The sequence below is a fragment of the Erythrolamprus reginae genome, chromosome 7, assembly GCF_031021105.1.
Source record: "Erythrolamprus reginae isolate rEryReg1 chromosome 7, rEryReg1.hap1, whole genome shotgun sequence".
Lineage (NCBI taxonomy): Eukaryota > Metazoa > Chordata > Lepidosauria > Squamata > Dipsadidae > Erythrolamprus > Erythrolamprus reginae.
Window position 1 is genome coordinate 61096198 of NC_091956.1, and position 72089 is coordinate 61168286.

Genomic DNA, 72089 nt, shown 5'->3' on the forward strand with positions numbered 1-72089 from the left:
ATAATCTATGACTGGAGCAATAAAGAATACTGATCTTTTATTAGTGAACAGGAGAAATTTTTCTCGAGTGATGTGTAATCACCCTTTTCCTTATTTCTGTGCTAACAAAGCCACAGAAATGCTTTCTGAATACTTTGAAGTCTCTATATTGCAATTTAATCTTGCTTCAACCTTTTATTAGTTTTGACACTTACTTAAACCTCCCATCAATATATGAATATATAAATTAGGGACAACATTCTTCAGAAATAAGTTGAAATATGTATTTCAGAACTTTTGCAGCACCTCCTTTATTCGTTAAAGTCTTTTTCTAAAACTTCCCAGTGCCCATGAAGTAAGCAACACGGCTATTTTAAAGAGTTCAATTCTTAAATCCCTAGGTTTTATTGCAATTATTTATGGTTTGTTTCAGAATCTGCATTAGGAAATTCCATGACTTCATATTTTTTCCTATTATGTAGCCAATTGGAATACAAGATTGTTCATTCAATGTAATCCAAGCATAAAGTATTTAGTTTGATGTTGTTTGATGGGATTATTAGCAATAAACTAAGTTTTCTTTGCTAAATTATATTAATATAATTCTTATTGCACTTACCTAATCCAATTCTTCAAGTGATCCCAGATTGCCTTTCAAATAATCTGTAATCATGGGGTGTGGGAACATATACTTGTTCCCACAGTTAAGAGTTTACTGAACAGCCAATAATTCTAATATGTACAGTTCTGATTTGATATGCCTATATCCAATGATGGGCTCCTATGGGAAAGGTCAGGAACACAGTTCCAGTAGCAAAATTTGGAGCTCCACCCCAGAGCACCCAATTTGCACTGAAAGATGTTGAAACAAAATGCATAAGCCACGCCCACAGTACAAAATTTTAGCCCATCACTGCCTATATCTATTCTGTATTTGCATATAAGTACCGTATGTTAAACTCTTTTTGAGTGACATTGATCCTACATTTCTTTCTATAGGATTTCATGAAGCAGAAATCATGCACCTAAGATAAAAGTCGAATAGTTGACTAATTCAGGATAGAATAGAAAATAATCTAATAAAAGAACTTCGGATACAACCCAAGATTCAAAGTAGAAATCATAAAGTTAATGACTTCAATTTCATTTCTTTTCTAAATAAGTAATATCACATTTAGTCTAGATTTTTAACAAACTTTACAACTAAAATACCAAAGGTGGCAATATACCTGCTAGAGTTTGAATCACCAACTGCCAATATTTTTGACTATCACAAACCTAAACCTGAAATTAAACATGTAACTTGGGGATCTTTCCTAATTTTTTGATATACTGTATGTACCATAATTCATGTACACAATTTGCATTGTCTTTTAGTATTAAAAGCAATAGGCATGCACTACCAGGCTGCCATCAGTGGAGAAACTTAATAGATGTCCCAGAAGATAAAGTTTGTTCAAAGTGGGTTATCATTCTATATTTCAGCTTCCACTTCTTTCATTTGTGTAATATAAAAACATGTTTCATGAAATCTGATTTTCATATTATTATTTTCATATATTGACTCCTATGTATTTCACTAGTCATAATTTAAAAAATCTGGATATAGGTTTTATAGAAAAAAGGGATAACATGTCAGGCAACATAGATAGCATTTTAGAAGTTCTGTGACAAGTAACAGGATTTATTTATTGATTAATATATTTAGAATACATATTGCTGGTTCTATAGCAACAAGTGTTTTAAAAGCTGTTCAGAATTTTAACACTCAAAACTATTAGAGTGACCAAACCCAAGATTAAGGCCAAAATTCTATTCTTATATTTGTAAAAAGGTTTTGAGGTTGTTATTTTTTTTGTAATAATAGTTGCAAATTCCACTCCCCCAAAATCCAACAGAATAGCATTTGGCAGCTGCTTATTCTGTTAATAAACTGATAGATGGAAAGAAGGAAATACAGTAGTTATCACATTTTATCTCTCTGTCTCTGAGTTCAGCATGAACTCCCTCCCATTCATACTTTAATTAAATATATGAATAAACTATAACATAATTATATGGAAAAAGTTTAGTCACCTATCATCAAATTGTACGTTTCAATGGATTCCTAACTGTATAAGATAAATGACATTTCCCTGCAAATTTGAATGCTAACATATTAAAGTTGTTCAAATATTTTAAGAACGATAATAAAAAACAGTGAACATGAAATATGTCAAAGTTTGGACACTTCCAGTAAAATGAAACACACCCACTTGGGATACACCCTTTGGCAGAAATGGAGTTTTCCAAATTTCTTGTAGATTTTTAGTATTGGAAATTTTTCCCTAGTGTCTTTCTATTCTAACTTTCAGATCTTAGCCCTCTCTCTCGTTCTAAAAATTCAGAACTATTCTTAGGTACTTTGTTTACATTGCATATTTTAAATTTCTTTCAGGTTTTCAATTTAATTCAAGTTTGAGGAATATTTCTTTTCTATTAAGTATTTTATAGTTCATTGGGATGTATGTTTCAGATTGTCATCTTGCTGAAATCCCAATCTTTTGTCAGCTTCAGTTTCTTAACTGCAATAGGACATTAACTTCTAAAGTTAATATTTGAATCTATTATTCTTTAGATCAGTGTTTTTCAACCAGTGTGCCGTGGCACACTAGTGTGCCGCGAGACATGGTCAGGTGTGCCGCGAAGAAGGAAGCTCAGGTTCCAGTCTCGCAACTTTTTGCTGAGAGAGAAACAGAGAGTGAGAGAAAGAGAGAGAGAGAGAAAGAAAGCAAGAGAGAGAGAGAGAGACAGAAGGAGAGGAATGGAGAGAGAGAAATGAGCAAAAAGGGGAGGAAAAAAGAGAAATGAGAAAATGATTGAGACAGAGAATGAGAGGAAAGAGAGAGAAACAAAAGAGAGAGAGAAGTGACTCTTGATTTAAAGCATATGATAAAAAGCACCCAAAGAATAAGAGAGAGAAAAACCCCAGCCCTCACCTGTTTTGGGAAATGGTTCAAGAGTGTGTATATATACACACACACACACAAGGGGGGGAAGGAGACAGGGATGGAAAAAGAGAGGAGAGTGTCTTAGGGTGTCATTTTGGTTGGTGGTGTGCCCCAGGATTTTGTAAATGTAAAAAATGTGCCGCGGCTCAAAAAAGGTTGAAAATCACTGCTTTAGATCGACACATTTTCTCTGCTACTGGCTATTTGCTCAGTCCAAATCCTGATTAGCCCACTGTTGTGTTTAATGGTTGTCATTTTTTCTATACTTTTATCTCTCTCTCCCCCCCCCCTATAATTGTAATGTGATTGTTGCTAAATAGTTGCATTTTGTTTCATTAGTCTAAAGTACTTTGTTTTGTTCTCAAATGTTTCGGACTTATCAAGTTTCTTTGATGGAGGAGGTGGATGAGAGCATGAAAATGGTTTTTTCTTCCCTTTTTCTGTGCTGGGCACAAGCAGCTTTGTACTGTAGTCTGCAAACCACTTCAGTGTCAGCCAAACTTTTCAGCAGGTAATCAATGAGTTCAGTTTTGCACATGTAAATAGATTTAAGGCATTCGAACACATTTCCTGAGTTTTCAAGTGAATAAAAGAGGTTGGCTATTTAGTTGGTCACAGAAAACTTTAAGCTGTCAGTTTTGCTAGTGATGTTACAATGTACTGCCTGGAGGTATTGATCTTAGCTTCTCGATCTGCCATATCTAATAGTTTATTATTTTGAATCTGTAAACAATCGTCCCTACATATTACACATGGATTCTAAATAATATATGTTTAACTTTGTACAATGTAGAATTTTTTAAAACTGTTCCTTTAGGAATTGATTTGAAGCATACAGTTAGACTAAAGGTATGTAAAATATTTCTTATAACTGCAGACATACAAATAATGACCAACAGATTTGACAAAACTAGTCCCATTTTTTTCACTAATACGAGGGTTGCCCAGAAAGTAATGCACCACATTTTTTCCCTCAGCCTACAGTAATGGTATGAATGTGAAACTTTAGATATACATTATTTGAATTGTCAGGAGTGGGTGTGTAAATTTTGCCTTTCTTCAGACAAATAGCATAGCTGCAGCAGTGTTTCGAAATGGCGTCTGTAAGTGATGTACGTTACAAGCAGGGTGTCGTCATTGAATTTCTCGCTGCAGAGAAACAAACTGTTGGGAACATTCACAAATGTTTGTGTACAGTTTATGAAGAATCTGCAGTCGACAGAAGTATGATTAGTGGGTGGGCACTGAGGGTGAGGGTGAAGAGGTGATTCTCACAGTACGGAAATGACTTTGTTACAAGAACAAGAAGTGGTACCAGCAGGGCACACACTCCCTTGTGTCTCGCTGGAGGAAGACCATAAAATGGGATTACAAAATAAGGAGTGTAGAAGAAACTTCATCCTTTCTTGTATGTAAGTTTCATTGTGTTCAATAAATAATTGTTGGAAAAAAATGTGGTGCATTATTTTCTGGGCGAGCCTCATATATCGAGATATACTTGCATTCACAAATCACATTAGAAAACAAAAATATGTGTACAGGAACAAAATTTTCTAGAATGTATTTTATTCCTGCATATGCTTTCCAACATTGAAGGGTTACAACACATATGCACACCAAGTATTTACTGACATTTCTAAAGGAATTATGAAATTTCCCATCATTTATTATGCCAACTAGTTGTAGTGCAGTCCACAAGTTGAATTATCAGAAAGAAAAAGAATTCTAGTTCAATCGCCTATCAACTTCCCATATTATACCATTTTCTGGTTTTTATATCAATAATGACAGGTCATTCAAAGCATTAGATATACTACTACAGAGATATGATTTGTGTGAAATGACTTCAAAAACTTTTCTGATTTTGATGGGTCCATTCCAAGGATAAGCTAGTTTGAGTCCAACCAAATGGATTCTAAATTCTAACTTAAAGCTGGAAGATGGCTGATGTTTGGACATTCCTCCACCCTGTCATTCCTCTAGTAAGGATCACTGTTTGAAATTAGCTCCGATTACCAGTATTTTTCTTTTTTAAAGTAGTGTTACAAATGTTCCCACTATAGTACCATAATTATTTCTTTTTCCTATACAGTTACTAGTGGAAACATACATTTAGCCACTTTTAGCTATTTCCCAACATTTGGAAACCTCCCATCCTAATGCTTTGCCTTTTATCATATTGCATTCCAAGCCACCATGCCTAAAGTGAATCAGGCTTAATACTGGATTACACAATTAGGATAAAAACAACAAGAAGAAATTAAACAGCTGATAACTTACACCAAACATTCCATTAATATAGCTAGGCCTTGGTTTTTCAGAGAAGGGACAATAGCAAACAAATATAAAACAAATATCTGCTGAAAAGCAAATATATTTATTATGCACTTTCATATACATAAGGACTTTCATTTAATATAATACAAGAAATAAAATAAAAATTTTACAATGTGAAATTCAATGTACATTTTAGGCTATTTACAAACAATCCAGGAAATAAGTTTTCAACTGTGCACCATGTTATTTGAACAGTTCCAATGGAGGATATCAAGCATTAATAGACATTTGCATAGCAGCACAGGTGACAGGAAAGGATGCTTTAAGTGAAAGCAAAGCCATTTCCAATACTGATTATAACAAGACCTATATGGCACTGCTATACCTTAACATTTCAACATTTTGAAAGATAAATTAACTATCTGCTTCCTCTTAAGAATACTTACTGGGCTCACTTGCACTACAGATATTAAAATTCGCTTTATAAAACCTCAAAGGTTTAGTTCATGGGGGAATGACTTTAGCCAGTGAATTTAAGGGGGAAAAAAATAAAGTGAGGCAGAGTTTTGTTGATGCAAAATAGAAACCCATGGATCTTGAATTATATTATAACTGATCAGCGCTATCCAATCATTGCTTTACAGAACTGAACACACCCAAGAACGTAATAATGGTAATAAAACATAGAATGGTAATAAAACATAGAATTGTCACTTTCAGATGATCAATGCTTACCCTTCTTGAAGAGAGGCCACAAAAGTCAATATATTAAAATCACAGCTTAAGCAATGTGAAAGTCTCACACTCTTGTCAAATGGGTAGATTTATAATAAGGGCAGGCAGATTCTGAAAATATGCAGGAACTTTATACCAATATATTATCAGAAAGCATTTTCTTTCTGACCCTTTTTGATTGATTATTCTACTTAGGAGATATTCTTTGTATTATCCCAGCTCCTTCAAATGATAAAATTATTCTGCAACATGTAGCCTTGTTGGGAGTATGGCCATAAATGTAATTATCAAGTCACAAATACATACTAGGATAAAACAAGTCCAGTAAATACAATTTCAACAATAGCTGAGATAGGAAAGACAATGATCTTTAGGGATATTTTTTAGAATAAAACAATAATAAGAAATAAGGGCTGACGTTTTGAACTGTTTTGCAAATACCCAGTACTAGCAATACTTAGAAAAGGAGATTTTCGTGAGTATGAAATACTGTTTAACTTCCCATGTATCTTTAATGCTCTCAATGCATACAATCCTGTATCTTTTTCATTGCAATATTTTCATTAGCCAGGGGACAGCTTACTGACAAGCCTGTGCTACAAATTTTAACCTTATGACAGAGATCTCCATAGCTGACCTATAATTTATTCCATAAGCAGCCAGGTTGGGAAAAATAAAGCAGTGACACTTGGTTACATCCCAGTAATGGCAAAAACATGAATTTCCTGCTTTAAGTTACCAGGAAGAATGAAGCTTGTTTCGCCTATCCTGAGTTGTTGGTTTTTGGTCACAAAAGAGATGTACAAAGTAGCAGGGATAGGGTTTTATATGAATAGATAAGGACTGCTAGAAGGCAACTTAAAAAAACATTTATTTGCTATTTAGAGCCATAGAGGTTTTAAAATATATCTGAAAGATATATTGTGGTGCAAACCAATTATTTATTATTTTTAGCTGGAAAAATGTTGAAGTTTATTTCTAATCCAATAATATTAATAGGTGCCAAAAATAAAATCTGAAAAGAGAAATTTATGCTGGGCCAACACACAAAACAAAAAGAAGCAAAACAAATAAGCCATTTTTACTGCTTTAAATATATGCAGACAGGTTATCTGGGATTAGGCTTATCAACTCTTCTAATTATTTCATTTTTCAATATATTAAATTGCTTTATGTGGGATAACATTTTATGTCTATTTAACACCAAAATAGGCACCAGATATGTTCAATTTGTTTTGGAACATGTTATTCATTAGTTTCAAACAGGGAGACAAATGGAGGTCAATGAAATATCAATGCAATATAGTTCAGTGCACTAGAGATATCTTGTTTATTTCACATCATTTAACTGAGGATTGAATGATTGAACAAGAGCCTTCATATATTATAACAGCTGTACAACCACTAGGCTGTGTCTCTTCCATAGAAAAATCTGAAGCAGTGAGATAGAATGATGGGCCTCAGTTGGTCTTTCAAAGAGGAAAAAGGCAACGTGGTTTCAAACACATTCCTTCACCAATGCTGTTCAAAATGAGTGACAAGAACAAGTTTAACGTTTGTACCTAGTACGATCATTTTGCTACCATTGTTAAAAACTGACATTCCTGGTGAGAAGCGAAATATATCCATGGAAATACAATTTAAAATGAACAGAAAAGTACCACATATTGGTTTTGGTATCTTATGTTTGAGATGACCTTTACTATGTATGTACACATTTTGAGAACATAAAATGTGAACAAACCATACCCAGATACAGCCATATGACCAAACACTAACATTTGAAATTGCAGTGGGTTTTTTTTTTTGGGGGGGGGGGAGTCATAAATGTTCTAAATTATTACTATGGTTGCAACATTGTGAGGAAGTGAAGCTGGTATTTGTGCTTGAGAAAAGCAGCTGCAGTTAGGCAGAAATGCTTCTCACCCCATTTCCTTGAGGCTCAACACAAGCTCATGTTTTTTTCTCAGAGGGTTGTAAAAGTTTACCGACCCAGAAATCTGAGAACATATATTCAGTCATTCACAAATTTGCTCACAAGCCTCCACACCACTGTTTCGACTTCCTGGTTAATAGAGCCACACCCAGGCATTTTCATGGATATGCCAATGTCCACAGGCAACTTCACACCACTCAGAATCTTAGGTTACAAAAACAAATGCGAAGACAGAATGAGGAGGTGTGTTTAGGAAGAAAGGCGATATAAAGATTTTAAAAATTGGGAGGGGGGGGGCGCTGATATCTGGAGATTGGCAGCTATTATAAGAAGGCAAGAGGACTACCGTTCAGCTGCCAGGCTACAGCAAGCAGCGTTGTGCTGATGGGAATCCAGCCTGAAGCTTTGCTGGAAGCATGGTAGCAATCAGAAAAGGAGCAACTGCATCGAGACAGTATTTCATCCCAATCAATGTAAAAACTTTTGGAAGAAGGCTAATACTGACTGCCACTTTAAAGATTTGGAGACTTTATCTGAACTGAGTGTTAAAAGATTTTGAGAACAAAATATTGAACATTAAAGATGTATTTACATGACAAGAGCAATTTTCAAATCTGAGAGGGGTGGAATTGACCCACAGCAATAGACTGTTGTTGGAGAAAGTGGTCGCATTAATAAAACATTTACTATGCTGTGATGTGATGTGATGTGCCCAGTCCTGGAAAGCAAAGAACCCTCAAAGGTAATTAGCAATTTGGTTGTACGCATAATTTTCTCCTCATGCAAATTGCACCCTTTGAGATAGCTGCAGTCTTTTGTATGAGTATATGTGAACCTGCGGTAAAAAATGTAAGAAGTCTTAAGACATCTTAAAGTCTAACTAGGAGTCACATGCTGTAAAGCTGCTGGTGCAAGCATAAAATAAGAAGAAAATGATATTCAACTGGTGCTTAAAAGGCTTTTAAAAAGAAATGACCAGATGCATGTATATATTTGTGAAGTGAGGTTGTTTCATTTTTTTAGATAACCAAAGATACCGATTATCTTTTGGACAAGATTTTTTTTGTCATATTAAAATAAAATAAATACATAAGGCAATGCCTTTCAGCACAAGCCACCATGGAGATCTTTACCCTGATTATGCCTTCTTGAAAAGGAGCTTACATTTCTAATTCTTAAAACTTCCCAGTTTGTATGGCATATATGGCATTATCTTGTTCTGCTTTTAAGGAAGAAAGTGCTTATTCAATGTATTAAGTATAAAGTACACAAAATACAATTTCTGAAGCACAGAAGGTTACATTAAGAAGGCAGCCTTAACTTTTAGGCACATTGCAGTAATCAAGGTAACTGTGCTGCAGTGATCACATTCAGAATTTTCAATGTAGTTTAATGAGTAAGAAATGCTTTTATCCCAGTCTGGCTGACAAACCATTCTTGGCAACTTCTTTTTGTTCCTGGTGTTATGAAAACTGCCTAAAAAAACAACAAAATAAAATGAACATGTACATTCTGCTTCAAAAATCTCCAACTCTATCAATAACTAACCTATTTATAATGTCTTCAATGATATTCAAATAGCAATGACCAAAAATCTTAACAATATATCATTGATTTTTGAGGATATTTAAAATGGATTGTCTGAAATCAAATCCATATTTTAATCAATAAATTACAGTGAGGTCTACTGTCTCTAAGTAACATTGTCATGCCAAATTTGCTCTTAGCATTAAGGATCATCTTTACCCTATCTCAGTGAATCCGGTTTTAAATTTCCCCTGTCTCCCCCACCCTATTCCCCCCTACTGAGTGCTACTCATAGGAACTAAGAAACAGAATATGGTGATACAGGAATATGATACAGATATTATGGTACTGGGGATAAGATCACAATGTGGCAATTCTATTTTGACAAGATCATATCAATGTTTAACATGTAACTTGTGACTTGCAATTATTTTTAACAAAATTGAAAGCTTTTATAACTTGAAATGGCATTTTTTCTACTCATCCTTGAATTTCATTAGGTCACTAAATTCTTATGGTTTGTAATATTTTAGGTATGAGACAAAATCGCATGGGCTGACACACAAGGCCAATTTACAAAATTTTAAAAACACAATATGTATAGAAAAATATTGATTAAAGAAGAGCTTGCCCTTGAAAAAGGTGTAATAAGTCATAAGGAATCTAACATATACAACTATGAAAATAGAACTATTACAGATAGTTTATTTTAAAAAAATATATTTTAGTCGTTGACTGAAGTTAGGTGGTATCCATATTGAATGAAATAAAAATATATTGTAAATCGATAGATCCAAGTTATCATATTGTGGTCACAAGTGCAAAATCATCAAATTAAAATAACATTTATTGATTCACATTAGGGATTTAATTCTAATTGATCCTTATTTTCCCTCCTAGCAAGGTATAAGTTTGAATATGCTATCTTATGACTCTTGGAAGTTTCAATATATTACCTAGATTTTAATTCCTTTCATGTGGTAAGGACATATTAGCCGCCCCGGGTCCTTGGAGAAGGGCGGCATACAAATCTAATAAATAATAATAATAATAATAATAATAATAATAATAATAATAATAATGGTTATTAAACTCTCATGTTAGCAAATTATGTAGATAAAATGATCTTTTCCATAGGCTTCATTTTATATGATTACATTTAGATGATTGGTTTTGCCTAACGATCAACACTGGTATCTTCTCAAATGTATGATGAAATGTAGAATCAGAGGCATCAAGCAGGAACACAAATTTTGTATAAAACATCTATGCAACCTTCAATGTCTACCCTGTTTCTGTGATTCTATCCAACTTCATATCTTAGACAAACAATACTGTGGCCATAAAACTGTATTGAAGAACTACTGCAGTGTTTGCAGTTTCCCCACCTATCTCTTCAATAAATCATTATCAAAAAGCACTAAGGCTATCTTATTTGAAATTCTTGTTAAAGAAAAATGCATTGCCATTCCATAGCTGTAACCAATCCTTTCAATTACCTGGGATTTACCCAAATATATGCTTTACTCTTCTTTTAAATAATTTCCTAACCAAACAATGGGAGACCATGATAAATATTACACTGATATCAAAGTTCATAGCATGTCATTAAACTCTGGATTAATAGCTACTTCAAAATAAGAATATTCGTTTATTTATTTGTTGCATTTATATGCCGCTCACTCTGAAACAGACTCTGAAATGTCCCAACAAATGTTGTAACAAATCAATATTACTTTGTACTGCTTTTTCATGGTTTCAACTAATTATTTCATAATTTATTTTTTGGGGGAAATCTGAAGCATAATTCAGTTACATTTAAATCAAAAGAAAATTGAGTATTTCATTTCAACATAATCATGAAGCTTCTTTCTAAATGATTAGAAGGAAATTAATCAAAGCAATGTCTACGGAGAGGGGCGGCATACAAATCTAATAAATGAATGAATGAATGAATGAATGAATGAATGAATGAATAAATAAATAAATAAATAAATAAAGCACCTGACAGCTTAGGTCACAATCTAAAGAAGCAACAATATTAATAATCTAATTTAAAGTTTTGATTTTAATTTTTGGCAAATCATTAAAACTATTTTTATAAGGTCAGGTTTGTGACTTTATTAATGTCCACATGGATGTAGTTTAATGCAACCTACATAAAATGTCTCTGGTCATTTAACAGTTATATCTCTATAAGGTATTGTTCAGAGGAAAATAATCAGCTCTCACTTTTGATTGCCAGTCAGCAACAATGCCTAACCAAGAACTCTTTGAACAGGACAGTTGCTCACCTTTTACAATGGTGTTTCTTTCTTGTAACTGAAGCTTGGGTCATTTCCCTCAATTTGAAGTTTTAAGGCTTGTTTAAGGCTAAATTCTGTTTCTGCAGATGGATAGCCTTCCAAAACCTCCTGATGCCCTCGATCCTGGACTGTTCGTGGAACAGATACTCTACCAAGAAAAACCTGATTGCTCTGAAGATGGTAGTTTGGATTTGTCATGATTCCATTTCTCTTTTTTTGCTCTCCACTTTGTTGATGGATCAGGAACTGCTGTTGGGACCGGCAAACTTCTTGTTGGGCTGAAGGGACTAAAATTTTGCATTGTGTATCAGCAGGCATATTTTTAAGAGGCACGGTAGTGCCACATTTTGAAACAGGTATCTGTTTATCAAACTGAGTCATTTCATATTCTAAAACTTTTGGTTGTGAGGAAGTGGTTTGTTTTACTTTTTTCCCAGCAGACCCGGGTTTGTTGGAGCTTTCAGATTTCCCTGTTTTGTTTTGTTTTGTTGATTTTAGGCTGGGTTTCACCTGGCTCCATTCAAATTCACTATTTGGCGAACTATGATTCTGGCTTAAAGAATGAGTGGTGGAAGAAGGTGAAACAATGGACTGTCTACTTCTACTGCGGGGCAGTGAATGCTGCTGTATTTGCTCTGTGAAAGACATATTGTGGAAACTATCAATAGGTACTGTTTGGGCAGTTGCTGTAGAAGACGTTGTACGAAGAGAAGAGTTTTTTGAACTTTTCAATGAATTATTAGATAAAGAGGACTTCTGTCGGTCAACTGTTGAATCAGGAGATTCAGAGGGAGAACTAAAAGCGTGAGAGGGACCATTTGACAAACCTCGCAAAGCAGCTTGTACATCACCCCCACCGATGCTCCCTGAACTGTTTGATTTTATAGTTAAGGATTGCATCTTTGAAGGTACTGATTGCAGAGGTTTTTGTTCCATTGTATGGATTGGGGAAGGAGTGCATCCATTTAAACTAGAAGCACCATATTTTTCCAGTAGTTTAATTATTGGTGTATGCCCATTCTTTGCAGCAACGCGCATTGCTGTGCGCCCAAACTGATCTGCGTGATTTGGATCAGCATTATTTTCCAGTAATATCTGCACCACATCAATATGTCCTTCTTGGGCTGCAATGCAGAGTGCAGTAGCACCTTGATTACATGTATGATCAACTAAGGATCCAAGCTCAATCAAAAGCTGAACTACTTTGACGTGTCCCTGCCATGCAGCTGACTGTAAAGCTGACCGTTTTTCATTGTCTGATGCATTTACGTCAGCATGGTATGTTATCAGCATCTGTACCATCTCCACGTGACCCTGCCAGCAGGAAACATGGAGTGCCGTCCTTCCTTCAGCATCACTTGCTTCTACATTTGCACCATTCTCTAAGAAATACTCAGCCATTGATATCTGGTTTTCCAAGGCCAGGATGTAAAGTGTTGGCCTGCCATCAGCATCTTTATAGTTCACATCAGCTCCATGGCTGAAAAGTAGTTCAACTATATCTCTGTGCCCTTCTAAAGCAGCAACGCGGAGTGCATTTCTCCCATCATAGCCTCTATGATCAATATTAGATTTATTTTCCAGTAAAGTCTGCACACAGTCATAGTGGCCCTCTTGGGCTGCCAATATGAACGGTATACGTCCATCATTATCAATTTCATTAGTCCGAGCACCTTGTTCTATAAGTGCTTCACATATTAACCTATGACCTTCAAAAGCAGCCATATGCAAAGGTGTCCATCCTGCATCATCTCTATGGTTTTCATCTAATCCTCTATCCAGCAGAGTCCGTACTACTTCAACATTACCTTGAGCAGATGCTATGCTAAGAACTGTCCGTCCTTCACTATCAATGCTATCCACAGCTGCTCCCCAAAATAATAAAGTATTTACAACTGAAGCATGTCCCATTGACGCTGCAGCAAGAAGAGGGGTGCGGCCATTGTTGTCAGTATGATCTACATCTGCTCCGCCTTCCAGAAGCAAATCAACCACATCCACATGCCCTTCATAGGCTGCTACTAGCAGTGGAGTCATTCCGTCTTTGTCACAATGATCCACCTCAGCTCCCCTATCTATTAAAAGGCTCACAACGGAAGCATGTCCCTTGCTAGCAGGAACACAAAGAGCTGCAACGGAGAGAGCAGTCCTTCCATCCACATCCTCATGATTTACCTCTGCACCATGGTCTAGAAGATGCTCTACAATTTCTTTATGCCCCATGTATGCTGCAGCAATTAAAGCAGTTCTCCCTTCATTATCTGCTTTGTTCACCTCCGCTCCATGCTGCAACAGATTCAGCACAATATCTTCATGTCCTCCCCAGGCTGCTGCTCTCAAAGCGGTTCGACTATCAGCATCTGCACAGTCTACTTTTACACCAGCATACAGAAGTGCAGAAACAACTTCAGTATGTCCACCCCAAGCTGCAGATCGCAATGCTGTCCATCCATCATGGTCAGTATGATTTATGTTAGCACCACATCCAATCAAACAATTTACAACTTTGGTGTGCCCTTGCCGAGCAGCTAAAGTAAGTGCTGTCTGCCCAAGTGTATCTTCAATTTCGAAATCTGCTCCTCTAGAAACTAACAAATTCACTACATCAAGATTGCCACTGTAGGCAGCATTGGCCAGCAATGTTCTTCCATTTGAATCACATTGATTTATTGAAGCACCATTATCCAATAAAGTTCTAATAGAATCTTCCCTTTCTAATGCTTGTCGCACAATGCAGGATGTTCGATCATCTTCACTATTAATATGAGCACCAGCTTTTACTAGCAATTGTAAAACTTCCTGCTCTTTGGGGATCAACGTCAACAAAGAATCTTTAACAGGAGTACCATTCCAAATCATCCATAAAGCCAACTCAGAAGTTTCCAGTTGTAAATTTGAATCTATTAAATGCAAAGCAAATTCTTGTGCTTCCAATGGTGTTAAATCCTTGGCTCGACACGTATAACTCATTGCTAGCATCCGGTGTCCCTCTGCTGCATTGCATAAATATTTCTGTGTACAATGTTTTACATCCAACAACCATTCTGCAAAACTGTAGTGAAAAAGGATCTTTGTGTTTCCCAGACCATCAACGAGAACTTTTGATAGAACATCTAGTTTGCGCTGGAAATCTTCCGTAGACAATGTCATATTTTTGGTCCACACTGCATGGAACAATTCAGTTGTTGTGAGTGGTCTGCAAGCAGCAAGGATTACATTTAAAATAGGTTGGACTTTTGCAAACTGTTTTCTCACAAAAAGTCTCTGACAAAGCCAAAGATAGAGTCCATTTAATGTTCCAGGGATATCACGAATTTCTCTTAGCATAATGAAATTTTCTACTACTCCATCTAGGACACGCTCAAGGTACAAAAAGCAACCACTGCTTTTAATGTGAAGCTGATTCAACATTTCTGCAGTTTCTTTTGTGAGATGTTGTCTCAGGGCTTCTTCTTGATCCAAGCGATGAAGAATATACTGTTGGACATCTTTCACAATATAGGCTTTCCTGAGGTCATCAAGACTTATTTTTCGAAAGCCTACGGGGAAAAAAAAGAGAGAAAGATAAGCATTTCATAAGTTTAATTTCCAACTAATTTTACTTATTCTGTTAGAGATGTTCAATTTACTTAGATGCAACACATCAGATATATCTAATATTTCATGAACTACTTAACTGCAAATGAAGGTTTTTCTTGAACACAAGACATGTTTCTTGTTTAAACCTCCAATTTTTAATATTTTATAAAGCAATATTATATACTCACAATGTCTAAACTTGCTATACGATAATTAATTCACAAACTGAGTTTTGGAGTTCGCTGTATCACAAACACTGTAGATTATTCCATTTTCAAGATTATTTGCCATTTGTCCATATCTATAAAGTTATGACTTTTTTCAAGTCAGAAAATGTAATTTAAATTCTCTTACTTTTCTTAAACACATGGCTTCTCCATCTTGGCTTTTTTTGTAAAATAAATTATGACAGTGTAATATGATATGTGTTGCAGTTCATTTGAGGTTCTATTTACCTACTTTTAAGAACTACAAGGACCATATTATTTTATTCTGTCCTGATCAAGAGAACTCAATCTTCTTTATTTATTAAATTGAAAAAAAATAATATATATATATATACACACACACACACACACACACACATTTCAATTAATCAACTAAAGAAAGCTGCTGACACAGAACTGCTAATATGACCACCTAATTGCCATGCAACTACGAAGATATGACAGTATCAATGCAATAGTTAGGACACTGTTTTTTAAAGAAATGAACAACTTGTGAGTGCTATAAAGCCTGTAAATGAAAGTTGGATTTAAATTATTCCTAACTTTGATGATGCTTTGTTTAATCTTTACCATCTGTATATTTTTTCTTCTAATCAGGATAATATCTCTAGTTTATTTTGTATTATAAAATTCATATGAGCATATTGTACTTTAAATTCTTTTGCATCTACACAATGCTTGTAGCATTTTATTCTTATTCCTCCTGATCATTCATTAGAAGTTATAGATGTGGGGAGTAATTAAAATCATAATTACATATCTATATGCAAAAGCAATAGCCCTTTAGTATAACATAATGATGCTAGAATAATTAAGAGCAGGTGCTGATGAAACAGCTGTCTGGTGATTTATTATTTTACAAAAGCAACAGCATTTCTGTAATGCCAAAGAAGAAACTAGTAAATGGAATGATAATCCATGGATCATCTATCTGCATTCTCATTTGTTAAAATTGCTTTGGTTTGTGATCACTGAAAAATTCTTAAGAATGTATGAACAAAATCTAAATCAGATTTAAGACCAGATCAGAGTGACTGCCACATAAAACTCACATCAAAAGAGAATAGGTATGCACTTTTTTTTCAGTCCATAAAATGTTCCTAAACTCCATCCTCCAAATATACATTATATTTATGAAATAGTAAGATTTGTTCAACCTAGCACTATCGTTTTCTCTTTCGCTAAGCCCTGACCAGCCTGTACTGTATTCAGGAAATGCTTTGCAACGCCACAGTATAATCATACGTTTAATTTAAACCTGCCAATAGGTAGTCGGATATAGCTAAAAGTAGAATCTAAAAATAATACAAGTTAGTGAACATTACACTGGGATGGAATCATTTCTCATTTAATAAATTTGTATCGAAATTACTGTAACATGCCCAACAGGGAACTGTTTTTGCATCTACTTTTACAAGTTTTATTGATGTAGATGGCTTCTAGTTGATTAGTAAGCAACATGCTAGATCAGTGATGGTGAACCTTTTTTTGAATGGGCGCCAAAAGGACGCATGTGTGCCCACTCTCATAATGCAATGCCCTCCCTCCCACATATGATTGCACAACTCCCCTGTACTGCCCTCCACACACATACATGCAGGCATCACTGAAGCCTCTGGACTTCTGGTAGGACCATTGGGCCATTTTTCGCCCTCCTCAGGCTTCAGGAAAGTCTCTGGAGCCTGTGGATGGACCTACTGGAAATTCAGAAATGAACACCCAGTAGGCCTGTTGGGCTGCTTTTCACCCTCCCCATGCTTCAGGAACACCTCGTGTGCCCTCTGTGGCACACGCACCATAGGTTCACCATCATAGTGCTAGATATTCCAGGCTACCTGTGCTGCTTGCAGGTTCACTTTGGCTGCAAATCAGTTCTAGTTTACAGGTTAATATTCAGGATAATTACCTTCATGGTAAAAGCTCACTTTAGAACTTTGGATCAGTAACTACCTTTCCATTCAACTTTCTTTACAGGACAGTCATTGTGTGGAAAATTAAAAGAGAATATGCCTTAGATATCTCCCTGAAAATCAAACAATAAACAAATGGCTTATTGCTATTATAACTTGAGTAGACTCGAGTACTTTTTTGCTCTGTATAAATCCAGCTTTTGTAATCTTTAATGCAGGCTTGATTGTGATGCCATCAATATGACTTTATGGCTACAAGAATGTTCTCAATTTTAATACTCTCCAGTATATTGCATTAACAGCCTTGGGTTTGAGCAATTAGCTTCACTTTGCGGAGGTCAGAGTTCTTTATAAGGCTTTTAGATCACTCTGATGCATTGTCTGAGATGGTTTCTAAATGTGCCCAATTATAATGTGGATAGTCTTCACTTAATGGTCATTTATTCAGTTACTTTTAAAATTAGCAATAGCACTGACTGGGTGGAACAAATGGTCTTCACAATTACGACACTGCAGCATCTTGCAATCAAATGATTTCCATTGGTGACCTTCACTGCTGGCTTTCTACTAGTAAATTCAATAGAGTAGCTGGCAAGAGATTGTGAATGTTACCATGTGATGATACACGTAATGATGTTGTGGAATTCAGTTAACAACAGCAACTGAAAACCACACAGTGGCAGGGCCACAGGACGTTGTGCTTGATTATTTAGTGATGAAGATTTCGGTTCCAAGTAGCACTATTAACGGAGAAATATTTTAAAAACTAGTGTTTTTAATTTTTTTGTTGATTTGTAGTTCTGTTTTTATTTTATTTTTGTAAATTGCCCAGTCTATTTACTATAAATTATTCCTTTTTTGAATACTTTTGATTTTGCATTTGACACTGCTTAATAAGTTTCAAAAACTGGTACAATGTAAAAATTCTAATTCAGCACATATTACCATGTAAAGATATCAGTCTGAAAACTTCCTTAAAACAAAGTTTCCTTGTATTACAGGTACTAGAAAATTGTTTTATCCGCTCAATCTCATACAGGATACATACCTTTTTTGTGTGTGTCATTCAAATGATAGCTTTGAATTTGGCATTACTTTTAGGAGTACAGTGATACCTCGTCTTACAAACGCCTCATCATACAAACTTTTCGAGATACAAACCCAGGGTTTAAGATGTTTTTGCCTCTTCTTACAAACTATTTTCACCTTACAAACCCACCACCGCCGCTGGGATGCCTCGCCTCCGGACTTTCATTACCAGTGAAGCACCCATTTTTGTGCTGCTGGGATTCCCCTGAGGCTCCCCTCCATGGAAAACCCCACCTCCGGACTTCCGTGTTTTTGTGATGATGCAGGGTAATCCCAGCAGGGGAGTCCCAGCAGCGCAAAAACAGGCACTTCTCTGGCAATGGAAGTCCGGAGGTGGGGTTTCCCAGCGAGGGGAGCCTCAGTGACAGCGCATTATTGCAAAAACACTGAGGTACGGAGGTGGGGTTTTGAGGACTTCAGTGTTTTTGCGATGCTGCGATTTCACTGATGCTCCCTTCACTGGGAAACCCCACTTCCGGATTTCCGTTGCCAGTGAAGCGCTCGTTTTTGCAATGCTGGGATTCCCCTGCAGCATTGCAAAAACACAGAAGTCTGGAGGTGTGGTTTCCCATGGAAGGGAGCCTCAGAGGAATCCCAGCAGCACAAAAACGGGCAGTTCGGCTGGCAAAGGGGGTGAATTTTGGCTTTGCATGCATTAATTGCTTTTCCATTGATTCCTATGGGAAACATTGTTTCGTCCTGGAACTAATTAAGACAAGGTATCACTGTATTACAATTTTCTGGCAATTTATATTGAATATATATCCTTATTAACTACATTCAGATACAACAGATAAATAATATTATCTTTTTAACAATAGTTATCAAAACAACATGAAAAAAATCATTCTATTCAAGATTCAGCTCATTACTGCTTGATCTAAATAAAATTATGGATTGTTCAGATTTTTCTTACGACTATATCAACTTCTTCCAAATAGAAACTCCAAACTAATTTCTTTGATTTATTAAATATTAATTCCATTATAACAATAGCAGTAGTACTAGTTTTTCTCATCATTCCTATCACCCATTTCCTCCCATGTTGACTGTATGACTGTAACTTGTTGCGTATATCCTAAGTTTTTTATTAATATTGCTTCTTCATTGCTTATTTGACCCCTATGACAATCATTAAGTGTTGTATCACATGATTCTTGACAAATGTATATTTTATTTTATGTACGTTGAGAGCATATGCACCAAGACAAATTCCTTGTGTGTCCAATCACACTTGGCCAATAAAAATTCTATTCTATTCTATTATACACTGCCCGATAGCACTTTATAGCACTATATGGACAATTTTAAATGTAGAAGCATTATTTGCATATCTCCCCCCCCCCCAAAAAAAAAATCTAGGTCACTTTACAAACTTTGGAAGGCTGAGTCAACCTTGAGCCCCATCACGATCGAAATTCAGGCTGTGTGCCGAATTTGCCTGCAATACTGTACTTTAATCACTGCGCTACCTAGGCTCATTATATATTTGTTGATTATATCAACAAATCCATGCCAAATGTAGATTCTGGTGTCTTGTGAATATTGAAAGTAACATTTGGCCTTTGATATTTTGGTCTTCAATGTGATAGAAATGTTAATACTAAATATTGCTACCTTGGAGGTTAACAATTCACTGTGGCATAAAGCTTTTAGAGATATAACAGATCTGATATTTTAAAGATGCCAAACACATACACGCACACACAAACACAGCTGTTCCTATTAAATTAGCAAGGCTATGCTATAACAGTGCATTTTATTATCTTCAATGTGTTTGCCTTTTCCATCATTAACATATTTCATATTTGTCCTTCACTCAGTACATCTTTTAAATTTGTAATCTAAATGATTAATGATATTTCAGTGTTGTAAATAAATTTGCATCACTATGTTAAGTTTATTTTAATAGTATTAGGTATGTATTTATTATTTATTAATTATACTTTTATGCTGCCCTTCTCGAAGCAACTCAGGGCAGCATACAACATTGTAAATACAAACAATATATGTGAAGAAATCTAATTTTTTAAAAAAAGAAATATACAAAGTTATATATTAGATATTTTAGCATTTTGTGTATATCTTTCAAAATAAATTAAAAATTACTAATTAATTAAGTAGACAGACCAAATCCTTTTAACAGTATCATTTTAACAAAAGTCAAACCAGACATCTTGCAGTTGTGCAAGTGCCTATAAGTAATAAATCTTGTATTTGTTAAAACTGGTTTAATTGTCCATTTCAAGTCTGTGTATATATTTAAGTCCTGTGTATATATTTAAGTCCTCATATACACATGCACAAACTTGCATGTAAGTATATGGAAGAGACTTGATTATAGATTTTTTTTCTGCAGTACTAATCTAATCAAACATAAGAGTATCTGAATACACTAAATCAAGGAATTTATTACTTTTGCATTTAGCCTCTTTTAAAATGCTACATGTAATTTTCAATACTTAAACAAGAAGAAGTTAAAGACCACTGCTAAAATTTCCATGAGACCTGGACATTGAATTTGTACAGATTGATATTCAATTTAATTAAGAATTTTAAATAAATTTGTGTGAAGTGTTTCACAAAATATTTTGGCTTGAATGAAACACTTGCTAAAGCAAGGTTCCCACTACTGTTTCATGGCCTGTTTGGAATTAGGCCACGCAAGCGAATGCACATGCCCTCTTGCTTGTGTGGGCTGGTTCCCCTGCTCTCTCTGACCATCAAGGCATAAATGGTTGGGAATTGTTGTGCTAAACCATTATCCAGAACGCTTAATATACAGTGGTACCTCGAGATACGAGTTTAATTCGTTCCGGACCTGGGCTCTTAAGTCGAGCAGCTCTTATCTCGAACGACTTTTCCCCATAGGAATTAATGTAAATAATTTTAATTGGTTCCAGCCCTCAAAAAACTCACAAAGTTAGTCTAAATTATGCAGAAAGACATGTTTTTAATGAAGAAATGTACATGTACATATAAATGAATAATGAAGTTTCTTTCACTTAACTTGTAAACTTTCTTAAACTTTTAAATTTACATATGTTCAACTTCTCTGCCACCCAATCCTGTAGGACAGAGGTCCCCAACCCTTTTTGCACCAGGGACCGGCTTTAAGCGATCAAGAGAGGAATGGGTGAATGAATGGACGGAGGGTGGGAAGGAAGGAAGGAAAGAGGGAAGGGACAGGAACAGAGGAAGGAAGCAAGGAAACTTATGAAAGGGGAGAGTAAGAGAGGAATGAGTGAAGGGAGGGAGGGAGGGAAGAAGGTGGGAAGGAGAAAGAAAAGAAGAAATAGAGGAAGGGAAGGTAAAAGAGAGAAAGAAAAAGAGCAAGAAAGAAAGAAAGAAAGAAAGAAAGAAAGAAAGAAAGAAAGAAAGGGGGAAGGGACAGGAACAGAGGAAGGAAGCAAGGAAACTTATGAAAGGGGAGAGTAAGAGAGGAATGAGTGAAGGGAGGGAGGGAGGGAAGAAGGTGGGAAGGAGAAAGAAAAGAAGAAATAGAGGAAGGGAAGGTAAAAGAGAGAAAGAAAAAGAGCAAGAAAGAAAGCTGCAAGCACCCCCCCGAGCCCCCCAGGCCGGCTGCAACCTTTTAAAACACGCGCGCCGCTTCGCAGCTGTCTCCTGAAGCCGAACGCGGAAGTTAGCGTTTGGCTTCAGGAGACAGCTCCTTGGCGCTTGTATCTCGAATTTGGGCTTGTAAGTAGAACAAAAATATCTCTCCCCTCCCAGCTCTTATCTCGAGTTGATCTTAAGTAGAGCAGCTCTTATGTCGGGGTTCCACTGTATCTGCTTTAAAGTATTTTTCTGTCAGTGTGTGTATCACAGCTCCTAGCTCACATATAAAAGTCTTATGGCACACTATGTATTATTGTACAATTACACCCTAATATGTGGTATTTTTTTCTTATTACATAAATATTCATTGTAACTTAAGGATGAATTTGCTAATGGCGTACGCTCCAAGAAAAGTTAAGATAAATAAGCAGATACAGGGGAACACACAAGACATAGATTTCTTGTGGAATTTATATTACGTTGGTGAATGGAGCTAAAATTCAATTAGGAGTATTGCATTTATCTTAGTTGCATACAAAGCCCTAAGATTCAATCTCAGATCCAATATGGGAGGAAGAAACTTGTTTTCCTTTTGCCCCTTGGCCCCACGCAGGGGCCATTTCCAAGGGAGGTATTTTTTTTTTATAGTTGACAAACTATATTATACATAGTAAGGGTACGTCTAGCTGACGAGAGCCTAACTAGCTCAAAATAGATCTATACTAGGCTCCCTTCCTTTTCGCTTATCAGCAAAAATATGTAACCATGTATGTTATAGTTTGTTGACTATACATTTTTTTTACCTGCCTTGTATATGGTCCCTGCGTGGGGCCGAGACAAAAGGAAAGCAAGTTGCTTCCTCCCATATTTGGGAATACCAGGGTGATTCGAAAGAAAACAAATATAGCTCTTCCCTGGTAAAAGCTGATTTGGAGGCGAGCCTGTAGCTTAGAGGTTAATATCCTGCTTTGCATGCAGAAGCCCACAGGTTCAAATCCCAATAAAGGTATGTCTAGCTGATGAGAGCATAACAAGCTCAAAATATATCTATACTAGGTGTTCTGTCTGGGTCCCCCCAGACGCCAACACCAACCAAAAAGAGTATCCAGACACACTGGTAAAAAGCAAAGGCAGTTTATATAATTCAAAGCAAACACAGGTAACAAAAACTGTTCTTACAGACAGGAATACAGTACTATGCAGCTTCACAGAGGTTTCACGAAGGCCAGGCAATAAAACAGGATTCTTGCTGGCAAAAACAACGCTGGAAATAATAAAACCCACGCCTCCCCCAAGTCTTCCAGACTTTTAGGCCACAAGCCAAGATCAGAGACGCCGAGAATCGAAGCAAGGTCACAGGACTCCCAATTGATAACTCTCCACAAGACTGTAAGGGCAGGCCTGCCTTTTCAACCCTGCTGAGGAGAACCACACCCAAACCCAGCTGTTGCCAATTCAGGGATGGAAATACCTTTCTAATTGGCCTCGTCTTTGAGCTGCTCGTCGCTGCCTCATGTCTATTATAGCCTGTGCGTCTTCATCCAATGAATCCAGGCTACTAGCTGGGGAGAGCCCCCCCCCCCCGGGGTCTGAGGCTGCTCTCCCTCCTCCTCTTCCTGACGTTCCTCTCCCCCGTCTGCCTGGTCCTCCCCCTCCTGTTCACTGTCCTCCTCCTCTGGGCATGGATCCGGCAGAGATCCAGCCGGTCCCTGAGGAGCCTCAGGCTGAATCACAACAACTAGGTTTCCTTCCTTTTCATTTATGAGTGTGTGTGTGTGCACGTTTTGGTGTGTTTGGGGCTTTTTCCGTGTAAGATTGAGAGTATCTTTGCGACTCTTGATCTTACATGGGAAAAATCCGAACACACCAAAACTTACATACCTATGCCCGTGAACATGTAGGAAATCATACACACACTCACACTTGCTGATAAGTGAAAAGGAAGTGAACTTAGTTTAGCTTGTTATGCTCTTGGCGGCTAGACATACATTTATCATGTTAATTTATGGCTAGCCAGAGTTCTAGCTCCATATAATAAGGGTTAGGATAAACTACTATATTGTATGTACTGTACATTCCTGTTTTCTAAAAAATAGCAATAATACATGATAAAAGCATGATTCTAAAAACTTGATACTAATAATAGAACTCTTGATTCAGATATTGTCAAGTAGTATTTCCAGTGGAAACAGAAAGAAAAAGTAATATTCAGTTCTTAAAAACCTGCATTTGCCCTTGGGACAAGTGCAAATATCTGATACAGAATCTCTGCATACTGAATATTGAAGTCCATAACAATACGAGATAAGTTTTGAAAAGGTCTCAGGGGATTTGCTTCCTTTTTGTATAGATTAACTCTGTGCCATAGTTTTGCTCTAATCTTGTAATAAGTACAACTTTCCCCAAATAGTAATTAAGTGAAGCAAGATGCCATGGAATCCATTAGTTTCTTCTGTATAACTTGAATGAGTGTCTTTAAGCAGAATTCCTTGCTCTTCAGGCAAACATATTTGTTGATAACCTACTCTAATCTCATTCAGTCTAATTTAAACCTGGTATGCAGTCACTAACATGAAATAATAAAAGTTCAAAGGAGAGATCAACAAGAAAAAAAAAGTCAAGGGACCTTAATTGATTTTGGTCTTTGCTTCAAGATAAGAGAGTATGCAGAAACCAGTAGGTGGAATTTGAATTTTCATAGGAATGTTTGTCAATCTGTACATAACTATCTTCTTTGCAAAATAAGTCTGTACTCTTGAGGCCTTTGGGTTCACAGATCTGCCTCAGCAATTATAACTGAAGACTAGCTTTAGATCCTTTTCCCTTAAGCTGTTTAAGTTGAAATATATATTGGTTTTCCTCAAAACACTCTGACAAGGTCACAATAAGGCACTACATCCATCACCCTTTATACGTAACAATATTAAGTAAAACAGGATATTACCGTTTTCTGATCTCCAGTTTTAAAAATATGTTGATGTCTCATTTTGTCAGGCACAATATTTTTGAGATTTTACTGGTTGTGGGCTTTTGTGAGCTCTGGGTAACAAAGTTTCAATATTATTCTTTTGAATAATTCTTTCATTTCCCTGTCACTTAATTTGATTTCATGTTAAGATAAATGCCCTTTCAACAAAACTAAACACAGTGATACCTTGTCTTACGAACTTAATTGGTTCCAGGACGAGGTTCGTAAGTTTGTACTACGAAACAATGTTTCCCATAGGAATCAATGGAAAAGCGATTAATGTGTATAAGTCCAAAATTCACCCCTTTTGCCAGCCAACGTGCCAGTTTTTGCGCTGCTGGGATTCCCCTGAGGGTCCCTCCATGGGAAACCCCACCTCTGTACTTCCGTTGCCAGCGAAGCGCCCGTTTTTGCGCTACTGGGATTCCCCTGCAGCATCGCAAAAATGCGGAAGTCCGGAGGTGGGGTGGAGGGGAGCCTCAGGGGAATCCCAGCAGCGCAAAAACGGGCGCTTCACTGGCAATGGAAGGTCCGGAGGTGGGGTTTCCCAATAAGGGGGGCCTTCACCTGGCAATGGAAGTCCGGAGGCGGGGTATCCCAGCAGCGGCGGATTCATAAGGTGAAAATAGTTTGGAAGAAGAGGCAAAAAAAATCTTAAACCCCGGGTTCGTATCTCAAAAAGTTCGTATGACGAGGGGTTCGTAAGACAAGGTATCACTGTACAATGCTACTCATGTACTCTTGATGCATAGGTTGCATATTACTAACTCTTGAAATATTGCAATTGTTTTAAAATCACATACTTTAATAATTAACATTCAAAATCTGAAAAAAAAATTATATCAATATGTGTATGTCGATGTAAACACATGCATATATTTCCGTAAATAAACATTTAAGTATAACTTTTACTTATACATACATATTCTAAAATATAGAATAGTGCCACATATACTGTATATCCCAAAGCCCAGGTTCTGTGTAGAACTACTTTGACAACAATACAGGTTAATCTTTCCAAGCCTTAATCTGTTCTTTTGAGTTTAATATAATGTGTTGTGAGCTCCTTGGACTTTCCATTTCTCCACCAGGAACTGTAAGGCTTGTTGGCTCCATTATCGTAAAATTTAGTAATAATGGCTATCTCGGCAATGGAATACTCAGAACTGAATGGCTATACAGAAGTGTTACTTGCCGTGCCCTGGTGGCTTGGCAAATTGCAGCCTTATTTTGTTGATAGGTTGTCTTATGTGCCATGCTCATGTGGCCTTGCTATTCATTGGTGTCGTGCGCCAGGGGCACGGCACACTGTTGAGCTGGGAGCACGAAATTCCACTGGGATGGCTGGCAGCAGAAATGAGCCCAATATAATCTCTGTCCTTTCTGGAGTATTGCCCTCTGGTCTGGTGAAATTCGTTGGAAGTACAATCTAGCCCCTCCGTCCGTTAATTACGAATTGCTGCCCCTTAGGATCGCAATCTTTCTGATGTAGGCTCCAACTACAGAAAAAAATGGTCGCCTGGGCCTTGTGATTGAAGAGGTGGGTGGGTGGACGGGGAAGGAAGTTGCAGTAGTCTTTTTTAAAAAAATTATTTAAACTATTGGATTGCTGCCATTTCAACTGTGTTGATTATGTCTCCACCACGAACTCAACTCAGAAGGCAAAGGGAATTCTCCTAAATGTTGTTACTTTTACAACCCAGCTATTGGCAAAATCCAAAATGGCGGGCGCTACTTGCCCACCCACCGAAAAAGGGGCCATTGTTGGTATTTCCTTCTCAAGTCGGATAGACCAAGGCCAATTAGCTGTGTCATTGAAACCATGAGAGCCTACAGGGTCCAATTAAGAAGAGAAAATGAATTATTAATATAGCGAAAGGAATTATTTTCTGCTGTTTTTTTAAAGTTGGATTTCAAAAGTGGGAATCTGTTCCTAAAGTTTGGTTCTTTAATAAAGTGTATTATCATTAATCTTCCAGGAAGAGCAAGTCCACATCTGTTCCACATAACACTATTTCACAGCTTGTTCCAATTCTCTCAAAATCAGCTAAATGTTTTTGCATTCAATCTGTTTGGTGATCTTTGTTATTTCAGTACTTTAGAGTGTTTATTAATGTCATCTCATTCTTAGGTTTGCTTTTTCTTGCTCCTTTATCATAACAATAAGCTGCCAATTTTTATTCTTCCTTTTCTATTATATCTTGAGTCAATTTCTTTATTATTATTTTTTGTGTTGTTTCTCAGTTTATCTGTGTGACCTACTTATCTCTCTATGTGTATGTGGTTGACTTCTGGTGATCACCCAAACTACTGCCTGCGATTTTTTTTTGTCAGGATTTCAGAAATGATTTACTGTTGCCTCCTTCTTAGGACTGAGTATCTATGTTTGGCCCAAGATCATCGCTGGCTGGACAGATCAGGACTTAAGTTTTATGCCACTTCATCACTACGCTATATTAAAACTGGGACTAATTATAACATGTACTTTACAGTTATCTACAGTTATCTATTAAAAGCTTTTATCATGTTTTCTTTAGGAATGTCTGTAAATATGCTTTTAGAATTTGGTTTTTTCCCTTTTAATGTAAATATTCAATAAAGATTACTATTTATATTATTTTTAAAAAAAGCAACTTAGCGGACGGCACCTGCTAGCTCTTCGCCAGGCAAACCTAACTTAAAGCGAAGGTATCCCGGACTTTACATTGGCAGGTCCCGCGCCCTTCATCGGCCGAGCAGATGGCTTGCGGGACACAATGCTTTCGAGAGAGGATCGGGGCCTCCCATGCGTTCTCCTCCAGCTCCGAGAGTGGATGCTGAAGAGCGTCTTGATGAACTCAAAGAACCCCGTACGAGACCCCCCTCAGTCTCCCCAAGCAAGGCAACACTCAGCAAGGCTGAAAGGCAAGGCAGACTAAAGCGATAGGCCAACAAGGAAGGGAGCCCCCCCCGCCCATCCTCCAGTGTTTTCCAACGGTCCCGTGCAACCCACCCAGAGGGCGTTGACACCAGGGTCAGCTCCGCGGGTGGGGACTGGGAGCCGAAGGAAACACCCCCCCTCCTCAGTGGTTGGCAGGCAGGCATAGGGAAGGGTCCAGGGGCATGGAAGATAGGAGGAATTAAAGCCTGCTGCTTTGGGCGCCTTGAAGAAACTCCCCCCGGATTCCCCTTTGCCTGCCGCAGCCCCCAAAAACTTTCAAGGAGGGTGGAAGCCCCAGCTTCCCGCCTGTGTCAATCCACCCCTGAGGCTACCTCTGGGCAGCCTCCGCTGTCTTCCCCCTGCCTCCTTCCCCTACCCCAAACAAGGATCAGAATGCCGGCAGTAATAAGGCAAAAGGGGTGAATTTTCGGATGGGTTTGCATGCATTGATCGCTTTTACATTGATTCCTATGGAAAACATTGTTTCATCTTACAAACTTTTTTTCTTATGAACCTCGTCACGGAACAAATTAAGTTCAGAAAATTAGGTACTACTGTATTTGATTTTCCATTTGATTATCCCAATATTTTCAGCAATATTTGATTATCTATCTATCTATCTATCTATCTATCTATCTATCTATCTATCATCTATTTATTTATTTAAACATTGTCCTACTTCTTCCTCGCCACAAAAGTGTTCTATTAAACATATAAATGATATTCAGGAGCCTCCTATGGTCTCTAGAAAAAGATTGTTCTATTAAACATACAACTTCAGGATCCTCCTTTGGTCTCCAATAGATAGTTCAACAGATAATCACAGATCTTTTGATATTTCATGGTTTATCCCAACACCTTGGTTGACATAGATCACACATGTTAATATTTGCATACAGACATAATGTTGGGAGATGTTCTTGAAAGATTTGATTGTACATTTCTACAACAGAAAAGATTCAGGTGGCAGGTAAAATCATTAATCACTGGACTACCTTTCTTGTAATTTACTTATTCTAGATTTCTAGAAAATTGAGGATTTTGTATCATATTTTGTATCATGTGTATAAGCATTTTTCTGTGTAATAATGAATTAGGATAAGTAAGAAAGTTATGCAATAGAGACAAATAACAAAGGTAAAACAAAAAGCAACAGGGAGCATGAATGAGCATGTTGCATAGCTTTGTATGTTCACTCTTAACTTCATTCATCGAGTAAAAGCTAAAATAGCTGCAGATAATTTTAAGGAAAATTTGTTTAATCATACATACACACCACACACACACACACACACACACACACACCAAGATCTTATTATGCAAACTGTTTGGTTAGATTCCATGATTTTTACTACGTGATTATAAAGCAGTTCAAGTAATGTTAGACAACCAGATGGTCCCTCCCTCTCTTTTTTATAAATTAAATCAACCTATCTGGTACCTGGACCCATACATTTTATTGTTTTAGAAATTTAATTATGATTCACTCATTTCAATTTGTGAATGTTTGCTCTAAGGATAAAAAAATAATTCCGTAAAAATTCAACAAAGAAACAAATGCAACACAAAACAAAATAAATTCCTGTGTCTATTTTCCAAATGTTAATTATTATGTCTGTCACAGGAAGTTATTTCAATCTTTTATTTCCCGGTGGACTTAGATTCCCCCTACCCACACCCTTTTTTTAAACAGAAGCTAATATTGGTGCCAATTAGGCATTAGATGTGTTACTAATATAGGGAAATAAACATAGATTTTTCTAAGGTCTTTTTCTTTAAAAAGCAGCTGTGTAACTAAGCTTGAAATACACTGCAAGAAATCCAAACTAGAATTACTCTTTTTTGCACTTAAGAAAAATCTCAGGAACAATAGCAGTAGTGACAAAATAAGTTTACAAGTCAGCCAGGACTGGAACAACAACGTGTAGAAGACTCCCAATAGCTTTTGCCAACAGCGCTCCCATAATCAAATGCAGCTGCACCCATTCAATAAACTTGAAAAATACAATTTTCATTCTTAAAATGTAAAGTAGTAAATTTAGAATTTTATGGGGGGGAAAGAAAGGGACACAAATGTATGCAACACCATTATTAAACTTTGTCCTTCACTAATGACTTGTAAATTATGGTCATAGTAAGGACCATAATTTTGGTTACTGAGCAATGCAGTTTTGTAACCAAGTCCGATCCCATTTAAGTTATTTTTGTCAACGAACAATAAGGTCAGTCAGGTATGCTACCTATTGTAATATCTGGAGTATATAAAACTGAAACAACATGTACCTATTCCAAGAATATAGATTGTTCATATAAGTTAATGGCATAGTTATCAATTTTAAATATATACAGTGTTCCCTCGATTTTCGCGGGTTCAAACTTCGCGAAAAGTCTATACCACGGTTTTTCAAAAATATTAATTAAAAAATACTTTGTGTTTTTTCCCCTATACCATGGTTTTTCCCACCCGATGACGTCATATATGTCATTGCCAAACTTTTGTCCGCCTTTAATAAATATTTTTTTAATAAACTTTAATAAATAACCCTGGTGAGTAATAATCTAAATGGTTGCTAAGGGAATGGGAAATTGCAATTTAGGGGTTTAAACTGTTAAGGGAAGGCTTGTGATACTGTTCATAGCCAAAAATAGTGTATTTACTTCCGCATCTCTACTTCGCGGAAATTCGACTTTCGCGGGCGGTCTCGGAACGCATCCCCCGCGAAAATCGAGGGAACACTGTACTTCATATTTTATTGCTTCTTATATAAATCTCTTAAAATACTGTACGAATAAGAAATAACAGTTATGTTATGTACTTACCTGTAAACAATTTTGTGACAGTTTTATTCTGCTTTCTAGCAGAACAGAGAAGCAGTAACCATGGGGGGAAAAATTCATAATGAGTAGCTAGAAGCTCAGCTATAGTTCCAGATAAGCCTGTAGATGTCTGGTCACCTTCAGCAATATTGCACCCCTCATCTACGGAATCCACCAAGAGAAAATAACTTTGCTGTGGGCTCTTAGCTCCCAGAAGTGGAAGCAAAATGCACCTGAAACAAAAAAGGAAGAAATATAAAAATCATGTCCGCACTCATAATATGAGGGATAAGCAATGGCTTAAAAAGAACATGCATAAATATGTGGAAACCGTCTATTTTCAAAGAATGAAAGCATCTGCAGTTTTTCCAGGCTTTTATAGCTGCTTCAGAAGCTGTCCTTTACCAGCAATGTCTGTAATTCTACACCTTCTCTCCTTCAATATAAGGTATTCAGAGACACTTCAAAAGAGTTTCTAAAGCAATGAAACAAACTGGAAAAAGAAACCTGTTTTAAACTTTGAAAGGAGTTCAATATGCACACATAGCACACAAAGAACGTCTTTGGAATTAATCCAATAAATACATTATTAGAAATTGTGACAGTGGAACTTGAATATACATAGACAAAAAATATCCCTGTTATACCCATTAAAATAGTTTCTTAATATTGTTGAGACTCTTAATCTTTTACAATTTGTTTATTATGCAAGTATGATAAGGTTGGCACTAGAATTCTTCATAACTTGAAAGTAGATATTTAGCCACATTAATTCAGACTTCTAGGAACTGTACTTCTATTATAGCCAGAGACCAGCAGATTAAGACAAACAAATTAGACACTGAAATCTTGAAGATAATTAAAAGCAAAGTTTGCTTGTGCATAATAACTTCCAATTATAAGAACCGAATTAGTCTTTCAAAAAATAAAAGTCCCAGCTTCCTTTCTAACATGACATAATAATAACAGCAAGTGACCTAGATTGATTTTGGCCAGCTTCAACTTTCCTGCCATATGAACTATGACCAGTCCTAGGCAGGAATAATTAATTGGCTTCTAGTAATTATCTACATTAGATTGTCCTCAAGGTCAGTACAGAAAATGCAATCAGAGCACAATGTGGCAAATGCATAGCTGTCATTACTATGAAGAGTTAATAATACCTATTGTAAAAGAACTGTATGTGCTGACAATACCTTCATTCAAGGGGGAAATGAAGATATTAAAAGCCATAAGCCATATCAAAACATGATAAACTGTCAAATTTCAGTAATACGGATATTACACCTTTTCACGATATTTATTTATTTAAAACATTTGATTTGATTTGATTTATTGGATTTGTATGCCGTCCCTCTCCAGAGACTCGGGGCAGCTAACAACAATAATAAAACAATATACAAAATAATCCAATACTAAAAACGATTAAAAATCCATTAACATAAAAAAACCAAAAAACCAAACATACATACTGACATACCATGCATAAATTGTAAATGCCTAGGGAGAAAGAATATCTCAGTTCCCCCATGCCTGACGGCAGAGGTGGGTTTTAAGTAGCTTACGTAAGGCAAGGAGGTGGGGGCAATTCTAATCTCTGGGGGGAGTTGGTTCCAGAGGGCCGGGGCCGCCACAGAGAAGGCTCTTCCCCTGGGTCCCGCCAAGCGGCATTGTTTAGTTGCCGGGACCCGGAGAAGACCCACTCTGTGGGACCTAACTGGTCGCTGGGATTTATGCAGCCGAAGGTGGTCCCTGAGATAATCTGGTCCGGTGCCATGAAGGGCTTTATAGGTCATAACCAACACTTTGAATTGTGACCGGAAACTGATCGGCAACCAATGCAGACTGCGGAGTGTTGGTGTAACATGGGCATATTTGGGAAAGCCCATGATTGCTCTCGCAGCTGCATTCTGCACGATCTGAAGTTTCCGAACACTTTTCAAAGGTAGCCCCATGTAGAGAGTGTTACAGTAGCTGAGCCTCGAGGTGATGAGGGCAGGAGTGACTGTGAGCAGTGACTCCCGGTCCAAATAGGGTCGCAACTGGTGCACCAGGCGAACGCCCCCCTCGCCATAGTTGAAAGATGTTTCTCTTTATATTGCCACCCATCTTAAATCAAAATCTGGGTAATATGATCTCATGACTAGAATCCCAGTTAAAAATAGGATTCAGAATGAAGTTAAAATGTACAGGCTAAAAGGGAAAAAATGAAGCTAAAAAATTCTGAAGACTACAAAAGTTAACCAGGTGAAGGGACTGCCCTCAAAATAATGTAACACCATGTCAGGACCACTAAAAAGCTATTTTCTGCTTCACATTATTGGAAACATGAGAAAAAATCATGTGTTTATATGTGCCTTTGAATCAGTTTTTAACTCCTGGCATTTGCCTGAACCAGTTCCTACAGTTTTCTTGCAAAGGTTTTTCAGAAGGGGTTTGTCACTGCCTTCTTCCTAGGGCTGCGAGTGTGCAACTGGCCCAAGATAACCTTTGTGTGCAAGGTGTGACTAGAACTCACTAGCTGTTGTGATTCAGTCTGAGGCTCCTCAGGGAACGGCTGGAACTCTGCCGGCTCCATGCTCAGAGGGGGAGGACGAGGAACAGGAGGAGGAGGAGGACCAGGCAGACGGGGAAGAGGAATGTCAGGACGAGGAGGAGGGAGAACAGCCTAAGACCCCCAGGGGGGAGCTCTCCCCAGCGAGTAGCCTGGAGTCATTAGATGAGAACGCACAAGCCATCATAGATATGAGGCAGAGAAGGGCAGCAAAAAGAAGGGGACAATTAGCCAGGTATTTCCATCCCTAATAAGCAACAGCTGGGTTTGGGTGTAGTTCTCCTCAGCAAGGTTGAAAAGGCAGGCCCGCCCTTCCTGTATTGTGGAGAGTTATCTCTTGGGAGTCCTGTGACCTTGCTTCGATCCTTGGCGTCTCTGATTCTGGCTTGTGGCCTAGAAGGCTGAAAACTTGGGGGAGGCGTGGGTTTCATTATCTACAGTGGTGTGTGTGCCAGCAAGAAGCCTGTTGTATTGTCTGGCCGTCGTGACTCTTCTGTGAAGCTTCATAGCATTACAGTTTGTAAGAACAATTTTTGTTATCTGTGTTTGTTTTCAAAGATATAAAATGACTTTGCTTTTTACCAGAGTGTCTGCCTACTCTTTTTAGTTGGTGTTGGCGTCTGGGGGAACCCAGACATAACACTAGCTGGCTTCTGGTTTGATGCCTTAACCATTGCCCCAAACAGGCTCTGAAGAAATTACTGGATCACAGGCCAGAATGGCAGATTAGAGAAGAAAAACATACCATTCAAACAACTTTCCAAACAATATTTAAATGCTTTATTCAATATCCTTCACCCTAAAAAGACAATGAATGTTCTTTTATGACTATATGTCAATATCTGATTAATACCAATGTTCGCTGTATTCTATATTATCTGATTCCTGAACTGCTTTCAGACACTGGATTGTTCTATTTAAGTAGAATTGCCTGCTGTACCTTTATGACCATTATTTGAAATAGCATTATTGTATCATACTGTCTAATCTCAATTTTTAAACATAGAAAGGAATCGGGACTGGAAGTACACTGTAGTCTACAGATTCTTTTAAGTGAAATTAGCTAAATTTGCCAGTCTTAGCAAAGAGCCAAGAGAAAATCAATTGAATGTAATAAACCAGAAGGCAAGCTGTTTCAAGCCTCTCTAATGAAAAATTGATTAGGAAATTACCACCTTTAGCAAAGAAACTATACTCAACTATAGTTGAATAATTGACTGGACAAAGCTAAGAGGTTCCATTGCTGTGGAGTTCAGGATAATTTTGCTCAAATATCAACACTGGCATCACCATTTTGTTTCTGCAACTTATCAACTCAAAAGATGACCAGCCTTTGTAACTAGCTCTTTTAATAGCACATTGTTACATATAATTAACTAATTTAGATGTTTTAAATATTAATCAACATTAGATCTGACTGGAAATACTGAAAAGTTTGGCCTCTCTCCCCATAGTTTCACACAGAAATAATTTTCTATTTTTGCTTAAGTGATTAAAAAAACAGCATATATTTTATGCATGATAGAAAAAGTATTGATGTTTGTAAATTTTTATGGTGCTGAAAATTCTTGAGAATAGTATGGATGGAGAGGTGAACAAATACATTAATCATAACAGAAATTAACATGTTTTGAACACATTATGCCATGGTTTCCTTAAGAATAATAGAAAGAAAAAGAAAAGGAAAGGAAAGGGAAAAATAGGCAACAAGGAAGAGAAACTTGATTATAGACGTTATGAGAATACCACTGGGTGACATGAAGGGACAGGATGTGGACGTTCTGCTATTATTCTGTCTGGGTGCCCCCAGACTTCAACACCGACTGGAAAAAGCAGCCAGACACGCTGGTAAAAGCAAAAGCTTTTTATAGTTTGAAAAATAAACACAGAGAAAAACCTGTTCTTCCCAACAGGCAGGCTATGAGGCTTCACAGCAAAGTCCTGACGGCCAGACAATACAGCAGACTTCTTGCTGGCACACCCACCACTGTAGAGAATAAGACCCACACCTTTTCCCCCCAAGGTTTCAGCCTTCAAGGCCACAAGCCAGAATCAGAGACGCCAAAGATCACAGCCAGGTCCCAGGACTCCCAAAGATAATACTCCACAATACAGGAAGGGTGGGTCTGCCTTTTCAGCCTTTCTGGGGAGAACCACACCCAAACCCAGCTGTTACCTATTTAGGACTGGAAGTACCTGGCTAATTGTCCCCTTCGTTGTGCTGCTCTTCTCTGCCTGTAATCGATGATGGCTTGAGCATTTTCATCTAAGTACTCCAGGCTGCTTGCTGGGGAGAGCTCCACCCCGGGGGACTCTGGCTGTTCTCCCTCTCCCTCGGCCTGATATTCCTCCTCCCCTTCTGCCTGGGCCTCCTCCTCCTCCTCCTGTTCCTCATCCTCCCCCTCTGAGCAGGGAACCGGCAGAGGTTCAGCCGTTCCCTGAGGAGCCTCAGACGGAATCACAACAGCTATGAAGGTTGCAACTGTAAAAAATGGTCACGTCAATACTGTTGTAACTCTGAACAGTCACTAAATGACCTATTTTAAGTCAAGAATTATCCGTACTTTTTACACCATTTTTTTCAAGTTAGCTGAGTATTATATTCACCAATAACTGATCTTTTAAAACATTCTGAGATTAGAAAAAAATGATATGTGATAAATTTTAGTGTGCCTGTCATGGATGCCTAAGAATCCAAGCAATCCTTTCCAAGGCACATTGTTCCAGTACAGTAGTTGCTATTTCTATAGATAAGTCCTTTACCCACAAGCATCACTTACTGTATATCATAAGATACTTTTTTGGTTTTAACTATTTGTCTGAATTATGAGGCTTATAAAATACAATGAAACATACACATAAAACAGAATAAAAGTGTATAGAAAAGGGAGGAAAAAATCCCTTAATGCTTTTACTACAGGTTTTTAATCCTCAAATATTTTTTTCTCCCAGGAATAAACCATGTAATGATGTAATACTTATTGGAGAAGATGTGGTTTGTGTCCCAAAAACCAGCTTTCATCCAAAACTAATGCCACCAGTTTCTGATTTTGACTTTCAAGACAGATGCAAAATGTTATGTGCAATATGTAACATTGAACAGTACAAATAAAATAATTGCATTACAGCATGGCTGTGAAATAATAGCATTAGACAAAGCCCTGGAAACTGTCCTTCCTTTCCTCTTTCCTCCAATGCTTCGTAACCATCACTGGCTTAATCTATTGTACTTTTAAAAAATACTTTAAAAAAAAAATTAAAAAATTACATTTTAATTTTTTTAAAAAAATGTTATAGTTGCAAACTGCTTTTTTTAGTTTTCTATATTCCATCTGTGACTTAAACTTGTAAGAGGCATTTTTTAAAAATGCTGAACATGATTAGAAAGTTTTTTGCTGTTATTGTTGCAACTTCACATTCCCTTAACTGTTGGAAAACAATATGAACATTTGGGAGGAAGAGATTGCAAAGGGTAAGAGTTGCATTACAGTGATCCCTCGAGTTTCGCGATCTCGATCTCCGCGAAACGCTATATCGCGATTTTTCCACCCGATGACGTCACTCTCTTCCTTCCTTTCTCATCTTTCTTTCTCTCTCTCTTTCTCTATCTTGCTTCTTCCTCTCTCACACTCTCTTCCTCCCTCTCTCATCTCTTTCTTTCCTTCTCTCTCTTTCTCTATCTCTCCCCCTCTTGCTGGCGGGCGGGCGAGCGGGGGCATCAGCGAGGAGCCGGGGTTTCCCCTTTGCGTGGGCGGCCAGGAAGACCCAGGGAAGGTTCCTTCGGCCGCCCAGCAGCTGATCTGCTCGGTAGCGCAGAAGCAGCGAGGAGCCGAATCGGGGTTTCCCCGCACGCAAAGGGGAAACCCTGATTCGGCTCCTCGCTGCTGCTGCGCTACCGAGCAGATCAGCTGCTGGGCGGCCGAAGGAACCTTCCCTGGGTCTTCCCGGCCGCCCACGCAAAGGGGAAACCCCAGCTCCTCGCTGATGCCCGCCGCTCGCCCGCCCGCCAGCAAGAGGGGGAAGACCCAGGGAAGGTTCCTTCGGCCGCCCAGCAGCTGATCTGCTCGGTAGCGCAGCAGCAGCGAGGAGCCGAATCGGGTTTCCCCTTTGCGTGGGCGGCGGGGAACGCAAACTCCACCATCTACGCATGCGCGGCCATAGAAAAAAGGGCGCGCATATGCGCAGATGGTGTTTTTACTTCCGCAACCCTACATCGCGAAAAATCGATTATCGCGAGAGGTCTTGGAACAGAACCTTCGCGATAATAGAGGGATCACTGTATTCATTAGTAGGGGATGGATTACTAAGCTTTTCCCACTTCCACCCCATTTTCTATTTCCAATTAATTTTAAATTTCCTTTTCCTTTTCTTTCAACTGCCAAAATGAGGAAAACCTATAAACATTAGCTTCCAAACTGTATTATATTCTCACCCACCCCCACCCCCATAATCTGGGGCAAGGATACTGGTGGAACTGGTCAGATCAATATCAACATTATACAGTGTCTATTTCTGTGAAAGGCTACACATTTCTTCAATAGGTCAAATTTTCTTCGTCTTCAAAGGAGATCTACATTTTTTACTCATTTGCTCCAGGCCCATTTACCCAGGGAGCAGAATATATATACTGCATACTGTATATTAGCTTACTCTCTTACTTCATATATGTCATTACTTTAACAGTGCCAATTTTACAAATAAAGAATTTTTAAAAGTCATATATAAATGTGCCACAATTAGAAACAAAATAAAACAGTTACATTCAAGAAAACATGTAATAGATGAATAAATTTGCTTTAAGCACCTTCCTAAAGAAAGGAAAATACCCGAAACTTTCCTAACCATTCACAAAAGAATGTAGGGAATAAAAAAGGAGCAGAATTTATTATTGATTTTATACAGGGCAACAGTAAAATGTGACTTGCTAAAGACTAGAGAGTGGGGGATAGACTTTGTTCTGTTGATAGCTTGTGTGTTAGCTGCACACATATTTGTTCATCAAAGACAGCAGCTTCACTTGGTCTGCAAAGGCAACTAGCTGTTTCACATGAAATGGCAGGATACTGTACTTCCAAAACTAAAAACTCATGATGCAGGCCTCCTCTTCAGTTAAGGGCTATATTTCAAGAGCGGCTTTGGATTTGCAATACTCATCATGGAGACCTCTTTTATATAATTTAATCGGGAAAAACAATTTTATCTACAGTACATTCCACAGAATTATGCACAACTATTCTGACAACAGCAAATGTCCTTCTGAAAGAAAGTATAGTACCTATACTTACAAACTTAATTCGTTCCGTGACCAGGTTCTTAAGTAGAAAAGTTTGTAAGGAGAAGCAATTTTTCCCATAGGAATCAATGTAAAAGCAAGTTGCGTGCGATTGGGGAAACCACAGGGAGGGTGGATGCCCTGTTTCCTCCCAGGAGATTCCTAGAGAGGCCCCACCGAGGCTTCTCCCCACCTTTTCCAGCCCTGTCCCCCCCCCCCCCGGAAATTCCTAGAGAGGTCCCACAGAAGCTTCTCCCTGCCTTTTCTGGTTACAGTTTCGGAGGCTTGGGTTTATAAGTGGAAAATGGTTCTTGAGAAGAGGCAAAAAAATCTTGAACACCCGGTTCTCATCTAAAAAAGTTTGTAAGTAGAGGCATTCTTAGGTAGAGGTACCACTGTAATTTACTTTGTTGAAGTGAGGTTGCAGAGATTAGAAGGAAAAGGAGGTATTTCTTAGAACAGGGTTTCCCACCAGGGGTGCTTAGAACCTTTGCAGGTTCAAGACGATATTCCAAGGAGTGCAAAATCTTGAGTTTAGATGTTTCAAAATGATAGCATATATGCATAATTATATGAATATAATTATTTACTTTTCTAATGGATGCAAGAATATATCAGAAGCGTTCAGGGATATGGGGAATAGAAAAGGTTGGGAATCCCTTAGAATAACTTACAGACTGAACAAGTGTGTTTTTATCAGTATTGAGTTTTGTTTTTCTTCTGAATGCTCATAGCTAATATAATCAAGGTAATAAGATCACATGTAAAACTATGTCACCATATAATTCATTCTGGAAACTAATATAGCAACAGCTGTTAACAAATGTTTAATATTTAAGCTTAAGATACAGAAGGATCTTGACAGACTTGAACACTGGGTGCTATGTAACAAAATGGAATTCAATGGTGAAAAAAGTAAGGTTCTACATTTAGGCAAGAAAAACAAAATGCACAAGTACATTATATGTGGTACATCACTCAATAGTAGTAACTATGAGAGGGATCCTGGGAATCATAGCAGACAACCATTTAAATATGAGCCAGCAGTGTTCAGTAGCTGCCAACAAAGCCAACACAGTTCTAGATGCATAAACAGAGGGGCAGAATCAAGATGATGTGAAATGTTAACACTACTTTATAATGTCTTGGTAAGGCCACACTTGAAATAGTGCATCCAGTTTTGGTTGCCATGATGTAAAAAAGATATTGAAATTCTAGAAAGAGTGCAGAGAAGAGCAACAAAGATGATTAGGGGACTGAAAGCTAAAACACATGAAGAACAGTTGCTGGACCTGGGTATGTCTAATCTAAGGAAAAGAAGGACTAGGGAGACATCACAGCAGTGTTCCAAAGAAGAGGGAGTTGGGCTATTCTCCAAAACACCTGATGGTAGGATAAGAAGCAATGGGTAATAACTAATCAAGGAGAGAAGCAACTTGGAACTAAGGAGAAATTTCCTGACCGTTTGAACAATTAATCAGAATTGCCTCCAGAAGTTGTGATTGCTCCAACACTGGAAGTTTTAAAGAAGATATTGGATAACCATTTGTCTGAAATTATGTAGGGTTTCCGGCCTGGGCAGGGGGTTAGACTAGGAGACCTCCCACATCCCTTCCAACTCTGTTATTCTGTTCTGTTCAAATTCAGCATTCCATATTAGTCTAGCAGCAATTTATCCTTATATACATTTCCTTTAGCATAGGTTATGTTAAATATACATCTGTTTTATTCCTTTACAAATCATTAAGATGTTAAACATAAGTTATCCAAAGTCCTATAATTTATATTAAAACAGTCAGTAACAATAAAGAAATATAAGTTTATTATGACATATTTTAAAAATGAAACATTATAGAACATACAATATCTTTCCATTTATGGTAACATGCAATTCAAAATCTCTTATTTGACCTCGTCCAGTCAAAAGTACTTCTCTGTATCATAATGTATGCTAAAGCAAGCCAAATTCTTTGTCTATACCATTTTGATTTATATCTCTAGCAGTATTTAGCACTACCATGTATGGCAATTAGATACATCTCTAGAACAGGAGGAGAGATCTAACAGAGAAATCCATAAATTCAAATTTCTCACAAGCATCAGAGCCTGAAACACAAACTTAATAGAAACTATAGTTTGCAGCAACCATAAACTATAAAATACTGTATTTCTCCATGGGTAAAATATTTGTAATTACAAAATTTCTGTGTTCCCACCTCTAACTCAACCCCAGATAACATTAGGATTGCATCATTTCTACTCTTTCAACTCAATCTAAAATACACTAGATGGAAAGATTTTGGTCAGCCTAAGTTCTCATTTAGTAAATTTGTGGAAGAAGCCATGTCTTACTCATTAATCAAAAGGGACTTGGCTCCATACTAAATCAGGCATGATTTATCTTTTCATTTTTGCCCCTAAACTAGTTATTCCCTCTTCCTCTGATAATTTAATTATTAATAAATAATTTAAGAAATCTGCAAATAATCAAATTTATTTATTTATTTATTAGATTTGTATGCCGGCCCTCTCCGTAGACTCGGGGCGGCTAACAACAATAATGAAACAACATGTAACAAATCTAATATTTAAAATAATTTTAAAAACCCTTATTTAAAAAAACAAACATACACACAAGCATACCATGTATAAATTGTATAGGCCTAGGGGGAAGGGAATATCTCAGTTCCCCCCATGCCTGATGACAAAGGTGGATTTTAAGGAGTTTACAAAAGGCGAGGAGGGTGGGGGCAATTATGATCTCTGGGGGGAGTTGGTTCAAAAGGGTCGGGGCCACCACAGAGAACGCTCTTCCTTTGGGTCCTGCCAAACGACATTGTTTAGTCGAAGGGACCCGGAGAAGGTCAACTCTGTGGGACCTAACTGGTCGCTGGGATTCGTGCCAAATACAGTAAACAGAGGTTTGTATTCAACTATTGGTTTTTTGTACAAAGAATGTATACATACACGTACTTTAGTCGGACCTCAAACGAACAGCAATCAGCAATTACAGCAGACACACACACAGAGATAGGCCCCAACAGGGCCTCTACTTACTACAGGCTTTTAAAGTGATATCAGCCCAAACACCTTGCTGACTCATTCCCAGTATTATATCATCATAGCAGCCGATCACCTCTTAAATCACCCTGACATCTTTAATGTGTCTGCATTATATGCTACCACATCTAGAATTATCCTGAAAATAAAATAACTATATAACATGCAGAGAACATAAATTTACCTAAGTTTCTCTACTCCTCTTCATTCCCTCAACCAGCTCCAAGGAACAGCCAGAGGGAGAATGTATTTGCTATTTTATTTTCCAGTGTACCTCCATAAATTAAAAACAAAAAGAATTAAAAACAAAAATAAGACAATCCAAGTATGTCAAAACATGAAATATTGTGGAAAGCAAATAGCTGGTTTTTGCTTGGAGCATTTTGCTTACAATTACTCAAGAGACCTTTTAACCCAGAAATCCACATCTGTATGACTCAGTGTTAATTCAAAAAATGTCTTCCCACACTTTGGCAGTCCCAGAGCAACACAGAGAATCCAGAAGTTTTCAGCTGTTCCTTTACTGGCCAATGATTATGTGAAGCTGAAGTTGGATGTAACTTTTTGTTGATACTGTTCGACTTACAGTTATCCTGTGTTACATTTGTAGAGAAGCAAGCAAGCAAGCAAGCAAGCAAATAAAAAGACAAGAAAATAAAGGAAATTTTGGCTGGATTTCTGCTCATTACGACTACTAAATTTATGTTTCATTGGCGATGTGAAGATTTGCAAAGGGGCAAACTAAGAATCAAAGGATTCAAAATCCTCCCAAGCACATTTAAAAGCAGGATTCCTCAACCCCAGTCCATGGACTGAGACTGGTCCGTGAACTGAAACCAGTCTGCAGCATGCCAGAAACCAGCTACTCAAACAGAAGAAGCCCCATTCGCAGTATGCAGGCAGCACAAGAAACCACGCCCCTCTCCAGTCTGCAGAGAAACCTCTCCAGTGAACCAGTCCCTGGTGCCCAAAAGTTTGAATATGACTGCATTAAGTCTTCATTGACACTGATTCAAAACTGCAATGGTGCCATAATATTAGAATGACATTACAACTGCCGATTATCGAAACTTAAATCATGCTGCTGTAAGGCATTTTGTTGCAATTCTCAACTAGTTGGTGTAAAATGTAGTTTTTCTGAACCAGTTAAAATGAGTGGCTTGTGTAAAAATCACAAGTAGAGTTCTGGAAGTTACTCACTAGTCTTCAAAAAGCTATTATTTTTAAATTTGAACAAAGATTTTCTCCAGAACTTTGTTGCAAACCCTGAAACCAGAAGGTAACATAGTCATGTTAAGGTTATAAGCTTTAATATTGTATGTATGTACTCTGTTTCCCCCAAAATAAGACATCCCCTGATAATAAGCCCCATCGGACTTTTGAGTGCATGCCGAGTGCTTATTTAATGGTTCAAAAAATATAAGACAAGATCTTACTTTCGGGAAAATATAGTATGTATGTATGACTATGTGGTTGGTGCAAAGACACTGAAACTGCAAAAACAGCACAAAAACTTTGTGTTAAAAAAAAAAAGAACCCAAAATGTCTTATCAATTCGAGGTATATCACTGTTCCAATTATTTTATATCAAATACTACTTTGCAATAGTTCTTATAGAGAGAGCTATAAGAGAAGTGAACTATATTTTTAATTGTTTCTCACTAACATGGCACTATTTCAAATCTGCCTTTTACAGGACGGGGAAAATATTTACTGACCCTTCACATCCTGGACACAAACTGTTTCAACTCCTACCCTCAAAACGTCGCTACAGAGCACTGCACACCAAGACAACTAGACACAAGAACAGTTTTTCCCCGAACGCCATCACTCTACTAAACAAATAATTCCCTCAACACTGTCAGACTTTCTACTAAATCTGCACTTCTATTCTACTAGTTTTTCTCATCATTCCTATCACCCATTTCCTCCCATGTTGACTGTATGACTGTAACTTGTTGCTTATATCCTAAGATTTTTATTAATATTGTTTCTTCATTGCTTATTTGACCCCTATGACAATCATTAAGTGTCGTACCACATGATTTTTGACAAATTTTATTTTATATATGCTGAGAGCATATGCACCAAGACAAATTCCTTGTGTGTCCAATCACACTTGGCCAATAAAAATTCTATTCTATTCTATTCTATAGCATGCTCTGACCCAACAACTCCCTCCTGAAATAAAATGCAGTTGCAAAAACCAATCTAAAATTCTATGAGAAAGAAAAAATTGCTAGGAGCAACATGTGCCCAAGGAATCCACGCATGTGCGCATCTGAAGGATTGATTCTGAATAGAATAGAATAGAATACTGCCTGTTATAACATAATCTTTAGAATGGAACCCATGTCTTTCTCAATGTTTCTTCATACAGATTTTCTATATTGCTTGTGTACCCTAAATATGCTCTGGAAAAATTCAAGGACTGGTCCTTTTATTGAGGACTGCAGGCCAATTCTCTTCTCTGACGATTCTAACTTTAAAAATATGGCCTAAGATGGAATTAATATAACTGTCTGGTTTGGTTCTGCAACCAAATCCAGTCTGGCAGAGGAGCGATCAGAGGAGAGATCAGGCTGGCAGAGGAGCAGCTTCTCTTCAGTCGTCCATTCTCCTCCCCTTCTCCTCTTACAACCTAGGGAGGAGGCAGGAAACGCTTTTGCACCTAAGGAGGAGGCAAGAAAGGGACTGGGAATCCAGTTTGCCTCCCGCTCCTCTTCCTGCTCTCCCAAGGTCTGTTAAGCTAGGGCTGAGGATATTCCCTTGCAGGGAAAGACGCTCAATAGGAAAAAGATCTCTTCTGCACCAATGCTCCGGCCATTGCCTTGCCCTGTTATAACCCCCACCCCACCCCAGCACCTCTTTGAGCATGGAGGGCGCAAACTCCAGCATCAAGCGGCAGGAAGTGAATGCTGCCTTACATGCAGGGAAGGTAGATACAGCGGTACTTTGCTCCTACACCCTTCGGTGACCCTCCTCCTCCCCCTCCCCCTCTATCTTGTTACATCCTGGCTGGCTGTAGCTGAGTTGTAAGCATGCGCACATACAGGGATACCCTCCCTAAGCGAATGAACACCCGCACTGCACACACCTTTCCTATGCTTTGGCACTCACTAGAGGAGAGTTTCCCTGCACGTGCGCACGCTCACGGCTCAGCCACAGTTAAGCAGGGGGTCACAAGTGGAGGAGAGGGGACGATCGCCCAAAGGGAAATGTTTGCCTTGGTTGGCAAACATTGGTCAGCCCAAATTTCCAAAAATATCCAAAAAATTACTAGAAGCAGTAAGGGGCGGGGTTAACCAGTGATGGGACAGGGAGCCACAACGGAGGGCCCAAAGAGCCGCACGCGGCTCACAAGCCGTGCTTTGCCAACCCCTGTCCTAGACTAATAAATGTACTCTAAAAAAGTAATAGAACAAAAACAAATTTTTTGTTACATTTACACTCAGTGTACAATTAAATATTAACATTAGTCATCAGCCATCTACTTAATGATTTTTAATAAGATAGGAAAAGAAAATTATTTCTAGAGGTTTTGCTCACTTTTAAAGACTGTATCAACATTTTTAGTGTATGCAACCTACAAACAGACTGAGACTTAAGCCTGCCAGTGCAATACTTACAGAACCTTAAGAAATCACTAGCATAAAATCAAACTCCTCTTCTATAATATGGTTTGTTTGATAGCAGCATATCGTGCATATCCAGAAAATTGTAGTTTAGTCAAGAAACTACTCTTCAGAAAACCACATAATATATGAACTACTTTGTTATAGACATATCTTTAAAATGCATGACTTGCTATTTATAGATTTTTTTTTCAAGCTGCAACCTAAATCATGCCAATAAATCTTTTAATGCACCAACAAGAAATACATGGAATCGTCTTAGGAAACCGTATTTCAGTTGTCTTGTAGTAATAACATGTTTTATACAACCTTTTTATTTGACACAGCCAGTTGGGTCTAGTGTTTAAACCATCTGGCTAGAAACCAGGAAACTGAGTTCTAGTCCTGCCTTAGATATGAAAGCTGATTGAGTCAGTCACTCTCTCTCAGCCCAATTCACTTTATCAGGTCATTGTGGAAGGGAAAATAGGAGAGGAAAGAGTAATTGGTTGGCTACCTTGAGTTATTTAGAAAAGTAATAAAGATGACATAAAATTAAAATTAAATAATAATAAAAGTTATACATGGAACATATTTTCTTTCTATGTAAGTTTATTATTCTGAATTCCACTATATTCAAGTAGGTGAGTAGAAGCATAATCCTGCATTTTGAATGCATTTATAAATGCGTTTATAATTCCAGTGTAATTGTCCATTCAAAGAGCATCCACTACCAGCAGCTCTAAATTGGAGTTGGATAATAGATATTTTCTCAGCAAGTTGAAGGGCTTTTAAGGTCTTACATCCTTTTCCTAAATGTCATCAGAACACCCAAGGCATGTAAACACATTTTATTATCTTTGTTAGAAAGTTATTAAGATTTGCTCTCAGAATATAAACAGTGTGAAGATCTCCTTCACACAGGTGCAAGTCTTATTATGTTTGGACTAGCTTGAATAATTTGAACACCTCTGCGCCAATACCACACATTTGGAAACTCCCATGTGAGCAAACTAAGACATAAAAAAGTTTTCTCCAACCTTATGTTCTTACATGATCTCGGGTGCCCTAATGCAATACCTCCCCCTGCATAAGCATGCACAAACCCCCCCGCTATGGTACTCCCATCACACATGCACACAGGCTTCACTGAAGGCTCCGGTCTTCCGGTAAGCCCTAAGGGCCATTTTATGCATTCCCCAGGCTTTAGGAGGCTTTCATGAAGCCCGAAAAGGGCAAAAAAATGGCACAACAGGCCTACCGGAAGTTCATTTCCAAACTTCCAGTAGGCCATTGGATCTGTTTTTTGCCATCCACAGGCTCCGTAGGCTTTCCTAAAACTTGATGGGGGAAAAAAACTCCCCACACCCTCCAGAAAGCCAAAAATCAACTGGCTAGTGCACCCATGTGCATTGGAGCTGACGTAGGGCAAAGCCTCACATGCCCTCAGAGATGGCTCAGCTTGCCACCTGTGGCATGCGTGCCATAGATTCTCCATCCCGGATCCAGGACTTCAAAAGAGCCAGAACTTGAAGTTGGTTGGGAATTATATAACACAAGTTCTAAATTGGAGAATAATTGATCAAATTATTGTTTGGTTACACACTATGGTACTTTATAACGTGTGTTGACATTATCTGTTTTAAAGCATTCAATGGAATCACTGGGACTTTCAGATTAATTTGTTCCATAAAGGACCATGAAAATTATCAATTATGAATATTATTTTATCAGCCCCATTAACCTGTAAGCCTTTGTTTTCTCCCTTTTTTTATAAAGTTACACATTGCCTTAAGATATTAAAATATATTACTAGGAAGCATTTTTATTTACATGTTAAAAACACAAATTTCACATTTCTAACATGTCTGTGTAGAACAGAAATGACTCTCATTTTTGTTTTGTCACAAAAAAAGATTCAAACTCCATTTCTATTTGTTATTTTATTAAAGATAAGATTGACTGACATATTTTATAGGCATTCCAAAAAGAGAATTTCAAGCTGCAGATTTGTTTACAGGCTTTTAAAGCTGCAGTAACCTGCCACCAAGACTTTAATATGGAGCAGAATAAAATAATTCTTAGGTTTTGGACAAACAAGCAATTTCTGAAATACAGTATGAGGTCAAGAAGACATTCTCCTGAGTTTGTCCATCCTCAATGTTGCTAGCTATAATAACTGTTGGTACTTTTAATGTTTGTAAGTGTCATGTATTTTTTATCAAAGAAATGAGAACCTCTTCTTTAGATTCTGATTGCAAAAGTCAGAAAAATGACATTAAGATTTGGAAATCAAATCCAAATGCCATTTTTCCCAGTTCCAATTCAGGGATGAAGAGCCTAGTGTATGGCTTGACTAGCGACTTTCAATATCCCTCATCACTCACCATACTTCTGCTGGGACTTCAGGAAGAAAAGCATAGTTTCCTACATTTTCTTAATCCACAATATTACCTAAATGGGATTACATTAGAGAAACAAAGAGCTATCATTCAGAACTTCCCTAGCTGTAGAATCATAAAAGTAGCACAGCCTTTCCAAGAGGATTTTTATTAAGTTGGTGTAACAATGGCTCCAAAAAGGAGTAACAGATAATAAAAGGAAATCATTTAGCCTATAAATAATAAAATACTGCTTCTAGGCACAGAAAGTCTTAGGAGGCAGAAAAGTACAACCATTAAGGCAATCTATCAAACAGGAATTTTGTAGAGTATTTCGCAAATATAATAAAAGTGATGTTCATCATCATATGGGGTGGTTCTTTCACATAGGATTTAACCAGTTCCATATAGTAAATTTGAAAGATTGCTGCACAAGCATTCCATATAGATCAGTGTTTCTCAATCTTGGCAATTTGAAGATTTGTGGGAGTTGACATCCACCCATCTTCAAGCTGCCAAGTTTAAGAAATACTGATGTAGATAAAAGACTACATATGAAAAAAATTTAATAGCCTACACCAGGAAAGACCTGGTATAGGCTGTTAAAATAAATTATAAACCAAAATAAATTGTAAAGCAGCAAGTAACTGAGGAAACAGGGAACTCCTATCAATTTCTATATGAATGGAACTAACTAAAAGTAGGGAAAATACTATTGATTTTTCATCAACAAGGAAAGTGTTAGGGTTATTATATTTATTGTTCTTTTATCTTCTGATTTGGAGGGGCGGGGAATTCTCCTCATTGGGAAGTGCACAAATATATGAGAAGTGATTTCTCATATACAGTATTTGAAGTGCACGATGTGAGGATGCAGGCCTCCATCACTAATATTTTCATTACCACAGAAAATGAGGTCCATGATACCTCCTATGAGCTTTTGGTAATTATAGTTTCCCAATTCCTCACCAGTAAATATAGAGAAGAATACTAATGAGATCTATAACATAAAAGATCTGGAGTTAGGTCTGACCTACAACATTATAGAATTATAAATCCTAGCTATCAATGAAGATTTTCTTCCCTTGGTTAAATCTAAAATTTCACAAAAGATAAAATATCATAGCTTACATTCCTTAGCTGTCCTATGACTTGGCAAATTAGAGTAAACTTTTAATATCCACTGTTGATCCATATCTAATTCCTTAGCTGTCCTATGACTTGGCAAATTAGAATAAACTTTTAATATCCACTGTTGCTCCACATCTAATGCATATCAAGATAAGTTTAACAATAAGACTTATACAGTCAGACCATCAAGTGATTCAATACGCTTCATTGTCAATATTCTGCATTTACTCACAACGTTGTCATAAAGTATTTCTGCAGGCCTTCCAATCAAGCATGCTATATTAACACTTTGCAACACTTTCCCATCCTGAATAAACTTCAAATTATACTTGAACATAAACTATAATTGAAAATGAAACATCAACAAGATAGCACTAGAGTGCATGCTTTGATCAACATGACCTAGGCCAGATTTTTGTTTGGTTTTTCCTCTACTGTAGTTTCCAGAAAGCCACTGTGAAAACTTTGAACAGATATTTATCTTTAAAAGCAAGGGCTTCTATCAATATAACCATGGAGACATTCTAATCTTTAACTGCCTTTCATGTTTCTTCTTCCCTGCCAACTCCATCCCAGAGTTATCAGAAGATGCCAATCTAGAATGTGATTCACACCAATTTCTCAGGATACCATGCCTAATATTTATCTTTCCATGTGAACTTTTTCCCCACAGGCCTTATTTGAGCAACTCTTGTAAGCAGAAAATACCACCCACATGAAGAGCAATTTATGTTTTTATGAAAGCACCTTATTTACTCAAGCAGTATGAAAGAAACATACTCAAGTGTCATTTATTACCTTTTAAAAGCTTCAGCAGGGTTTCGCTCACATTCCCCAGGTTGCAGGAGACTTTGAACAGCTGGATCTCTCACTTTGTCCTCATAATCCTGAATCAGTCCACTCTGACCAATCTGGGCAACTAAACCTCTAATAAACCTCCCCGCACAGAGCGTATCAGAGTCCTGTGCCCTACAAAAATGGAAGGCTAGTGCTTGGTGATGTAAACCTCTTTGTAAGTTTGCAGGTGAACTTGGCCATAATAATTCAGTACAAACTGCTGTCTTGCCACTACCAGGACCTCCTACTAACAATACACCCCAGGATGCTCCCTTGCAAGGGACAACACAAGTATCAGACCCAGAATTCACAATGGATGGTTTGTTGGCAGAGCTATTGCTGAAGCTTGTCTTTTCTTGGAGGCAGTGCTGTAGTTTGTGAAAAACCCATTCTCTGCAATAAAACTGTTTCCCCTGCAGCAAGCTGGTCTGAGCCATTTTACAGACTACCTTCTGAGACAGGTCCAAATCAAGAGCACATCTTAGGTTTCACTGAAGACCACAATTCTTAAATCCAAGCCAAAGTCCCCGTTGCATGAAACTATGCCACAGGCCAGACTGCAATCCACAAATCTGTTCATGCCTTCACATAATAGTCAGTGACATCTTTGGGCAAGAAGCATCTTTCAATCCAAATATGTCTGATATTTTTTTGCTGGAAATCCTCTTTAGAGGTATAGCTATGTTTGTAGCAAAGCTCAATGAGGCATCATTTAAAAGGTTGCCCCATGCCATGACTACAGTTGCATTTTACAATGATGCATGCTATTATGAGATTAATGCATCTAAAGTAGAGATAACATGCATGAAGAATTCCCACGTTTCTTCTCTAAATTCCAGTCATTTCCAAATATAGGTGGCTTTTAGATTCTCCAGATCAGCAACTTCTAAAAACAGATCGGGTTTTTTCCATCAGCAAATGCACCATACATTGCAAATAAATGGATATGACTCATTTAATATGTAGCGTTCCGAAGTTCATACAAGCTCTGTAGTCCAAATCCGTCCTTCAAATCACGATGCTTCATGAACCCAGTAAAGGAGAAACAGAACTTTTCTTCCTTGTGCTTTCTTGGTCATCCTGTGTTCCAGTAAACCTCTGCTAGTTTCCAATTGCAACCGTCAAACCACAGGATTTCTGTCCCGGACTGAGAATAAAAGAACCAAAGATTTGTTAGCATACATAACAGTGAACTTCAATCTGCATGATACAGCCAGTCATCTGTATAATGTAGAAACAGGAGGAGCCTCCCAAATCCATTTCCTGCATTCAAACTAGCAACACAGTGACACTAGAATAAATAAGAGATAATATATTATTACCCTAGGTCAGTGTTTCCCAACCTTGGCAACTTGAAGATATCTGGACTTCAACTCCCAGAATTCCCCACTGGCTATTTTCAAGTTGCCAAGGTTGGGAAACACTGACCTAGGTATAGCCAATGCATTTTATCATGTATGTTTACTTAAAGAAGTAAACGTGTAGTATCTCTCTGTCTCTCTCCCATACAAGCAGCATTAAAGCTTTGTCGATACCACCTAGAATTACATTCCTGTCTTCTATCCCCAAGGCAAGTGACCTTGAAACCATGCAAAGCCTCATCTCATTCTGAAAACAGACCTCCAGGTTCGACTCGCCGCCCATGAGACTTTGCTATCCGACCCCCACCCCCCCGCATCGTACCTGCTCCCCCCCCCCCCTTTATACCTTGGGATTTCCCTCACAGTTTTTCTTAGCCTTCTTTGTTCATATAGCCTGGAAGGAAGCCTTAGGAAACGCCGGCGCTTTCCCCCCCAAATAAGCCACGTTTGAACTTACCCTTCGCCGCCCCCTCCCGCTCCCTTCGCATTGTCGCTCTGCAGCGCGCCCGTTTCTGTCATCCGTTCGGCTGCTTCCCTTCACAAGCAGCGCTTTCTTCGCATTCGTCCCCCACACAGGCTTTTGTCTTCCCTCACAACCGCGACCGAGGCTTTGCGTTTCGGCTGATTAAAAAAAAAACCTGGCAGGACGCAACAAGCCCCCTTTTCAATCCCGCTCGCTCTCTCTCTCCCTCACACCCTTCCCCGCTTTCTAACGCGGGTTTTTTTGGGGCCGACGGATAAGAATAAGGCGAAAGGGCGGAGGAGGCTGAGGGAAAAAGTGGACTCAGCCGAGCGACCGAAAAGGCGGCCCGTCTGCTGCTCGGATCCACCGCTCGATACAGACACACGCCCTGTCCCCATCCCCCCCACCAACCGCCTGCCTCCTCCTCCCTCAGCGCCAACACAACGGCGACCATACAGAAGGGACACGCACACAGGGCTCGGCAGCAGCGAGAGAGGGAGAGCCGGACCGCTGCGTTCCGATCGATACCCTTGGCTCTCGATCTCCGGCTGAGGCAGGCGGCAGGGGAAGCCAAGAGGCCGGCTCCTTCGTTGCCTTCTCCTTTCCCTCCCTCCCCAACTTGGACCACACGTTCTCTTTCTCCCTCTTTTCTTTCTAGTTCGCGAGATTCCGATGGCAAACACGCCCCACACAACTGACTCGGTCTCCCTTCCGGGTCCCGAGGCTGGTTTTTTACCCCCTCCGCCCCCTTTTCTCCGGTTTTTTTTTTTAACCGAGAGGAAGCGAGGGGAGATCCCCGGCGAGCAAAGCGAGGAAGCTACGCCCACGTCGTTCAGGGTTCGCCCGGCGCTGAAGGGCGCTGAGCCAAGCCGGCGAGCCGATCGAGGCTGAGGGGCGACCCAGCGAGAGCCTCGCGCAAAGACAAAGCGGGGAAGAAGAGGAGCTCGGCCGCCACGCAGGCTCCGCGCAGAAGCCAGCCAAAAAAGGTGACGGGCGGCGGAGGCTCCGGCGCGCTCTTGCGAGGGTCTGTGGCAGGAAAATGACAGGAGAGTTTTCGAAAATCCCAAATCTCACACATACACACAAAAAGCCACACTTCAGGGCAAGGCAAAACCTCCGGCGCCGTTTCGACCGGGTTCCTTTCCGACGCTGCCTTTGCACCGATATAATAAAAGCCCGTTTTGTTAGCTCGCAGTCTTTGCAGAACCCGAAGGCGCCCGGGTTCTATCTTCAGCCCTATCCGGGATCTCGACCGCCAAGAGCGGAACAGGCGGCGACTTGAATGCGGCCCCTTCCCTCCCCACTCCAGCCTGACCAAGCGAGATTGGCGAAAGCAGTCTTTTTTATCCTGGCAACGGCGCCCGCTGTTCAATTACCTCCCCCGTTTCCTCTTCTTTGGACAAGGCGGCACTAGCAGCTGCTGCTGGCTCTTCCCCTGCTGCGCTTAAGCCGCTCCCCCCAAGGCGGGCGAAGGCTTAAGACAGGCGTGGCCGGTCGCTCTTCCCTCGCCGCAAGCCCAGCCCGGTGCCCGAGCAGTGTCGACCCTTCCGAGCCCCAACGGTTCCGACGCCAGGCGCCCTCCGCCCCTTTTCCCTCCCGTCCCTCTTTTAACCTGCTTCGTTTAGCCCGCCTCCTGCTCGGGCTCCGAAGCCACGCCTTCCGTCCTCGGCCCCTCCTCTTTCGTTCCGGGTGGAAACTGTGTTGTGTTTTTGTCCCGAGGCGGGGAAGGGGCGTGGTTAGGCCTTGGAGATGCTGCTTCATATCACCTGGGCGGGGAGGGAGGGGGAAGGAGGGGGAGAAGGCCCGCAGCCGGCTCAGAAAGCTACCGGTGAGTAACCCGTCTGGCTGGCACGTTGCCTTTGCTCATTCGTGTTATCTAGGCATCGTCCCCTTTCATTCTCTTTGCCATTTTTTTTCTTCTTTGTGCATTTATAGCAGGACTTTTTTTTTTTAACAACCTGACTTGCTCTGAAGTAAAAAGCAGCAAAATAATCTGAATCGGAACATATACTGCTCAAAAAAAATAAAGGGGACAAATAACACATCCTAGATCTGAATGAATGAAAGATTCTCATTGAATATTTCATTTGCACAACAGCGTGTGAAATTGACTGTCAATCAATTTGTCAATCAATCCACTCGAAACAGAATACCCTACCAGACTAGACTTTCAATCCTGGGCCTAGAAAGCCTAGAACTAAGATGCCTTAAACATGATCTAAGTATTGCCCACAACATCATATGCTGCAACGTCCTGCCTGTCGGCGACTACTTCAGCTTCAACCACAACAACACAAGAGCACACAACAGATTTAAACTTAATATTAACCGCTCCAAACTTGACTGTAAAAAATATGACTTCAGTAACCGAGTTGTTGAAGCGTGGAACTCATTACCGGACTCCATAGTGTCATCCCCAAACCCCCAACACTTTACCCTTAGATTATCTACGGTTGACCTATCCAGATTCCTAAGAGGTCAGTAAGGGGCGAGTACAAGTGCACTAGAGTGCCTTACGTCCCCTGTCCTATTGCTCTCCTCTCTCTCCTATACCTTTCTTCTATTCCTATATCTCTTCTTCTATTCTTTCATTGATATGTTTTATTCCTATATCTTCTCTTCTCTTCTTTCTTAGATATATTTTACTATGAGTATATCCTCTATAATCTTCATTATGTATTTTACCATGTGTATACCCACTAAAACTCTCATTGTGTATTGGACAAAATCAATCAATCAATCAATCAATCAATCAATCAATCAATCAATCAGTGTTGCTTCCTAAGTGGACAGTTTGATTTCACAGAAGTTTGATTTACATGAAGTTATATTCTGCTTTTTTAAGTGTTCCCTTTATTTTTTTTAGCAGTATACATACACACATATACATACATTCATACACACATAGGTACATTAATTAATTAATTAGTATGATGACCAACTCCCTGGGGACTCTGGGTGGCTTAAAAGCAAAAAAACACATACAGTGTAATATTAAAACCTCTAACAAAACAGTTTAAAAACAATTTAAAACCAACAATTACAAACCATGCAGGCCATTTATGGCTGGACCCCATGGTATACCATCAGATTAATGGCCCCAGGCTGCGTGAAATTATATTCTTTTTAACTTCAGAGGGGAGGGGCAGGAAGAGAGGGAGGGAAAAGGGGAAAAATAAGATTCAGACTTATAGCCTCTAAATTGATTTTCCTAGAAGCCCTTTGTGACATAGCAATAAAGTTTTATTCTTAATATTAAAATGATAAGTGGTTAAGGGACCACACTGAAAACCAGGAAACTGGAACTTTTAAGTCTCACTTTAGGCGTGAAATACAACTGGGTCACTTTGGAGCAGTCACTTTCAGACAGCTCAAAATACCTTGTTATGGAGAAAATAGGAGGAGGAATAGGTATTGTGGGCATTGACTTCTTTGAGGTATTTCTAAACATAACAGTGAGATATAAATAATTAAATGTTATATTGTTATATATGTTATATTGTTTGAATGAGAGTGATTGGTTTTTGAGAAATTGGTATTTTAGATTTGGTAGTTAATTTTATAATTGGATTTAGGACATTTTATTGTTTTTTATATGTTTTAAACCACCTCAGTCCTTGGAGAGGGGCGGCATATAAATACAATATATACATGCAATATATACATATAAATACAATATATACTGTACATACATAAATTTGCAATCAGAAACTCTTTTTTAAGTGAGGCACCTGATTTTTATGACTTTTCTGCTGCAGCTGTTAGGTAAATCAATATAGTTGTTAAAGAGTACATTTATTTTGGACTGCTTGGGATGAAAGGAGATTTGTAAATATTTTACAATTGCCTTGCATTTGTTTATGTTTCACAAAAAAGCTGCAAGGAATGGAAATATTTCAAAGTTTACAAAAGGCATTTTACTACATTAAAAAAAATCTGAACTACACAAACTTTTTGCTGTGGGAGATATGTACAAATCTGTATTGTTATTGTTAAATTCAGAGTTTAGTTTGTCAAACAATTAAATATTCTGTAGATCTCCCATAACAAATCTATAATTCCTAAATTTTACTTATTAGAAAGGAAGCAAATACCAAACATGTATGTTTAAAAATGCCATAGTTCCTTGCTTTGTATCATTTGTGTCATTGTGTCTTAGTAATATTGAATATACAGCATGTATGATTTTATTTGCTCTGTTATCTTCAATGAAACTTCGAATAACAGAGTTAAGATATAAAATGAAAAAAGTGTCACCTTTTATCATTACAACAAGATTGGATTAAAAAGCACATTGGAAGTAATCTAGTCTCAGCTTTCATTCCATTTAAAATGTTAAGGGCATATGGAGTAGGGAATTTCCCCAATTTTGTATATGGTAAGTGGATGAGTCATTACATTTTTATTAGGTAATAAAATACTAATTATATTCGAGGTGAAAAGTATTTGGGGAGAATGCCAAAGTCAATATGGTTGGCCTTAACAATGAAGCGGTGGCTTCAGGTTGAAGAATTTTATAGCACCATCTGAGAACACATGAAATTTAAATAGTGAACTATCATCAAAGTCATTAGTTGCTTTAGCTTACACAGATACTCCTAAACCTGCAACAATTCATTTAGTGACTGTTCAAAGTTACAAGGGCACTGGAAAAAGTGAGTTATGATCAGTGGTATGCTGCCACCAGTTTAACAACCAGTTTGGTGATCTCGTGCTTCGTGTGTACATGTGGGCTTTGCAGGCTTAGCGCACTTATGCACAGCATTCAAAATACAGCAGTTTGAAGCTCATCTGCTTATGTTCTAAGGCAGCCCAGGTAAAAGTAGAACAGTGGAGGCACAGAAATCAGTTCTGCCAGGCAAATCAGCTCACCCACAAAAAAGGAAATACAGTGATACCTTGTCTTACAAACTTAATTGGTTCCGGGACGAGGTTCTTAAGGTGAAAAGTTTGTAAGACGAAACAATGTTTCCCATAGGAATCAATGGAAAAGTGATTAATGCGTGCAAGCCCAAAATTCGCCCCTTTTGCCAGCCAAAGCGCTCGTTTTTGCAATGCTGCAATTTCACTGAGGCTCCCCTCGCTGGGAAACCCCACCTCTGGACTTCCGTTGCCAGCGAAGTGCCCGTTTTTGCGCTGCTGGGATTCCCCTGCTGGGATTCTCTTGCAGCATCACAAAAACACGGAAGTCCGGAGGTGGGGTTTCCCATGGAGGGGAGCCTCAGGCGAATCCCAGCAGCGCACAAATGGGTGCTTCGCTGGCAACGGAAGTCCGGAGGCGGGGCATTCCAGCAGTGGTGGTGGGTTTGTAAGGTGAAAATAGTTTGTAAGAAGAGGCAAAAAAATCTTAAACCCCGGGTTTGTATCTCAAAAAGTTTGTATGACGAGGCGTTTGTAAGACAAGGTATCACTGTATAGGACAGGATATTGCAGGGCCAAGTGGGAGGGGTCACTGATCGTCAGAACTACTGATTTACTCAAACCGATCCAAACCGGCAGCAGACCACCACTGGTTATGACTATTTTTCACACTTTTGACCGTGGCAGCATCCTCGTGGACATGTGATTTACATTCGTATGCTTGACAACTTATTTATGATGGTTGCAGTGTCTGGGGGTCATATGAAGACCTTCTGACAAGCAAGGTCAATTGGAAAGCAAGATTCACTTAACAGTTGTGTCACTAATTTAACAACTGCAGTGATTTACTTACCCAATGTGGCAAGAACTGTCATAAAATGAAGCAAAACTCACTTAACAAATTTCTCACTTAGCAACATAAAAGTTGGGCTCAATTGTGGTCATAAGTCAAGGACTATCTGCAGGATGGGATTCAGCCAGGTGAACCAGATGCTAATTTTAGATCTGGTTCGCCAAACCGGTAGTTGCAAGGACTAGCTGCCCTCGCACACCCGGCCTAGAAATCTCTATTCAGCCTGTTTTGGATGCCAGGTAAGTGCAGGCCTCAAACAGATGCTCTGCCAGGGCAAAAAGTCTTTGTAGCATTGGAAGAGCAAAAAATGGGCCTCCCGGAAGTCCAGAAATGGGCCCTTTTCTGGCCTCCAGAGGGGCTCTGGAGCCCAGGGGAGATCGTTTTCACCTCTGGAGGCTCAAGGAATGCCTCCAGAACCTGGGTGAGTGAAAACGCCCCCCGCCAAATAGGAAGGAAGCCAAATAGGCCATGGCCAGCATGACTGTGTGCACCAGCAACTGGGCAGCGAAACGGCTGTTAAAATTTTTGAATCCCATCCCTGAACTTGTATTGGCAAATGAATATGTCAGGAAATAGCAGTGGATGGCATAATCAAGTTATACTTAAAAGAGAACAGTCAGTCTTATTATGTATTCTTTGCACAGCAACTGCTTTGTTAGTTACCATGCTATTTTCAAATTTGCCCTTGGGGAAGTGAGTAAACATTCTTGGGAATCAAAATTTCCCTTTCCATTCAATTTACAATTCTAGAGATGTTAAGGTGTTCAGATAAAAAGAAGCTCTAAAATGTTGTTTATAAAAAAAATATAGTTGATCTTATTCTCTTTTTGCCTCCAACATGGAAATTTATAAATTGCTACATTGATTACAGTCATGAATAGAAGAAGGTAAGTCCAGAACTAGCTTCAAATTTGGTATTTATTTATTTATTTTATTTATTTATTTATTCAATTTTTTAATGCCGCCCTTCTCCATAGACTCAGGGTGGCTTACAACATGTTAGCAATACAGAGTTCCCTCGATTTTCGCGGGGGATGCGTTCCGAGACCGCCCGCGAAAGTTGAATTTCCGCAAAGTAGAGATGCAGAAGTAAATACACTATTTTTGGCTATGAACAGTATCACAAGCCTTCCCTTGACACTTTAAACCTCTAAATTACAATTTCCCATTTCCTTAGCAACCATTTAGATTATTACTTACCATGTTTATTTATTAAAGTTTATTTTAAAAAATTATTAAAGGTGGATGAATGTTTGGCAATGACATATGATGTCATCGGGTGGGAAACACCATGGTATAGGGAAAAAACCTGTGAAGTATTTTTTAATTAATATTTTTGAAAAACCGTGGTATAGACTTTTTGCGAAGTTCGAACCTGCGAAAATCGAGGGAACACTGTAGCACTTTTTAACAGAGCCAGCATATTGCCTCCACAATCCAGGTCCTCATTTTACCCACCTCATAAGGATGAAAGGCTGAGTCAACCTTGAGCCAGTGATGAGATTTGAACCGCTGATCTAGAGATCTACTGTCAGCTTCAGTGGCCTGCAGTACAGCACTCTAGCTGCTGCGCCACCCCGGTATGTTAAAAATTCAGAATAACATCCAAGACATTTTTTTCAAGATGATGAAGCAATGTAAAATAGTTTCATAGATATTATTTTTAGAAATTACCTCAGTTACCATAAGGTTTACAATAAAAAAATAATCACATAAGGGTGGGGTTCCACGTCAGTGATAAAACTTGAAAAGCAAGAAAGACACTTCAGTGAACAACTATTTTGAAAAGAATTTTAATCATACTATGATACCTTCTGATATTACATCATGCTGGAATATATCTGTCAGCGTTCCAATAAACAACCCCAACGAAATAAAAATACAACTCTAGATGTTTCTCAAAGTTCCTAATTTATCAGAGATGTCAGATTGGCAACATCTGGGGAAACTCGAATCTGAAAGCTTCCGGGGGTTTCTCCACCCAAACAAAAGTTCAAAGTCCCTGCCCAGTACCCACATCTCCATTGCATGATCCAGTGAGGCACAATTCAAAACTGAAGATACAGTGGTACCTCTACTTACGAACTTAATTCATTCCGTGACCAGGTTCATAAGTAGAAAAGTTTATAAGAAGAAGCAATTTTTCCCATAGGAATCAATGTAAAAGCAAATAATACCTGCGATTGGGGAAACCACAGAGAGGGTGGAAGCCCTGTTTCCTCCCAGGAGATTCCTAGAGAGGCCCCACAGAGGCTTCTCACTGCCTTTTCCTGTTACAGTTTCGGAGGCTCAGGTTTGTAAGTGGAAAATGGTTCTTGAGAAAAGGCAAAAAAATCTTCAACAGAAAAGTTTGTAAGTAGAGGCATTTTTAGGTAGAGGTAACACTGTACCTCCTAGTCACTTCATTGTAGCTGAAGAGCACAATGGCCTTGAATTTCTGGGAAGAATGCTATTTAGACTATTACATTTGTATGATTGATTTTTAGAATATTAGGGATTTTAGGTCAGTTATTTAGTTAATTAATTAGGTTTGCCACTGTCATTTATTGTTTTTATTATATGTTGTAAGCTGCCGCTCTTCGGAGAAGGGTGACATAGGAATCCAATTACCGTATTTTTTGGAGTATAAGACACACCGGAATATAAGACGCACCTTAGTTTTTGGGGCAAAAAACAGGGAAAAGTATCTGCTTACCAGGTATTCATCTGGCTAGCGTCCTTAATCTGGTCAGCTTCAGCACATTATTTTTTCTCCTGGTTAAGGGTTTAAAAATTATTATGAGAGGGTAACAATGAAAGAGCTTGGTAGCCACTAAGAACTGGGAACATCATTAGCACCTGGAAAGATATTGTCTGAGCAAGCAGAGCAATGGAAAAAAACCTGCAAAGACTTAGGGCTTGGAAAACATTCTTCTTTGCAGAGAGTAACAATGAAAGAGCTTGCAAGTGGGTAAGAGCCGGGAACATCATTAGCACCTGGTTAGGGCTGGAAGAAAACATTTGGAGCAAGTTAGACAAATGTGGAAAAAAAACTTGCAAAGACTTAGGGCTTGGAAAACATTCTTCACAGAGAGTAACAGTGAAAGAGCTTGGGTACATTAATAGCACCTGGTTAGGGCTGGAAAGAAATATCTGGAGTAAGTTAAGCAATGGGGGGGAAAAACCCTTTAAAGACAGGGTTTGGAAAACATTCTTTGCAGAGAGAAACAATGAAAGAACCTGCAAGATAAGAGCTGGGAAAATCGTTAGCAGCTAGTTAGGGCTGGGGAAAAAAAGCTACATTCAGAGTATAAGACGCACCCTAATTATCAGCCTCTTTTAAGGAGGAAAGGGGTGTGTCTTATACATGGAAAAATATGGTAATAAAGTTAAATAAATAAATAAATAACTATCACCTATTCCATAAAATCTCCACTCCCACTTTTTTCCACAGTAGAAAATGTGGCAGGCCTGAATACAAAAAGGTACAAGATTGCTTCCAGTCTATCTCTTCACTACAAAGCTCTGGTGCCCGTTTGATACTTTGTAACTTTTAGTTGAGTAAAACATTGCATCATAGGGCAGAACGTTGTCAACAAGGATACAAGTAAAGCTTGATTGGTGTCATTCTAATTAATGATAATGCTCATAAATATTACTATAATTCCCAAAATCTTCATTGCCGAAGAGGCTAAATTAATGATTTAGACATTTCAGGAAAACATGTTTTCCTATAAACTTTACACTGTAATTCAAACCCATTTATCAATCAGTAAGTTACATACATGCATGCATGCATACATACATACATACACACACACACACACACATACACTGCTCAAAAAAATAAAGGGAAGACTCAAATAACACATCCTGGATCTGAATGAATGAAATATTCTCATTGAATACTTTGTCCTGTACAAAGCTGAATGTGCACAACAGCATGTGAAATTGATTGTCAATCAGTGTTGCTTTCTAAGTGGACAATTTCACAGAAGTTTCGTTTACTTGGAGTTATATTGTGTTTTTTAAGTGTTCCCTTTATTTTTTTGAGCAGTGTGTGTGTGTGTGTGTGTGTGTGTGTGTGTATGCATGTCTTGGTATATTCGAGTCTTTTCCCATATAAGGTTCATAGACTCCTGGTGATGTTTCGATGAGGTCCCACTCGTCATCTTCAGGCTGTTGTCTTTGGGTTTGTGCTCGGGTGAACACAAAGCCAAAGACAACAGCCTGAAGATTATTATTATTATTTATTGGATTTGTATGCTGCCCCTCTCTGTACACTCCGTAGACTCCGATGACGAGTGGGACCTCATCGAAATGTCTCCAGGAGTCTATCAACCTTGCACGGAATATGATCTGAATATGCCAAAACCTACATACCTATAACCATGAAAATCTACAAAAGCAAATATGTGTATGTGTATATTATGGATATATATGGATATATTTCCAAGTGAATTTGCTTAGGACCACATTTAACATTGATTATTTTTTTTCCTTAAATATGTAATATCTTAAATATTAATCAATGTTAAATGTTAAAGCAAGTTTGCTGAGATGATTTATCAATTTTGGAGCGCTTCCTCCTTGTTTGGAGTTTGCAGCTATCATGTTCGTTGTCTGGAAGGATGTTAGGGTCTGAGTCCTCATGGTGAGTAGATTGCGGTCTGCTTTGAACAGGTAAAGGTCTGGCTTTCTGCATTTCTGAACCAGATTTCCCAGAAGGCTCATAAGCTCTTACCTCATCCAGTGCAATAGTAAGGTTTAGCGCTTTTTTTTGCCAATAAGCAAAAAAAGTCACAGTGTCGCGGATCTTGGACCCGACAGATAAATTGATCAAGGAGGAGGTCTTCCAGATCTGTGAATTCAGTTCACAGCTGCAGTTTGCAGAGCTGCAATATCGTCGTTTATCGATTCGCCCTCCTTTTGGTAACATCATCTGAAAGCAGGTCTTATTTTATTTTAATGATTGATTGATTGATTGATTTGGTCAAATACACATCGAGGGTTTTAGTGGGTATACACATGGTAAAATACATAATGAAGGTTATAGCGGATATACTCATAGTAAAATATATCTAAGACAGAATAGAAGAGAAGATATAGGAATAAAACATAGCAATGAAAGAATAGAAGAAGAGATATAGGAATAGAAGAAAGGTATAGGAGATGTAGGAGAGCAATAGGACTGGGGACGGAAGGCACTGTAGTGCACTTGTACTCGCCCCTTACTGACCTCTTAGGAATCTGAATAAATCAACCGTGGATAATCTCAGGCTAAAGTGTTGGGGGGTTTGGGGATGACACTATGGAGTCCGGTAATGAGTTCCATGCTTCGACAACTCGGTTACTGAAGTCCTATTTTTTACAGTCAAGTTTGGAGCGGTTAATATTAAGTTTAAATCTGTTGTGTGCTTTTGTATTGTGGTTGAAGCTGAAGTAGTCACCGACAGGCAGGATGTTGCAGCATATGATCTTGTGGGCAATACTTAGAACATGTTTAAGGCGTCTTAGTTCTAAGCTTTCTAGGCCCAGGATTGAAAGTCTAGTCTCGTAGGGTATTCTGTTTCGAGTGGAGGAGTGAAGGGCTCTTCTGGTGAAGTATCTTGGGACATTTTCAAGGGTGTTAATGTCTGAGATGCGATATGGGTTCCAAACAGATGAGGTGTATTCGAGGATGGGTCTGGCGAAAGTCTTCTTGCCATCTTAGAGGTAGCAGGAGAATAGTCTTTTCAAAGCTTATCTATGAGCACATCCTGGAAAACAAGGTATGCCTCCTGATAAGCTGTGAGGTCTCTGGCAGTGGGAAAAATGTCCCTGCCACAGGAGCTTAAAAAATTTCCCAATTTGCAAGAGCTAGATAATTCAATCAAGTCAGCAGCCTTAAGCGCACACTCAAAATGAGTCAAATAATCACCCCAAGTTTCAGTGGCTGGCTCAAAAGAAGAAACAAAGGCAAAGCAGTCATTCTAATAAAACAAGAAAATAGTAACAGGTATGATAGGAAAGTCTCATCCACCCTAGAAAGTTGGAATAGTAAATGCTGGCTGTTTAAGTTCAACCAATCAGGCAGCAGCCAGGGCAGTTACGCCAGGATTCAACACATCTCTTGATACATTTCTTGTATCCTTGCACCCTTGTTTTGTGGACATATCTATGCATTGTCCTTTAAAAACAATACGGAAATTCCATTTTTTCTTTCAACATCTAGCCTATAGCCTTAGAATTCCCCAGAAGTCTTCCATCTAAATGCACTGCTTAATATTAGCTACTAAGCCCAACCCTAAACTCTCAAGCCCAGACAAGATCAGACAAGCACTATTATCTGCTGAGACAAGGAGACATGTAAAAGGCAGTGATGCTTTACCACCTACTGTATAGTACAGCAATTGCAAACTCTAATTGCTAGATTCAATTGATAGCAGTGCAGATTGTTGCTTTCTCCAGCTTTGTTAATTTTGTGTCTGCATTGGGATATTGCCCATAGAGGAGTCTTGAAAGAATGGCATTTAAAAATCTTGATACCCTTCTGCAGGGTTCTAAGTCCCCCTCTTCCTAAAATAGCTTAGTATACATTGGAATATTTGGGTATCTAGCAACTCTTCTTTCATAAATTAATCCTTTTCTGGCTCTGATCCAATTAGGTGAAGAGACTTGCTTTCTTTTTTATCCTTTATGATCTTTCTCTTTCAACAGCATCACACTCTCTCATAATATTTGAAGAAAATCCAGCTATCCCAGATGTACAGTGAACCCTCGAGTTTCGCGTCCTCAAGGATCGCGAAAGGGCTATTACGCGAGTTTTCAACCCGGAAGTAAACTCCACCATCTGCGCATGCGTGCCCTTCCACGCATGCGTAGATGGTGGAGTTTCCCCGCCGGGCAGAGGCTTCCCTGGGTCTTCCCCCTCTTGCCCCCGTAAGACCCAAGCGGCGGCGCGAGCAACGGCGTGGGCGGGCGGGCGGCACGCGCGGGGACACCCCAGCTCGGCTCCCCAGCTGGGAAGCGGCCCCAGCAACAGCGTGGGCGGGCGGGCGGTGCCCGCGCGCTTGGGGACATCGCAGCTCCGCTCTCCAGCTGGGGAGCCGAGCTAGGGAGTCCCCACCGCGCGCGCGTTGCTGGGGAAAGCGCGCGCGCTTGGGGACATCGCAGCTCCGCTCTCCAGCTGGGGAGCCGAGCTAGGGAGAGCGGAGCTGCGATGTCCCCAAGCGCGCGCGCTTTCCCCAGCAACGCGCGCGTGGTGGGGACTCCCTAGCTCGGCTCCCCAGCTGGAGAGCGGAGCTGCGATGTCCCCAAGCGCGCGCGCTTTCCCCAGCAACGCGCGCGCGGTGGGGACTCCCTAGCTCGGCTCCCCAGCTGGAGAGCGGAGCTGCGATGTCCCCAAGCGCGCGCGCTTTCCCCAGCAACGCGCGCGCGGTGGGGACTCCCTAGCTCGGCTCCCCAGCTGGAGAGCGGAGCTGCGATGTCCCCAAGCGCGCGCGCTTTCCCCAGCAACGCGCGCGCGGTGGGGACTCCCTAGCTCGGCTCCCCAGCTGGGAAGCGGCCCCAGCAACGCGCGCGCGCTTGGGGAAACCCCGGCGGCGGTGGAAGTAAAAACACCATCTGCGCATGTGCAGATGGTGTTTTTACTTCCGCACCGCTACTTCGCGAAAAATCGATCATCGCTTGGGGTCCTGGAACGGAACCCTCGCGATGATCGAGGGTTCACTGTATTTTCAAGCAGGTGGTTCAGTCCTTCTGCCAAGCATGAACTCTTCAGGACTCTAATTCATCCCAGTTAGAGTTATAATGCCATAGATTAAGGATATTTGTACATGGGACTTTGGCACTATTTTGTCACCAGCCCCATGCCCCTGTGATCACAGTTATTCACAGCAACTGTGAAACATATTGTATAACCTGCCATGTAGGAATTAGAACATTAACACACAGGGATTTGCACCACTTCAGTATTGGCACTACATGTCTCTATTCCCATGGTGTGTTCTTCCCTGGGAGCCAAACTGATTTATTCTGGCCCAGCTACAAGGCAACTCAAGCAATTGCATGTGCTGTGTGGGGCCTCACTTGGAACATTTTCCCAGTGGTAAGAACCATTATTAGTAAAATTATGGAATGCGCTGAATTATCCAAAATAACAATGGAACTGCAAAACAAAAATGATTCCGAGTTCTACAAGGCCTGGGAGAAGTGGTATAGATGGTTATCTAATGTTAAAATCAATAAAACAGAAACCAATTGAAAACCCCTTATCTTGCACTAAAAGAAAAATATATACAACAAAAACACTGACCAAAACCAAAACACACGCTCTGTCTGAGTTTAATCCCGCCGATATCTATCGACAACCTACTAACAACATAACTCACAAGTATCTTTAATACACAAACTTAACAAATATAACCAAAAACTAAGTTGTCAAAATACATACGCCTGCTACTTCGCAGGTACTATCCCCCCTCCCTTACCCCATCCAAAACCTCTACTATCTTACGTATCTCTTAATACATATATCAAGGTACTACTTTATCCTTAAACTAACATACTTAATAGATATGAGATTATGCAATCACGAATATTGAATACAATACAAATATCTATAGATAAATGTTTGAAATAAATATACAGTATTCCCTCGATTTTCGCGGGGGATGTGTTCCGAGACCACCCGCAAAAGTCGAATTTCCGCGAAGTAGAGATGCGGAAGTAAATACACTATTTTTGGCTATGAAAAGTATCACAAGCCTTCCCTTAACACTTTAAACCCCTCAACTGCAATTTCTCATTCCCTTAGCAACCATTTAGATTATTACTCACCATGTTTATTTATTAAAGTTTATTAAAAAAAAAATTTATTAAAGGCGGATGAAAGTTTGGTGATGACGTATGACATCATCGGGCGGGGAAAAACGTGGTATAGGGGGAAAAACAGCAAAGTATTTTTTAATTAATATTTTTGAAAAACCGTGGTATAGCCGTTTCGCGAAGGTCGAACCCGCGAAAGTCGAGGGAACACTGTACAGTGATCCCCCGGTTATTGCGTCCCCGACCATTGCGAACAGGGTAATTCGCGATTTTTCAACCCGGAAGTCAAAACACCATGTGTGCATGCGTGCCCTTTTTTCTATGGGCACGCATGCGTAGATGGTGCCCGGCAGATCAGCTGCTGGGCGGCTTCCCTGGGTCTTCCCCCTCTTGCTGGTGGGAGGGCGAGCAGCGGGCATCAGCAAGGAGTTTCCCCACCGCCCACGCAAACTCCTCGCTGCCGCCCGCCCTTCGCCCGCCCACACCGTTCATTCTCGCGGCCAGAGCGAGCGCGGACAAGCCGTTCGCTGGCGCTAGCTCTCGCCTGCCTGCCCGCTAGCGAGGAGCCGCCTGCCTGCCCGCTAGCGAGGAGCCGAAGATTGGGGGCGGCGCGGCTGTTTTAAAACGTCGCCACCGGCATGGGGGGCTTGCCAGCACCCCCCGGACCCCCAACCCGGGTTTGGGGGGCTGCTAGGAAGCCCCCCATGCCAGCGGGGACGTTTTAAAACACCCGCGCGACTTTCCAATGAGTCCCGAAGACAAACGCGTTGTCTTCGGGACTCATTGGAAAGTCGCGCGGGTGTTTTAAAACATCCCCGCCGACATGGGGGGCTCGCTAGCACACCCCCAAACCCGGGTTGGGGGTTCGGGGGTGTGCTAGTGAGCCCCCCATGTCGGCGGGGATGATTTAAAACACCCGCGCGACTTTCCAATGAGTCCCGAAGACAAACGCGTTGTCTTCGGGACTCATTGGAAAGTCGCACGGGTGTTTTAAAACATCCCCGCCGACATGGGGGGCTCGCTAGCACACCCCCAAACCCGGGTTGGGGGTTCGGGGGTGTGCTAGCGAGCCCCCCATGTCGGCGGGGATGTTTTAAAACACCCGCGCGACTTTCCAATGAGTCCCGAAGACAAACGCGTTGTCTTCGGGACTCATTGGAAAGTCGCACGGGTGTTTTAAAACATCCCCGCCGACATGGGGGGCTCGCTAGCACACCCCCAAACCCAGGTTGGGGGTTCGGGGGTGTGCTAGCGAGCCCCCCATGTCGGCGGGGATGTTTTAAAACACCCGCGCGACTTTCCAATGAGTCCCGAAGACAAACGCGTTGTCTTCGGGACTCATTGGAAAGTCGTGCGGGTGTTTTAAAACATCCCCGCCGACATGGGGGGCTCGCTAGCACACCCCCGAACCCCCAACCTGGGTTAGGGGGGTGCTAGCGAGCCCCCCATGTCGGCGGGGACGTTTTAAAACACCCGCGCCGCCCCCAATCTTCGGCTCCTTGCTAGCGCTGCGGAAGTAAAAACACCATCTGCACATGCGCAGATGGTGTTTTTACTTCCGCAGCGCTACTTCGCGAAAACCCGCTCGTTGTGGGGGGTCCTGGAACGGAACCCTCGCAACGAGCGGGGGATCACTGTATAACAATCTATATATGTTATTCTGTAAAAAGATTTCTTGCTTTGTATCCCTCTTATTCTTTTTGTACTCCCATTCCCCTCCCCCTTTCTTAATAAATCAATAAAAAAAAATTTTTTTTTTTAAGGAACCTTTGGCTAACTTGTCTATCCAGCATGAGCTTGAAGCAAACAGTACTGGAGAACCTTAATCCTTCTAATCATCTTTACAATTCCAAGTAATAGTAAAACCCTTTCCAGGGGGTTTGTTTTGATTTTTCCCTAAGGAACAGACCATAAATCTGCCCTCCCTGGTTACTCAAGCAAGCTATTGTTCTCCCTCTTAACTCTACCTATATAGAGAGTCTAGGTTATAATCCACCACCACAATTGCAGATACAGTGGAACCCCGACATAAGAGCTGCTCTACTTAAGAGCAACTCGAGATAAGAGCTGGGAGGGGAGAGATATTTTTGTTCTACTTACAAGCCCAAATTCGAGATACAAGCGCCAAGGAGCTGTCTCCTGAAGCCAAACGCTAACTTCCGCGTTCGGCTTCAGGAGACAGCTGCGAAGCGGCGCGCGTGTTTTAAAAGGTTGCAGCCGGCCTGGGGGGCTCGGGGGGGTGCTTGCAGCTTTCTTTCTTGCTCTTTTTCTTTCTCTCTTTTACCTTCCCTTCTATTTCTTCTTTTCTTTCTCCTTCCCACCTTCTTCCCTCCCTCCCTCCCTTCACTCATTCCTCTCTTACTCTCCCCTTTCATAAGTTTCCTTGCTTCCTTCCTCTGTTCCTGTCCCTTCCCCCTTTCTTTCTTTCTTTCTTTCTTTCTTTCTTTCTTTCTTTCTTGCTCTTTTTCTTTCTCTCTTTTACCTTCCCTTCCTCTATTTCTTCTTTTCTTTCTCCTTCCCACCTTCTTCCCTCCCTCCCTTCACTCATTCCTCTCTTACTCTCCCCTTTCATAAGTTTCCTTCCTTCCTTCCTCTGTTCCTGTCCCTTCCCCCTTTCTTTCTTTCTTTCTTTCTTTCTTTCTTTCTTTCTTTCTTTCTTTCTTGCTCTTTTTCTTTCTCTCTTTTACCTTCCATTCCTCTATTTCTTCTTTTCTTTCTCCTTCCCACCTTCTTCCCTCCCTCCCTCCCTTCACTCATTCCTCTCTTACTCTCCCCTTTCATAAGTTTCCTTGCTTCCTTCCTCTGTTCCTGTCCCTTCCCTCTTTCCTTCCTTCCTTCCCACCCTCCGTCCATTCATTCACCCATTCCTCTCTTGATCGCTTAAAGCCGGTCCCTGGTGCAAAAAGGGTTGGGGACCTCTGTCCTACAGGATTGGGTGGCAGAGAAGTTGAACATATGTAAATTTAAAAGTTTAAGAAAGTTTACAAGTTAAGTGAAAGAAACTTCATTATTCATTTATATGTACATGTACATTTCTTCATTAAAAACATGTCTTTCTGCATAATTTAGACTAACTTTGTGAGTTTTTTGAGGGCTGGAACCAATTAAAATTATTTACATTAATTCCTATGGGGAAAAGTCGTTCGAGATAAGAGCTGCTCGACTTAAGAGCCCAGGTCCGGAACGAATTAAACTCGTATCTCGAGGTACCACTGTATTGGGAAAAATACTTAGCTGCAAAACGGTGGTGCCATATGATACTAATTTCTAATGGAAATTTAAGTACACAAAGGATGATACCATTTTCTTATAACACAGCTCAGAGTTTTGGGAAATTGCTCAGGAAGCACGTGCAATAACCCATCAAGGAAGAGTAGCAATTGCTGTTGATTGAGTTTGCATATTAAATTAGTTCATTTTCCCTTAGTCAGAGGTACTATAACTTAGAAGGTAGGAGAGTTTGCATTTTCTATTGGTCAAGAGCAATGTTCTATTGGTCAAGAGCAATGTTCCGTCTAATTTTTTTTCAGTGTGGCCGGAAAGGTATAACGTCTGAGCGGCACATTTTAATGCCTGAGCGTGGATTGGTTAGAAACCCAGTCGTTAAACGAATCTGGCTTCTCCCCCCTCCCCCATTGTCTTTGCTTCTGAGACGGTCGCAAAAGGGGATCACATGACTTCAGGACACAGCAACGGTCATAAATATGAAACGGCGGCCAAGTTTTGATCACACGATTGTGGGGCTGCTGCAAAGGTTGTAAGTGTGAAAAAGGGGCATAAATCAATTTTTTCAGGGCCGTTGCGACTTTGAACAGTCAGTAAATGAACCGTTGTAAGTCGAAGACAACCTGCCTTCTCCCCTAGATGTTTTCTCTGGAGCTTTAAAATGAACTCCTGATCTGCTTCTAAAAGGAGCGTACTGTTCAGACAGGTAATCCTGGACATCTGATCCCAATGGAGGTCAACGTTCCTATCTCCTGAGTAAAGCGGTTATTAAGTGAGTTTTGCCTCACTTTACCACTTTTCATAATAATAATAATAATAATAATAATAATAATAATAATAATTATTATTATTATTATTATTATTATTATTATTATTTATTAGATTTGTATTCCGCCCCACTCCGAAGACTCGGGGCGGCTCACAACTATAATAAAACAATGTTACAGTGGAACAAATCTAATATTAAAAGAGAAAAAGACATAAAACCCTATCATTTAAAACCAAACAACACATACATACCAAACATAAAGTATAAAAGCCTGGGAAAGGTGTCTCAGTTCCCCCATGCCTGGCGGTATAGGTGGGTCTTGAGTAGCTTACGAAAGACAAGGAGAATGGGGGCAGATCTAATCTCCCGGGGGGAGTTGATTCCAGAGGGCCGGGGCCGCCACAGGGAAGGCTCTTCCCCTGGGGCCTGGCAAACGACATTGTTTAGTCTAGGTGTGTCTTATACACCAGTCTTGTACTGTTTTTTCTCAAATAGTAGTCACACTGGGCACATGCTGATAAGTATTAAAAAATAAAAGATGAAAGTGGTATCTATGAATGTACAATATGACATATTAAAAACGTATTTAAAACTTTGTTTGTGGCTGCCATCTTGATTTATTTTTTATCTCTTGCCTGGACATCCCCTGCTCAGAAATATTTTTGTACTATAATAATATTAGGTACGAAATGTGAAATTCTTAAGTTCTCTAAATCCTTTTATAAGCCTATTAATAGATATGAGACAATTTGATGTTTAGCTACAAGAAAATTTAAACAGAAACACCTTTGGAAATTTTCAGTTGTTTTTCCTATACTGGATGATGCAGCATTTTGTGCATATGTTGCTGGCTTTCTTCTTTAGATCCTAGTCCTATGACTAGAGCCAATTCTTTTGTTGTTGTTGGAATGACAAAGAGTATAATTACAGCTTAATGTAATCTCAGTTGGCAATATAGAGATAAGTCAGAGTTGATAATAAAGGCTAACTCTCTGGAAAACAGGTGTCAGAGCTTGATAAATTATTCAGTAATACAAAAAATAAGCACTGGGAAATAGAATGGATTCACATTGCATTAAATATATCAGGAAAAAGAATAACAGGCTGGAAAGATCAGTCACCAAATAATCTTCGTATGAATTAATTCCTAAAGTGACCATTTTCAATTTGGTCAATAAATGTTATAACTCACTGTCTACAAGAACATAACTATGTGGAAGAGTTTGACACAAAATCTATTTCGATTGATGCAACTAACCATTTGAACCTCACTTATTGATATGTCTCCTAACATTTTCAGGAGGATTACAAACTTTTGTTGTAATGTTAGTGTTGATTGGATATCTCGGAAACAATCTGTTTTTTAAATGAATTTTATGACCAATCAAAAAGTCAGTGCTAAAGAGCAATCTAATCTATTTACTTTTATTTTTAATAACTTACTTTTTTATGAACCTACTGATTTTTAGAAGGCATTTAGGGACAGCCTTCATGACATGATAGGCAGTTCAGTCAGGACCCTGATTGCCTGCTGGAAGAGAAGGATAAATTTATTTATTTATTTATTTATTGTTTGTTTGTTTGTTTGTTTGTTTGTTTGTTTGTTTGTTTGTTGAAAGGAACCATGAAAGCCATCGAGTTCAACCCCCTGCCCAAGCAGGAACCCTATAGCACACCAGTCAAGTGGCAGTTCAATCTTCTCTTAAAAATGTCCAGAGTTCACAACGTCCACTGGTAGGTTGTTCCATTGGTTGATCGCTCTGACCATCAGGAAGTTCCTCCTTATCTCCATGTTGAATCTCTCCTTGGTGAGCTTCCAGCCGTTGTTCCTCGTCCGGCCCTCTGGTGCCCTGAAGAATAAAGTGATCCCCTCCTCTCTGTGACATCCCCTCGTATACTTGTAGACTGCTATCATGTCCTTTCTGGTCCTCCTTTTTTCTAGGCTATCCATGCCCAGTTCCCTCAGTCTCTCTTCGTAAGTCTTGGTTTCCAATCCCTTAATCAGCTTGGTTGCTCTTTTTTGCACCTTCTCCAGAGTTTCAATGTCTCTTTTGAAGTGTGACCAGAACTGAATACAGTACTCCAGGTGTGGTCGGACCAGGGC

General features: G+C 39.4%; 1 protein-coding gene across 5 annotated transcripts; it reads right to left on the bottom strand.

Annotated features, from left to right (window-relative positions):
* Nucleotides 1–5314: 5314 nt before the first annotated feature.
* ANKRD50 (ankyrin repeat domain containing 50) lies at nucleotides 5315–53175 on the bottom strand. 5 transcript variants are annotated; one of them, XM_070757688.1, is made up of 6 exons: nucleotides 52868–53083; nucleotides 51486–51649; nucleotides 49629–50814; nucleotides 30822–31051; nucleotides 11739–15289; nucleotides 5315–9393 (listed from the first exon to the last, which is right to left on the bottom strand). In XM_070757688.1, exons 3-5 carry the CDS (start codon nucleotides 50102–50104, stop codon nucleotides 11742–11744), a joined length of 4254 nt encoding a protein of 1417 aa, XP_070613789.1. In that variant the 5' UTR covers nucleotides 50105–50814; nucleotides 51486–51649; nucleotides 52868–53083; the 3' UTR covers nucleotides 5315–9393; nucleotides 11739–11741. The 5 variants fall into 5 exon arrangements, with proteins under 5 accessions (XP_070613789.1, XP_070613791.1, XP_070613788.1 ...); XM_070757690.1 differs by lacking the exons at nucleotides 51486–51649; nucleotides 52868–53083 and adding an exon at nucleotides 53104–53175; XM_070757687.1 differs by lacking the exon at nucleotides 51486–51649 and having other exon boundaries at nucleotides 52868–53084.
* Between the last annotated feature and the right edge of the window lie 18914 nt (nucleotides 53176–72089).

What these genes read in the sequence shown, in the direction of transcription:
- ANKRD50 (XM_070757690.1), bottom strand. Translation starts at nt 50,104, where the DNA reads ATGGCTCAGACCAGCTTGCTGCAGGGGAAACAGTTTTATTGCAGAGAA. An exon ending in CCTGCTGAAGCTTTTAAAAG is followed by an intron (nt 31,052 to 49,628) that starts GTAATAAATGAC and finishes TTTTTGTTTCAG; the next exon opens with GTGCATTTTGCTTCCACTTC. An exon ending in TGTCACAAAATTGTTTACAG is followed by an intron (nt 15,290 to 30,821) that starts GTAAGTACATAA and finishes TTTTCCCCGTAG; the next exon opens with GCTTTCGAAAAATAAGTCTT.